The sequence below is a fragment of the Manacus vitellinus genome, unplaced genomic scaffold (genome assembly GCF_001715985.3).
Source record: "Manacus vitellinus isolate BGI_N305 unplaced genomic scaffold, ASM171598v3 scaffold_9_pilon, whole genome shotgun sequence".
NCBI lineage: Eukaryota > Metazoa > Chordata > Aves > Passeriformes > Pipridae > Manacus > Manacus vitellinus.
In genome coordinates this window covers 7,735,992-7,808,080 of record NW_021940917.1, presented here as the reverse complement: position 1 = coordinate 7,808,080, position 72,089 = coordinate 7,735,992, and the positions used below count along the sequence as shown (strand labels likewise).

Sequence of the window (72,089 nt, the reverse complement as noted above, 5' to 3'; positions counted from 1 at the left end):
GTGCTAGTGCTATCAGGTTATGTGTGTGTCAGACACAGTCATTTCCCTTTCCAAAAGAAAGAAATACAATGTACAGGCACCAAATAAATTACTGTTTAACAGCTGTTTGCCATGCTGCATGCACAGTCTCTTACAGTGATAGACACTAGACAGTTTCCAATGGGTTAACCCATAGTGACAAATAGAAGAACTGCCTTGTTTGTATCATTAAGTAAGGATGATTCTGTATCATAGGGTTTGACAGGACAAAAGTTCACCTGTTATTTATTCCACTATAATTTGTAATGTTGACAGTAAGTTCAGATGTGGCAACAGAAGTTAAGGTTTTATTTTTCTCCTCTTAGAATGAGTCTGAAATATCTCCAGAGTGAAGAGAGATCTTGATTTCTGGTAAAATATTCAGCATCCATTCTGTTTTAGTATCAGATCAGCTCACAAAGGAACACTGCACTTTGATTTAGCAAAACGAATGCTGGTGGATGGCCAGAATTTGAATTTTATGAAATATCATTAGTTATCCTCAGAAGTGCTGTCTCTGTGCTATTCTGAGTGCTGAATATTCAGATGAATTAGGAGGAGATCTCAATTTGCTAAAAGACTATGCAGCTGGAGAGTGACTTGCTCATCATTGCCAAAAGACAGAGCAGAGCACAGTCCTTTATATAATAACATGAGATTTTAATGAGATCCAGAGCTTGGTGATAAAGTTTTCTAAAATGGATGCTATCAGCTTCACTTGTGGCAACAGAGCAACTGATGGCAACTTCCAGCTATTCTGTAGTCTGTCTTTAGTCCATCGTCATTAGACATATGGACCCTAAGCATTTTGATTGGAAGCAGTGATGTGCATACAACTGACTCACAGTGGATTGTGTATGTTAGGTTTGCATTATGGTTTCTCTCTGTGGCATCCACTCAGGCTTTGACCTTGCTCAGGAGACAGACAATCAGAATTTTCTAGCACTTTCTGTGCACTAGCCCTGAATAAATGGAAAATTACGATAGCTGGGGAGATGAGTCAGCCAGTCTTCATGACTCCCAAGTATTCCTGCAAGAGTAGACCCCAAAGCAGATTGTAACAGGAGAGGCGGATCATCAGACTTTTCCAGAAGTCTGCACATTTGTATCAGTGATATTACAGGACAGGGTTGCAGTGTCTGTAGGGTCAGGAGATGGACAGTCAGTATGGAATATCCAGTACTTGCTACAGTTATTTACAGAGACTGAAAAAAGGCAGTTCCTAAGGTGGATAGTTGAAAGGTTATGGGCAGATGTATCATATTCTGTTTGTCCAGGTTTTTTAGTTTCCAGGGAAATAGCAAGTATAAGTTTGTGCTTAGCACAGTGCTAACACAGGGCTCATGTCAGACCACGACCACCCAAGGAAATGATTGCTTTGCAGTAACAAACCTCTCAGAGCTAAGAAGTAAACTTGCTAACCCCGGAATCACACAAATGTTCAGCCAACTGATAAAAAAGGTCAAGGTCTCAGAGGTCTGAAGTCACGAGCTGGGCTTCTCAGGATCCTGATGTTTCAAATCAAAGTTTATTTTAGTGCTCAAATACTGCCATCCACATTGCTCAGTGGTAGGTCAGTAAGAAACAGCCCTTTGGAATAAGACACCTACCAGCAGGTGGAAAGCCTTTGGTTTACTCACAAGAACCCAGCTATTATCCTGCCAAACCCCTGTACATTTCTGGCCCTGCCAATTAGCAGTTAAATGTCAATAAGCATGTTATTCAGAATTGGTTAGTGCTTTATTAATGCAGAAGGTAATAGCAGTCCTGACAAAGTTAAACACACATTCGAGAATTTTAGGCTGTTCTTTTAAAGAAGTAACCATTAGCATAACAATAAAATGCAGCGGTTCTCCACACATTAATGAAGCCCCCTCAAAGCTCTGCAGGCTCCCAGCTGACCTTGTAGGATAGTATTGTCTGGGCAGCCACTGCAGTGGCCTGCTGGCAGCAGAGTGGCACATATATACAATTAATAACCAGCAAAGGTCCACAGCCTTTTCAATAAACACTACTGTGCCTGCTTTGACTCAATAGTGCTCTGAAGAAATGATTACTGAAGTATTATAAAATGCTGTTCTATGTGCAGCCTACCTACCACCAGTGGCACAGAAAAAAGGGGAGACATCAGGAAGATTATGTGGGAGAAACTGCAAAGAGAGAATGAGAATATCTTATTATTCTGAATTTCTGAGCAACGCTGTGAAGAGTTAAGACACCAGCTTTTCCTACACTTCTGGGAACCACAGGTTGTCATCACCCATATGCCTCTGGAAAGCTGATTGTCTCTACAAACATCACACACTTTAATGCTTAGTGTATAATTCCGATGTTCTGACCATTTGACTGCCCAGTGCCTGCAGCTTTCATAGTGCTTCCTCAGTTGCCAATGTGACAGCAAGACAGTCAGGACTCTTTGTTCTCCCTGCATGACCTCCCTTAAGACTGTAGACTTCTTTCACGGAGCAGGTATCTAATTCTTTCCTTTGTTCTTTTTTTATTATTATTTTTCTACAGAGGAAAAGTCAGCATTTGAAAGACTTCATTAATAACTCATTAACCAGCAAAATTAGTTTCTCAGTTTTCAAGACAGCTGACCCTCTCTGGTGGCAATAGCTGAAGTAGCTGTCCCTCTGGCACTACCATTTTCTCCCCCTCCTGCCCCCAGAGGTATGAGGGAGTGCTGCCCCACCATGACCCTGCCCCTGAGTTTCTCCTGTGCTGACAACTTTCCCCTGCCCATCCCCATACAACCACACCAGTACAGTTGGTGAGCCAGAATCACAACCCCATTAAAGACCTTCCCAACGTGGTGCAACCCTTCCCTTGGCCCTGCTGGTCCCCTTTTCCCTCTGCCCACGTGGGAAGGCCAGGTCCAGGTACGCCCCACTCGGCTCAGCTGGCTGAGACACCCCAGATGGCTTTCTTGGCACACAAAGGAAGATCTCCATCTGGTTTTTATACCTCCTCTTGGTTTAAAAAAAATATAGCTCAGATACACTGATACATGAATTCACTTACATGGCCTCACTACCAAGAAGGTAATTTATGAACACTTTGATTTTGTTAGCTGAAAGCTAATGGCATTGTTCGCTTATCTTTCCATCCAAATTCAGTCTTCCAGGGAATCCTAAATGAGTGTGCCAAGCTGCTAAGGTTTTGGCTTTTCTCCAGAGGAAGTAAACCTCTCCTGGCTGCCGTGTCGGCACCAAAGGGTGCACAAAGTGGAGGCATGGCTCCAGAGCCAGGCACAGGAAAGCCCCCTGCTCCCCAGGTCTCTCAGGGAGACATCTCAGAAAAGGCAGTGTCTCTCTTAATAATCATTTTTGCTCAGGGACATCCCAGTGAAAGTGCAATGCAGTAACAAAACATATTGCTACTGCAGTTTTTAAAGGTTCACATGTTCACTAGCAAGGCAAACAAAGAAAGTATTTGCAAAAATTATCAACATGTTATCCCTGGCATTTCTATCAACTAAGGCAACTCTCAGACGTAGTGTGACAAAGCTGCTGGAATATCAGTACAAATCAATGGTTTCATTTTTAAGCCTATTACTTTGGGGAGATCAGCCTGGACATAATCAAGTGAACCATATCCCTCCCCAGTAAGCCCACCACTGCACATCCTTGCCAGCCAGGAAAGATGCTCACCACAGGTCACTCTGCCAGGGGCCCCTCTGTGCCAGGGCTACACTGCTGGAATCTGCAGTTCACCAACATGAACCCTGCTCTGAGCTACTCAGCACCGGAAGAGCTTGGCCATAGCAATCACATTGCTCTGCACAAGGGGTCATGCCATCCCATCTCTCAAGCCAGCAGTTCTACAGTCTTTACTTTTTTTTCTCAGAGGCTATGTGATAGAAAGAACCTCCGTGAGATTACACAACTAGCTGGTGAGAGTTGGAGAAATAAATTAGTTTTTTGCAATTGACAGCTGTGCTGCTTCCTGGTCTTTTTGGTGCTCTCCAGCTTTCTCTCAAATTTCACTAAGTCTCCCTGCAGTGGACCTGCAGGTTTACAACTACAGGAAAGGGCAAGCAAGAGCAAGCCAGAGATAAGCGCAAGGCAAAACAGAGGGGTGCCCTTAGCATGTCTGCTGCCCACTTTCATAACTGTGTTAGCAGAGCAGTGCAAAACATACAAAGGCCTCAAGTTCTTCTGACCTGCAGAGTAGCTGTGGCAGTCCTGGGGGTAGGACAGGGAAAGGCAACAACAGTTCAGCTGATAGTACAGCAGTGGAACAGCATAGCACAAGTCTGCATTTACAGCAAACGTAGGCATCTGCAGGCATTTCCTCATCACTTGCAAATACCCCATGACTCTTAGATCTCAAAGCATGAACATGTTGTGTGAATGACAGTCCCATCTTCTTGTAAAGGATGAAGAAAAGCAATCCCACCTACTGGAAAATCGAAACCAGCTTTAGCTAAATACAAGTATTTTACTAGTGATTCAAGTTATTCTTCTACTCATAAACTCTTCATATATAATTTTTATAATGAACCGAGATTAATATTTTACACTTTATTTTGCAAGACAAATTAAGCCCATTTTAATAATTGATACATACTGGGCATTCTTAACACCATCATGAAAATGTAAGCACGTTCCAGCGTATGTCTGCTGTTAATACAATTCATGCATACACCCTACTACAATAGTATCTATGGTTTATTAATATAGTAAATAAATAAGCCCATACGGACCCGGCTGGCTGGTTGAGGGTTCAGCAACCAAATCCCTTTATTCAAATGAGACAACATCTTTTATATGCACCTCAAAACAACACATGACCCCCTTGACCAACCACCAGGGGTATCTCACTGCCCCTGTGTATTGGAGTACCATTTGGGACTACATTTCCCAGGATGTCTCTCTGGCATCCTTCCTAAAACTCAACTCCTACAAGTATCTTCCTAGAGTCACAGTTTCTTTTATTCCTCTGTAGCCGTTGGGACAAGACTGAGGTGATCAATGAGCCAAGTAAATGTGTTCTGTTACAAATGCCATTAACAGCGAGAGCATCATTTTCCAAAAGTTTTTTGGTTTTGGGGTTTGTTTGTTTGTTTATTTGTTTTTGTTTTTGTTTTTGTTTTTTTTTGTCTAGCACAATGGTATTACAGCTAAAATATTATGTCATATATAGCATATGTATACATCACCATACTTTCTGTCTGTCTGTAATATATATACAGTATATATTCTTGTATTATATATGCAGTACTTTTTGTATGCTAACTAGTTTTCAAGCTACTTGTATGATAAGAAATGTACCATAGTAACATACATCACCCTGTTTGTAATTTCAAAGCTAAAGGCCATGCCTCTGTCTCACTCTGCTCTGTGGTGACTCAGGTCCAATTAGCTTCCTAGGAGATTCTCAGCCAAATGCAGAATGCTTCAAAAACAACCTAGGTACCAACTCTAATTAATTTCAATACAGATTTAAAAGTTATTCCTTTCCAGGTGTAAATCTATCATCATAGCGAGGTTCCATTAAAAACTTTGTCTTTGCCACTTCATAAACAATATAAATAAAACTTGACTGAATCTCACAGGCTATAAAGAATTTTTCAGGTCAATGTTGTGCCTTAAGAAATTTAGCAGCTTTTCTACAGATGGTTATAAATATGTATAGAGATGGTTTGCTACATATGAGAGCTTAATAATTTAAAAAAGAATAGCAACTCATCTCTGAAACTTTCATCTGTAAAAAATATGTTACTTGGTGCTTGCATGTATGCCTGTATTTATATTTGCTGTGTGATGAGAAAAAGATTAGGTCTTCTTTTTTGGTTTATAATTTCCTTTGACTTTACTATACACTGCTTAATATTCAAGGAATTCTTCAATTATATATACTACATGTTGTATTGCTGTTCTGGTATATGATATATCTGCAACTCCGCTAACACTAGGAATTGAACTGGCAACCTTTATCATTCAAGCAGTCCCTTCATACGTCTCTACAGACGGAACTGAGGAAACAAGCTTGCCAATTGATAGACTCATATTTGAGATACATCATACACGTTGTGCAACAAATTAGGCAAGTGGAATTTTAGGGAATCCAAACTAGTAAGAGCATGTGTTATTCACTTTCATATTGGTTCATTCATTGCCATGCAACCAACAATACCAATGAGGACTGATGGGAGGCAATCCACTGCATCCTATACAGTTGAGCCTCCGGTTCCTTTGAACTGTCAAAAAGTCTTCCAAATGGTCCTCAAAATAATCCTTTGGCAGTGTGGTATGTCTTGAGGAGCAGCCAGAAGATGGTGAAATTCTTCCACAAATACTCAATGCTTCCTTGTCAATAAATCTAACGGAATTGGGAAACAGTAATATGTCTACAAAGAGTGAGTGCTGTTTTCCAGAAAGAATTGCTCCCAAACCACAGGAGGCAGGAGCTCAGAGGTATTGGCAAAGGTGACAAGCTCTTCATTAGCATGGTCTAATAAGGATGCAACACATTGTGGCAGGTAGTTATGCAACTAAATATTTAAGATGAGTGTGCCCAGCTACTAACTTGAAAATCATGTTTTTGTAGTGAGACAAGGAACTAATGGGGACTTTGGACTATCGCTGTTAACAAAGTGTCCCTGGCAGCAGAAATATAATGAAGGACAAGTAAACCTCAGGGAGGAGGGGAAATATCCTCTTTTGCTCCAAAATAATAAAAACTGAAAATGGGGACAAAAAAGAGAAAAAATTAAAATACGTGCAAAACCCACTGCACTGAAGAGCTAAATATATCATAAAGCTTGTTGGTGGGTTAAAGGAATTTTCTGTTTATGTGGTGCTGTTGGCAGTATCTGACTGCAGGTAGCAAAATGAAACTCTTTGTCCTTGAGGAAATGGGTTACTGCTGTTATCCTTGCACCCTCTTCCAGGGCTTTTTTTTTTTTTATCTTTATGCATCAACTGATGAATGTAGCAGTCATCTTGCAGCTGAATGTAGCCTTGCTGGCCAGAATAAACCCATTTTCATAATCACTGTCCAACTCGGAAGGTAAAGAGAGTTTCCACTGCAGAATGACTGCTACTAGACCTCTGGTTTCAACTTTATGGCTAATGGAAGTTTCACTAAAAAGCTCTAAGAAAAAAACCTTGATTTTATATTTCATGTGCTTACATTTCCAGAAATTCAGTATTCCCAAGCCTGATTTTGACCTAAAGGGAAGCAGGTCACCTAATCAGCAGCATAACTTTGTAAAACTTTCTCTAAGGTTTTTTTTACAAATTGCCTATAACTTAATCCCAGTATTTCAGTTTAAATAGGGGTGATCACCATTTGTTTAACAAGAGCCACTGAACACATTCTGAAGTTCACCACCTCTGGTGGTTTTACAAATGCTCTGTGGTTTTGTTTTGTTAGGCAAGAAGGGTAAATGCTAAAAATACCTTTTCTTTGGCTTATCTCTTCAAGGGATCAGAGTCGTGGAGACAATTCTCCTGGATAGGAGCTTGAATAAATAAATGGACTCAAGTTCCCTCTAGTGTTTCTCTATCTAAAGCTAAGAGAGGCTGAAGAAAATATAATCCTTTAATATTACAATATAGAATAAAAAAATTAAGAAAATATTCCTCAGAAAATATTTAATAACTTGCAGCTGTTAAAACGTGAAAGAGCACTGAGATATTCTGAAAATATTTTCAGGACCCAGGCTTCCATGCAAGCACTATTTCATTTCACCGTGCAAAAAATATGCTAAAATACTTCTAGTCTTTGTTGATCACCTGCCCTGCATTGTACTGTTTCAGCACTGCTACATTCATATCTAAGTTACAGCATAAATCAAGAAAGCATCAGCAGAAAAGAAGAACAGTTACAAAAATAAGTGCTCATAAACCAGTACAAAATGTGATATTTTTTGCTTTCGTCCATTTCCTGAAGTGGCAATAAAGCAAGATTTTCTGCCAAAAAAACTTTCAAGTAGCAATATTTAGCACTGAACTGGCATCCTTTTTGTCAGATAAGTGGGATTACTCATGTTAAGAATGGATAGGACCTGTATATCAAGACTGACAGGTCAGGCCCTGAAATGCTTCTGTAGTTGGCTATGTTTTCACAGTAGGATATTGCAGCATGTTATATGCAAATTTTAATGTTCATATACTGCTTTAGGATCCCTTGTTTGGGACAAACAATGTAAATGATACTAACAAATTTATTGTTTATTTATGAGGGAGGAAAATACTTAAAATACAAATTTGCTTTGGAAAGATTAATCACAGTTTGAATGTACGAGTTTGCTAAGTAAACTCAAACTTTCTTGTGTCTTCAACTGGGGATATTGCTGACACATTCATCTTGTTGGGAAGATAAAAATCAAAAGCTGTGTACAAAGCCCAAGAAGTAAATTCAGATAACTGCAACAGGAATGAGCATCTGCCGCCTGTTCTGGGCTGGCGGATACATCAGGAAGTACTCATGCCTGGCTTGTCCAGCTCACTGCACAGTGTTTCTTACTTTCAATTGCTCCTGCTTTGCTCTGTCCCCACATTTTTGACAGGCAGCTCCCTGCAGATCTCTATTTTAATATTTAACAGCTGAATTGGAGCAGTTGTTTGGGGAAAGAAGTGGCGGTTTTAGTATCTGGGAAATTTTTGCCTGGAGACAAATGAGACTTTCTCATTGGAGTGGTTGGCTTATAATTGCAGAGATTTAAATGTTTCTTTTTAGGTTGCAGTTGTGGTCTATTGAGATAGATGTAGCACTTGACATCTTTTACTGCAATTGTTTCAGATCTCTGGAGGGTCAGGGAGATTGCTTTCAACTCATGTTTTTTCTTTGGATTTTTAGTTTCTTCACAGCTATAGAGGCTCACTCTTTGAAATGAAAGATAAGGTTCTTTTCCAAGAGATCTATTTGATGACCATCAAATTATAAGTTAAATAGGACTCTAACCGTAAATATGAATCTTATCTACCTATAGCAGGCAATGGAATGAGGTGTGCTAGTTTTGGATCTGTCAAAATTCAGAGCTTGATATGTGTGCAGAGCTGGGTTGTCTGTGGAGCACTGCTGTCTTATTTCCCACAGCTCTTCTATTGTTTATCACATGTAGAGGTGTTTCAGGCACTGCGGTAGACTCCTGCTTACCTGAGCTGCTCCACACAGACACCCTGATGCAGAAGCTATTTGGCCTCTCCTGAAGTGGAGCAATTTGTTCGGGTGTCATATCTCCCAAAGAACTCTGAGCTGTGCAGCAACCTGAGTGATTCCCAAAACTCGCAGTCTCATCCCATCCCTTCACTCCCTCCCTCTTTCCCTCTGCTCTGATGGGACGTTTTTTGAAAGCTCAGATTTTCACAGCCTGTTATTTTCCTCCTTCCTCCTCTAGGACCATTTTTATAAGCCAAGTTCTGGCAAAACAATACATGTTTCACAATGACCAGGTGGAAATTCAGGAATCCTGAAGCAGGGTTCATTGGTTATTGTCTCACTGATTCCACCCCACAATCTGTGAAAACTGATTTAGTCTTTGATGACAGAAATCTCTTTCTAAAATATAGAGTCTGACTTAACAGATGCAACTATTTGGATTTATTAATATTCTTAACTACAGCTTTGACTAAGAGCACTGAATGACTGCCCCAGCTATTCTAGTATTATTCTATTATTTTTCAGTTATTGCTGTGTTATAGCCTTTTATATTTGGATACCTTCTCTATTTTATTTGTTAAATATTTTCTTCATTTGTTTCAGCTGCTCATAAATTGCGCCTACAATCGAGATAAAAAGCTATATGAAACTCCAGAAAGGATGAAAGAGTAATTCCCATCAGATAGCTGACTGGAATGACCTAGTAACCTGCTTTCTTCACTCAAAATTAGAATTAGGATGTTATTTCTCTTTTCTTGCCATTCCCCTCACCAAAGACTCAATCCAAAGACTTCTGAGTTCAGCAGAGCTCTTCTCAGTAGCTTTTTTTTTTTGTCTGAGCTGTCCATTGGGAACCTGACTGAGACACAGATGTAGATCACTGAATACTGCAAGTTCTTTTAACAGCTTTGGAGAAATAAAACATGCTTCTGAACCAACTGGCCAAAAGACCAGAACTGCAAAAAACAGGCGCATGTATTTGCAAGGGAGAAGAGCACAGAAGTCAAGCACAATCACTCTTTCAGGTGCAAAGTGATAAATCTCTGCTATCTCTAGTGTCCTCTCAGTAAACACAACCACTGAATTAAATAAGTAGATATTATAACTATTCACAAAAAATACTCAAATACAAAATACGGTTTCAGTTAAAAAATTATCATAATGAAATCAGGTGCTCTCCTGAGTACAATGAATGCAGACAATAATAAAGACAAAGTTGAGAATGGCTGCCTTTCCCCCACTCTGGCTGTGCTGGGGTACTAGGGACGTGTGGCTAGCAGAGTGAACTTGTGTAGGAGGGAGGAAGGGTTCATGGTGTCACTTGGCAAACAGAGGTATTGGGGAGCCCCTAGGAATGCCATGTCCTTACTGGTGGTACTGGGAAGAAGGGTGTTGTGAAGGGTAGAGAGCCTGGCAGGGCAGAGGGTCCCAGTTGTGCCACACTCAGGCTGCTGGTGCTGGGGGGCAACTGACCAGTGGCCCTTTGTGCTGCAGGGCTGCTTTCCCAAGCACAGCCTGTTTCTTGCAGGCTGATCCCAAGCAAAGGCCTGTGATGGCCCCATTTGGCAACAGAGGAAGACATTGACGCTCACCAGGTGAGTTTTGGAAGGAAAGGCAACGCTGGGCCCAGGCCGAGCTGTGCTCACTTGTCTCCTCAGTGTCATGCAGGTGCGGCACCTGGAGAGAAGACATCACCTGGACGAGCAAGAACACCCGCTGGGCAGCAGTAAATGGACATGGTCCTGCAGGGACAGAGAGCCTCTGCTGCTGCCCATAGCTTGGAAAAGGGCAGGGCAAGGTCTGGGACAGGCTGTCCTGCTGACACACCAGCTCTCAGGAGCCTCTTGGATGGATCCACATTTGCAGTTGCCGGCTCTTTGCCTGTCCTGCTGCATCGCTCAGTATGGCATGGAAAGCAGGGCAGAGCAGGCTGTGGGAGAGCATCGTACTGAGGAAAGTAATAATATGTGTGAGGATCTTAAAAATATATAATTCGGTCTTCTTTATTACCAAATTTTATGACAGTGTAATTATGCAGAATTTTCTACATCTGAATGTTTTTTTCTTAAAAGACATCAATACACATCTTGCATATCTACTCCATACAGGTAAGAAATTCAGACTATAATTTATTAAACAAATTTGATTATCTGGTTTTTGTTGCTGCAGTATAAGATGATGGGAGGTAAAAATAAGAAAGGATTTAGAGATTCTGAACTGAGCAGAGAGGTGTAATAGGTTATGGGGTTTTTTCACAGAATATTTTGCTATGGATGCAATATCAGCCAAAATCTTACAGGCCATTTTATTTTTATTCAGGTAAGTTTTCAAGCACATTTGTAGTCAACAAAACTTTTAAGGATGTGCTTAATTCTCATTGCCTTAAAAGCTGTAGTCAGTCTTTATTTCAGCTCAATATCACTATAAGAATCTCACTGGAATGCATTACTTTTCATGCCCTAGATAGACATTGCAAGATGAACTTCTGAAAGGATTATCCTTTGAACTGGTTGAACTTTGTGTATGTTTGTACTCCTCTGTCTGTGTCAAATCTAGCCTTGCAGATCTGACAGAACAGCTGACTGTCTTCATGTATCTTTGTTCTTTCCATACTAAAGCATCAGGTATAGTCAAAGTAGTGATTTAAAAAAGGTCTTGGAGGTTTAGGGCATAAGAAAGGGTCCATTATTTGTTTCCCTTTAGTAATGTTTGGATTTTAACATTAAATTACAGGGGCAGTATGACAGATGAATTTTGTCAGCTATTAGTTTACTGAAGTTAGAGGAAAGTCAAGGATTCTGTTTTTTCCCCAGAGATGACATGTTAGCTTTAATAAAAATTTGATACTCAATATAGACACCTGACATAAGTGAATTTGAAGTGCTTGCCTTGAAATGGCATGAATTGGCATTCTCATAAGGAAAAATTAAACTAGTGTTAATGACTGTAGCCGCAGATAAGCTGATGGTGCTAAATAAAACCTTAGCAGCTGAGTATAGTGTGTATCTTAGTATGACCTCAGGCATTTCAGTCAAGTATCAGACCTGAGAAGATGAGTTCTGTAACTAATGGTAGGTGCTTCCTGTTGTAGGTTTGATTGGTTCATGAGTGTATTGACACCAAAAATAGCAGAAACTGTAAAAGGCCACAAAACAAATTCTGCCAGAAATCCAAAAATTGTGGCCAATCTACACATATCCTGGAGAAAGATATCAGCCAACTGGCCTAAGCCTCATCAAATACTGACCATTTATTTATCTTAGCCCTTGATAGGACTGTTGAAGGCTTCTGTTTTCTCATTTTGACTTTTATGCTTTCTCATTATGATATTCCTGAATAGATTATAAGAATACAAAGAGTTAGATACAATAGCCCAAATAAGCACTTTTCTAACATGAAAGTAATCTATAGAGTAAGCTGTTAAATCTCCCTTGATAGGGCCATTGTTCAGACTCCAAAACATTCTTATGCTTCTTTCCTAACCTCACACATTTTCACCATCCATTTCAATGTGAGAGTACCTAAATTCAGTGTAACCCAAGTCACCAGAACAACCTAAATGAGTAACTGCATCTATACAGATGACAAAAGAATATGGCAATTCCATGAATAATAGTTGTTAAGGAAAAAAAATACACGTCTATGCTACAGACATGGTGGGATTTGCTGCACTCCAAAGGGCCACTCAGCTAGCTGGGCTCCTCAGAGAAGGTATCTGTGGCTTACAGGCAAGGCTGCTGAGGGTCAGGCAGCTGCAAATTAATACTACCACACTACAGACAATACCTGCAATCTCCACAAAACCCTAAAGCAAACAATGGGCACTGCAATACAGCAGAGTGGCATATATCCAAAAAAGTGAAGCCCAAGAAAGCCACTGTACTTTTAATCAACCTAACCTGGGCTCTCAAGCAATTTAATTAAGTACATATGACAAGGCCGATTTTATTTTAAGCCTTATTGACTGTCATTAATTCTGCTTCAATCTTTCAACCATTCCATCTTTTGGCCGCAAGTCAATGCAAGATTGACCTAAAATTACTCAGGTCATTTCACTTAACTTTCTAAAAATATTGTCATGACTTTCATTCTGTCCCTAGATTCTTGGAACATATGCAGTTATAACTACAAGAAATTGTAGGTATGGCCCAGATACATCTACTACAAATACAGGCATTTTTCTGTCATTTGGTACCCTAGTTGGAGTCAAAAGGATGGAAGAGGCTGGAGGAACTTGGATCTCCAACCTGTGCATTTCTGTACCTAGGGGTGTTTTTCTGCTCTAGCTGGAGGTGGTATTTCATTAATCCCTACTACTCCCATACATCCCTCCTGGCTATGCTCTCCTCAAAATCTTAATGCATATTAGGGTGCAGTTTCCTTATACTAAGGAATTTGCAATGGGCACTTCTACAGAATTCCTCAGGCTTGTCACTTGTCACATTAGCAGAAAAGTAAGCCTTTTGAGTAGCCAAGAGACAGAGTAAAAAGAAAGGGATAAGAGCAGTGGGGCCCCATGTTCCTTGGCAGAATTTACAGATCACCCAAAGAACAAATAGGGAATAAACCACACTCCCATACTCGATTGTCGTGTATTACATCGTGACCCTCATCCACTCACTTGCTGTGTTATCAGGTGATCAAGTGCCAATAAACAAGGGGTCTGTACACTGGTAGACATGGGGGTGGAGGTCACAATAATACATTGCAATCCTGACAAAATGCAGAGTCAGAGCACCCCCGTGTGGGCTTAGGTAATCAATCCATAGTGGGGAAGCTTAATAAATTGAGAATGCAAATTGGTGATTGGAACCCTCATAACTATTCTGTTATGGTTATCTCGATTAGTGAATACATCCTAGGTATGGATGTGTTGTAGAGCTCTACATTAGAAATCAACAGTACCTGTTGGGCTTTCAGTACCATGCCATGGCTACATACCAGAGCTATCACTGTGGGACTGATACAGCAGGAAGCAGATACTCCCATAGCTACAGAAACTGTAAACATAAAACATCATAATATTCTGAGAGGAAATGCAGAAATCCATACGACTATTAAAGATTTTCTACAAACAGGAGTTTTCTCTTATGCACATTCCCCTTTCAATAGCCCCGTCTGTCCTGTGAAAAAAAAGCAGATGGCAGCTGGAGAATGACTGTTGATTTTAGGGCAGTAAACAAGAAAACACCCCCCCATAACTGCTCCTGTTTCTGAGATTGCTACATGAGTACACCAAATTCAGGTACATCCAGGGACATAGTATGCTGTGATTGATGTGGCTAATGCATTTTTTACATTTCCTATTCCTTGTATCACTCAAGATCAGTTTGCATTTACCTGGGGGGGAAACCAGTACACTTTTAGACATCTTCCCCAAGGCTGTAAGCACAGTCCTGCTTTTTGTCACTACACAATACATCACACTTCAGTGCAACATACCTGGTTGTACCTGGAGGTACAAATTTTACAATATGTAGATGATATTTTGATTCAAGGATTTTGTTTGGAACAGGTACAACCAGAAGTAGATGCTATTCTTTCATTATTAGAGCACTGTGGGTGGGCAGTCAACTCCCAAAAAATGGGGTCCAGCTCAGAAAATTAAATACCTGGGCATTACGTGGACTCAGGGAGTTCAATAAATCCCAGAGGAAGCACTAGCTAGTGTCCAAACCTGGCTCACCCCACGGGATAAGAAGGGGGTACAGCGCTTTTTAGGGGCTGTTGGGTATTGACAATCATATGTGCCTGGTCTAGCAGTGTTACTTAAGCCTCTGCACAGAGTAACTCAAAGAAGGCTCAGTTTGAATGGGGACCAGAACAGCCTACCCATTAGATTCCCAGTCACATCAATAATGTATACTAATGGTGAGGTACATCAGGGCCAAGCAGAAAACGGATATCTATCTGTGGTGCAGGAACCTGCACTGACATTTCATCCAGGAGAAGTACAGTGGTTAAAAACAGACCTGGTGATAAAAACTCCAGAGGACCAATATGTGTTTTTGTATTTTCTACTTACCCCTGCTTTAGTAGCAAGTGGGTTCGTAGTGTTAAATCCTGTACAACCACATCCTAAGGGACCACTCTCTTTAAGTGTTCAAAACACTGTGTCATCTACTCATATACTTTCCAGTGGAAAACTTGGACCAATTTTTTTAGGGGTTATGCCCCATATCACTATTCAAGGTCCTTCGCAATTTCACTTTTCAGGTGCAAAATATAGTATCAACCTCCTACAGAACCCGGCCCCATTGCTGTCGAAGTTATAGCAGCAGAAACGAATCAGGCAGTTCCTATCACAGTTCCAGAGGAGCGGCATTGGTGCCGAGTACCCACTCAACACCTATGCTGGTGAGAGTAAAGGAAGGGAGCAGAAGGTGGGGGAGGGGAATAACAACTCTTCTGTTTATATCTTAACAGATTATTCCAAACTCATACTCCTTCGGATCGAAATGTCTGGGTTACTCTGGCTAATGCGACCAGACAAGACACCTTGTGCCTCAGTACCGCCATGGCCCAGAACCTGTTCATGTGTCTGATCAGCGTCCCACTCACTGCCCTTGAGCTGCAGCAATTGTGCAGCAGCACTGCTGCATCTTTGGCTTGTCCAGACACCGGACTGTGGCCACAGCTTTCGCAACTTGGGAAATTCCCAGCCTTACCACCACAGGAGTTGCACCTGTAGTGTACCTTGAATGCAGATGACTGCACCACCTTTATCTTTACCAGCACAAAGAATAACACTCTGTCTTGGTGGGTCAATGCCACAATACCATGGTATAAAAACACTTCACACTGTGTAATTCAGCCACAGAAAGTCCCAACATGAGTTTTAACACACATATGCAACTCCCGCCTCTGGATCCCTTTCCCCATCCACGGCATGGGGCGGCCCAGTTCTAGTTCCATTTCCATCTGAGGAACCATTCCGACGTCTTGAAGGATAGGGAAAGGGAACTCCAGCATCAGGGGTTTCTTCAGACCCTGAGCCTGGAGGGGAAAGGTGCCCTCCCCTCCTCTCCCCACCCACGTGGCTCCATGGCCGGCACAGAGACAGCACACCGGTGCGGAGAGGAGGCAAGAGAGAGTTTATTGTTGAGGATATTACATTTATAGGGTTTAGGAGGATTCACAGAGTAACCAATTAGAAGTCTCAAGGGGCTTACAGGCACACCCAGTCACAGGAAGGAGTTAACAAGGTCCAATGAGAACACCTTAGGACATCTTCCCAGGACATTCCTGCATGGGAGATAACAGTTGCTGTGGGGGGTGTTGGGAAGAAGAAGCACGTGTTTGCAGAGAGACCACCAAAAGCCATTTTGAAACATGTTTAAACAACAGTTTTCTCATATAATGCAGGTTTAATGCTACACCCGCCAGGTATCTTTTTAATCTGTGGGGACCAAGCCTGAGTCAGAGTACCAGAAGCAATCAAAGGTGGCCCGTGTACTTTGGTAAAACTAACCTGCTTATCTCCAAACACAGTTGTTGTAATATGGCTTCAACAAAACTGAATTCACCATTGTAACACACAAAACATACATGCTTTTACTCCTGATTGCAAAGATACAGTCGAGTTTTGGGATGCTGCCAAAGCAATCACTGCCTCTTGGCTGGCTCCTGGGGTAGCAAGTGCGCAGGCCCTCACTAGCTTAAATACACTTGGTTGTTGGTTAGCAAAGTTTAACAATGCCACTAGCACAGTTATATCAGATTTATTAATCAATGTAGACAGCATTAGACATGTTGCTTTACAAAATTGAGCAGCAATTGATTTTTTGCTTTTAGTGCATGGACATGGGTGACAATTTTGACGGATTATGTTGTATGAACTTAAGTGACTATTCCAGCTCCTTCCGTGCACAACTACAACAAATGTGGACACTCACTCCACACCTCATCAAGAATAACGGCTGGAATCCATTTGCTGGTTGGACATGAGGCTGGGATTGGCTAAAGAAAGGATTGGTATTGCTTTTTACCTTAAGTGTTGGGGTTTTATGTATTATGTGTTATATTCCCTGTTTAGTGTCATTAATATGATCTTTAATAGTTAGTATGTTGCATTATACTGCTGTTCATACAGCAGAATATCGAGGTGTTCCAACCACGGACCACATGGTGGCATGTGTCAGGGACCTGAGTCATGTCTGAGGCCCTACCACAGTTGGTCTGTGGTTGTGCTCATCAATGTGGCATGGGAAAATATAGTATAGTTTCACTGTTGGGAACTAAACCTTGGAAGGAACAACAGGAGATTAGGACAGGAACTGAACCTTGGAAAGAGAAACAATAGGTTGGGTCTACTGGTGGCAACTTGACTTTTGGAAGAGAAACAACAGAGCTGTTGTTGGCACTGAGTTGGTATCACAAGCCATTGTGGTCTTGGTTCGCACGCTGGCCACACATAAGCCAATGTCACAATTGGAAAATGCCACTCCTGTGAGGGGGATATAAGAGGTGGTTCTGGGTTGGACGGGTGAAGAGGACGAGATGCACACTGCTTTGATCCAGGGGACGCCCTGGAAGGTGCACTGCCTGCCTGCCCCTCCTGCCGAGTGCCATGCTCTGTGTCCTTCTCTGTTCAGCAGCTTTTCAGAAATCCAGGGGTCGGTATGTACTAATTGCTATGGTGAGTAATAGAATAAAGTTGCTTTGCTTCATGTCTCGGTGTCTGTGATTTTGGGAATCCTCAAGAACCTAGAACAATGACTAACAGGGAAGCTTACATATTCATTGGCCGAACTGAAAGTATAGCATGATATTTTCAGGAATATATACTTTCAGGAAGCACTTCAGAGCAGTTTTTTTACAAGAATGAAAAATCATCCGAGGACACTAAATACTTAAAAGGCATCTCAGCAAAGCAAGTGTCTCTATCCCATGAATCTTGCTCTATCCATAAAATATTCACCTTGCGAAAAAGGCCCCAAAGATACAATGCGAAGTACATCAGCAAAGCACTAAGTGGCTGAGATGAAGTGCTGAAAAGCACTGCAGCAACCCATTTCTGAGCATGATTAGGCAGGTGCTTGGTACACACAGGCATTTGATTATGGTACTACAGTCTAGTGTTTGTCTAATCTGAAATACAGTCTCTTGTATTTGAGATGTGAATATACTCATTAAGAAACTGATAGGAATCAGTTGTGCATTTGTCATTCAAAAAAACCAGCATCTTTGTGAAGTCTTTCTTTATTGAAGCAGTACAACACTGAGTGGTGTTGGGACACAATTGTTATTCAAACAATGAACAAAGGTTTATGATGCAAGATTTATTTTTTTTTAAAATATCCATTTTTATTCCACTTACCAGCTACTTTCACAGACTAGTAACATGATAATATCAAGTCCTGAAACCGAGAAGTAACATAATGTTTATAAAGTCTCCTTTGCCTATGGGTCTGGAATTAGAATTTTCCGATGTTAACTGAATGGTAGCAAATAGCCCGAATTGCTAATGGAAGCAATTTATAAACTAAGGATCATTATGAAGGCATCTTTATAAACAACCAAGAAGAAATACATCTCAGAGAATGCTTTTCTTAAGTGACACGCACTTATCCTCACACAAACGTGCATATTAAACGTCTGCATTTATGTACAATATCTGCAACTGTGTAAGAAAATTTGGAACTTGGCAAGTATTTTTTTGTTTCCTGCTGTTTTCTGGCTGTAAGGTCCCATTCGTGATGTGTGCATGTGAAAGCATGTGGATCTCAGAACTGTCCTGAAAAAGAAACCCCACACTTCTATGCAAAGTCCCACACTGAGATGTTACAGGTCAAGCTTACTGAATTTTTCTGTTGTTTTACCTCTCTATCACACATACATACTCTGAATGAGCCTTGCCCTCTTACGGAGAGTGAAAAATCTCTGCAGTATGACATTAACTGTTGCTGCCAGATTTCCCAGAGCCCTGTACCATAACTGCCACTCTCTGGTGCTAAGGCAGTGCTCCCAGACAGGGTGGCTTCCTGCAGCCAACCTTGTCCAGCCAGCACTGACACAGCCACTCTGCTACCGTTGCACCCAGGAGTCGGCTGACTCAGTTTACTCTGACTTGAATGGGTAGGCAGGATTCCCTGGGAAGGCACCTGTAGAGGATTGTGAGCTCTTCTGCCACTCTGTCAGGACTATTTTAGTTATACTTCTGAGGTACAATAACTACTCTGCTGTCTGTGGAGGATATCCTCTGCTGCACCCTGGTTCTGAAGCAGACACAAAACTGTAACAAAGCTTTCCACTACTTGTTGAGTTGGCATCAGCAGAAGAGTTAGCAACACAGTGCTAAATATCACTGCCAGAATAGACTTTCAAAGCACCTATAGAATCAGTTAGGCGAGTAAAATCATTCCCATTCTATTGAGTAATGTATAAATACCTATTTTTAATAAGATACTGGACTTTCAGGCTGCTAGAGGGGACTCTGGTCTGAAGGTCAGCGTTGATCTCTAGATGCTAAGGCTCCCAGTAGGCTGACTAGTGTGGCTATCAGAAAATTGCTTCTTTAGTTAAATTACAGCATAATAATGAAGAGAATTCCGCAAACCTGACAGCAATGCTTATAGGCAAAGACAACTAGAAGAGATCAGAATATAAATAAATCATAAAAAAAAATGAGAAAGAAGAAATCACTGTATGCCTGTACTGGTACTTGATTACAGAGTAATTTGCTCATAATTGCATGTGACATTTTCATAATATGGTTTCATGTTCAAAAAGGTTTACCCTTTCCCATAACACATTGCTCATTCTCATCCATTCAGTATCAGTCACCATCCCTTAAAAACAGTTGGCTGAGGGTGTGAAAAAAACAGTCAGGCAGCTGGTGGCAGTGTGGCCAGAAGGATCTTAGATCAGCTTTGCTGCTTAAAACTGTAATACGGGATTACATCATTGCTCTTTGCACAAAATGTCACTTAGCAGCCTTGACCTGAAACAGATCCCTTCTTCACTTAATCATGACACAGCACTGGTGGCATAGTCCTTAAATAAGACACAGATGCTTCAGGGAAACCGGTGTGCATGCGTCAGAGAGGAAAAGATTACTACAGTTTCTGGGCTGATTGTAGGGTAAACTCAGGATGCTACTAAGTGCAGCTAATGTAATAATCCACAAATAAAAGCACAAAGACAGGAAAAGCAGGTAAAACACCTAGGGAAATAGAGAGTCAGCATGCTGGGTCCCATGGAAATGGGATAAAATAGCCAGGGACATTCCAATAGCTGAACTTATTGAAACAGTCCATTCTTCTGCCAGGACCCTCGTCAAGCACACAATTTACAAAACTAGAGGGTATAAAGTCCTAAAAGGTGTGAGACTGGCTAAGTAATGCCAGGTGAAATAACAGTCTTGTGATCAACACCTTCAAAAATGATAGTTTTATAACTTCGATGTCTCTAACTAGTTAGAAGGTTTCTGCACTGCCTCCAGAGAAGCAGTTTCCTTCTTACATTAATTTTGTTTCCTTTTTAAGAAAAATAATATATATATATATCTGCTGAAACTTACAGGCAAGAAGTCAATAAGTCTGGGAGAATAGGGACATATGTAATTCAAACTTTACCCTACACACTTGCATATATGAGACGTGAAACAGTTGTCTGCTGTAGATTAACTTCTGAGGCTGTCTTTCCTTAAAAATAGGAGCTGCTTGAGAGGGTCTTGGTGAGGGTTGGGGAAACAATCAACAAACTAGAAAGCAAGACTTTTAAAGACTGAAGACTGATAAAGAAGTTGGCGCAGAAGGTCATACTTAAAAAAGAAATTACAAAGGAGGAAGGGATGTGATAAAGATCTTTAAAAACTCAGCACACTCCTGAATAGAAAAGAGGGTGATTTGTTGAAGTCCATCATACATAAAATTTCATCAGGCAAGCCATACTGCTTGCAGGAGAGGGTGACTCTACCAATACTGTCTAGGGAGTCTGTGGAAACTCCCATGTGAGGGCAGGTTCAGGGCACGTTAGGTAACCCTGTGTCAGGGCATAGTCATTAATGATCACCTCACAGCATGGCACGGACCCTTCTGCATCAATTATTCTGGTATTATGAAGGAATCATTTACTGTGCTGATCAGGGAAAAAAAATTATTTCCTATGTGTTGTATAAAAGAAAGTAAAAAATTCAAAAATACTCTTGCTGTTATACTTGGCAGTAGACAGTACCGTGACAGTGTCCTTTCCAAACTTGAATAGTTGTATTGCTTAGGAGGAGATTCGGAGATTCAGATATACAAGGAAGTGCTTTAGGTGCCTACAGCCCCATCTAGACAACAGATTTAGAAAATGTTCTCTTGACTGAGCAGCCTGCAGTGTAAATGGGTTCTGTGTCATCTTTTCTCCTACATTTTCACTACCAGTTTAAGAAATGGTAGTGTGGTGTTCTCCAAGCTCTTTGGTTTTACGATTATTTATAGTCTTGGACACACAGTGACTGCAAATTGAGTGTTCAGTATTAGAACAAGCTGCATGTCCTTCTGGGAACACAGTGAACATATGCCAAGAACAGCCTCCAGCTGAGACAACCAGAACTCAGCCAGAGGAAGGTTCCACTTCGTCTCACCTGGGGCAGCTTGCTGCCCACAGACCATATTGTCCCCTCTGCACAGGCCTGGGGGAACAAGGCAGTGTGTAGGCATTGTAGGAACAGCTGGCACCAAGAACAGGACATGATCTCTTTACTACAAATGTGGGAGGGATGCAGAAGAGAAGGTAGTTGGTATCTGTTCAACTTTACTCCTAAGTGGGAAAAAAAATGAGTTTTTTCAAAAGCTTACTCAGAACTCAGCACTTGCAGGAAGAGAAAGAACTCAACACTCTTTTGGGAAAAGATGTGCATGCTTGTGTACTCACACAAGCAACCCTGATCACCCACTGATCCAGCAGCTGAGAAAGCAGATCTGGTGCCCACTGAAACACTCCATTTTAGTTGCTCCTGCATATGGTGGCAAAAATCTGAGTTATTTAGGCTTTTCTAAAGAGAGCACAACTGTAAGTCTGAAGCATGTTTTCTAGATGCCTTAACCAAATGCAGGTAGGAATCTCTTTTTCTCTCCATAGGCCTGATCCTCAGCTCTGCCAGGTGATCAAATTTCCTTTATTATATTTCACTGCATCTGTCTTATATGTTTGCCTGCTGGGTAACCTTTAAAATCTCACTTTATGAACTAGTAGGGCACAGGATACTTTTAGCCCTGTAAAAATATGTGCCTAATGTGTACAACCTGCCTAGTACCTAATGTATACCTGGTGTATACATCCCAAAATTTGTTCTTGCACTTTGCAACAGCTGTCTTAGTACCAGTGCAACAAAAGCAGACGGAGTGGAGGACTGGTAATCCTGCATCTCCTATCGCACCTAGATGGCCCACCGGTGTCCACACCAGGGCAGTGACCAATTTTGGCCAGCACTGCAGAACACAGATTCACTGTGGCCCTTCTGCACGGGGGACCTGGGTTAGCCAAGATTGGGCTGCACTTTGGCAATCCAGCGGTGACTTGACTTTGCTCTCTTCTGCTCTACTCGGGAACCTGCTGGCAAAGCAATGTCTCTTCTGCTTCTCAGCTCTTGGAGGGGTTGAAGGACTCCCAGGGACTGCCCATCAGGGTCGAGATCTCTCCAGGCATCCGCCAAAAGCAGCAGTGTCCGCCCCTGTGAGGCTTTGCGAACCGCTGCCCCCGCTGCCGCCTGCCAGCTGCGGGTTGGTGCGGGCGCTGCTCTGCGGGCACAGCCCCTGGGGTGCCCCGGCTGTATTCCTGGGAGGTGGAGGCGCCTCTTTCACTCCTGGCAAAGCTGCCCGTGAGAGCTCCCGCATCCCCGCGGGCTCCGCGCTGGCCCCGCCGCCGCAGCCGAAGGAGCGCGGCAGAGCCGCTCCCTGCGCAGCACCGCGGCACAGCGGCAGCCAGCCGGAAGGGGCGGATGGTCTAGGCGTGGGTTCCCCGTGGGTTTTTTTTTTTTCATGGGTGGGGTGTGCTTGTGTTTGTAGTCTTGTTTTTTATTTAATTTCTGTTCGTTAATTGTTATTTCTGGATTTTTTTTATTTGTTCGTTCGTCTTGTAGGTTTGGTTGTTGGGTTTGGTTTTGGGCAGTGAGGGTTGGGTCAATAGGGGCTGCTGTACCTTGCTGCTGGACAGGAATTCCCACTATGCTTACAACCCTGCCGCTAGCTCTGATTATGGCAGGATTTCATTTTGGGTGCTACTCAGCAAGATTCATTTTGAGTCACACCTATACATGCACTGTTCACATGACTCCTTCCAAGGTCACTGGGAGGGTCACATTCCTAAAAAATCCCATGTATCTCAGATGGATGGCCAGATACACTGGAATTGAACCAAATATCTTATGCTTTAAAGCAACAGAGTTTTAAACTGATTGGTACTGTGAGTGCTTGAGACCAGACATCCCTTGGCATGGAGTATTCACAGATATTGTTAGTCTTTGACCTTCTTTTTTTTTCCTCACTGATATTTAGAAATGCTTTGCCTTTATAGCAGCTAATTTATATTTGCTTGCATTGAAATACACCTTAACAGAGTGTATCCATACATCACAAATTAATACATCTATATCTCTACGACCTGCAGCAATCCCATAACTGACTTTGAGCAGCACAGTGTATTGACTGCAGCTGCAGGTTTTCAATTTACTTCCAACTTTCCCCTTTCTTAACCCGGTCCTGTTGCCTGTCATGGCACCCCAAGTAGAAATGCATGTTCCTTGGCCTTTTACATGATCTAATCCGACTTTTCTTTGTGGCCTTTTGGTCCGTCATCAGGTCAGAAAAAAAAAGGAGACAGATCTGAACCTCTGTTGCTTATCTGCTCAAATCCACATCCTTCCTTTGGATCTCCAGGTGGCCCCTGTGGGGGGGTCGCTGGCCCTGGCCCAGTAGTGCCCCTCAGCTGGCCATGCAGGAAGGGCCCCACTAGTATTGTTGCAGAAGGGTTCCCTGAGTAATCTCATCTAATCTGTTGCTAACAATTCATCCCAGGCATCTGCCTCACAGACAGTCTGGGAGGGCATCCAGTATAATCCCTCTTGCCCAGCGTGTCTGGACAGCTCTTCCCCCTGTTGACCTTTAGATTTGGTAGTAAAATGGTAGAAAAAAACAAACCAGTCAAAGGGCTGCAACTTTTGTGTGCAAGATGCAATGGACAAGAACCCTGCCAATGTCCCAGAAAACAGTCTCTGTTGCTATAGTTTCATGCATTCAGTGGATCTCCTGCAACTGACTTCGCTGCTCGCTTCCCTCAAAAACAGAAGGCACTATCTTACAAAATAGGGGAAGGCACTAACGTAGACCTTCTACTTATTGCTTTCCAGTGTTTAGTGAAAATATAAGACCTCTGAAGAACAAAGAACTGAATGCTTTATGTCATTAGAAATTCTGTTTAAAAAGGGTTCTGGCTGCACTGTACCCACAGCAGTTCACAAGAAGTGCTGTGACCATCAGCTGCATGGTTTAATGGCAACATCGTAAAGGAGCTAAGTTCATGACTTGATGATATTAATTTTCATATCTGGAAGACTGCAGACTGCACAGTGCTTCTTCAGCCGAAGAAATCCTATTTCAAACTGAATCTGAGCTTTTAAGTAGAAGCAGAGTGATCATGCTAACCACCATGATCTCAGAGGTTAAAAGTCCAACCACGTGATATCACTGAAAAGTAAAGCATGCAGGTGAGTAAGAAGAGAAACACAAGAGATTTCTTTGCAACAAAAAGAAGCCTAAGACTATTTCTTTGCAGGAATCTAGGTTTTCTTCATAATACGCTATATATGTGCTTTCACATCTATTGTTATGATCTTCATCTTTCTGTGGGCATACACTTGCATCTCTCCAGCACAAAGCTAATTTGCAGTTGAACAAAATGTGTTGTTCTTGGCTTCTTTTGGGGTCTGTTCTGGAATTTATGAAGCTACAGAAGTACAGTCATGGGGTCTTGAAACTAATACAAGAAAGATGGGTTGAAATTACGTTCTCAAAGCTGGCTTTGTTCTGTTTGCTTGGCTTTATCTTTGACAGCCTTTTTGTGGGGAAGATATTCTGCAAAAGGAAATGATCAGTCAATGTTTTGTCAGTAGAATACACTTTCTTAAACACAGGAGAGCTGAGCTGTCCTGGAGGGGATTAGCTGTTTCAAAATGAGAAAAATTATTTGGTATTTTCCAACTGAGGCTCAACATATGCTTTTCTTCTTTCTTCTACTGAATCCAGTAATAGATTTTAATAATTAAATGTGCAAAATTTAGCATAAAACTTAAATAATCTCAAGCTTGTTAGTGTTAACTGTGTCAAATGACAGCTACCCAAGGATCAAATCAGGGCTTGTTAAAGAAGGTGTAGAGCCGGGCTTTCCTTCCACTTCAACAAATAGTTTGGTACTTTCAATATTGTAGTCTTAGCACTTTGCTAAAACAGAAAGCCCTAGCTGTTAAACGAAGCAAACTAATATTAACTACCTGTTAAATATTTCTGCCACTATCTACATCAGCATATAAATTATTTTGCAAGCATTTAGACTAAACTTATTATATGAAGTGGAGGGACAGAGAGATAAAAATGTTCCAGTAACTCAGTTACAGAAAAAAGAATTAAAAATTGTCAGGCTCTTGTATGATGAGGTTACAACACTAACTAATTTTTCTGAAAATTTTATAATCATAGCCTTTTTTCCTTTTCCAATATCTTGACTTAACGCTGTTTCGCTCTGATTTTTTATTTGCTTCAGCAAACCTTGGAACAAAGTCCATTTCATAGCTTCAACCAATTTGGGGTTGAATATGTTTTGGCTTAGTCACACATGAAGTAAACACATGTGAATGAATCCTAAACTTGCTTTGGACACTGGATAAATTCAGGCCACAAAAACAGATATGCCGGGTTAAAGAACATGGTTAAAATCCTGTCTGCACTAAAAAGAAGAAATAATTACATCTGCATCAGACATCTACTTTGTTAGTTCAGGAACACAGAACCCATAGGTCACTTAGAGTTTTGTCTTTTTTAAAATAAAACTTAATATTGTTTTAGAATTAGAAAAAGTTGTAGATTTGTTTTTTGGGCATTTTTTTTTTCTCAGTACCACTTGCTTTCCCTTTTGGTGTCATTAACAAATGAGGGAAGCACAGGGAGAAAAAAAGGTTTGTATCATTTTAAAAGGAAATAACCAAGTGTAAGAAGTTCAGATTTTGCTAAATCCACAAAGCAAGCACAAATGTCAAGTGATTAAAAAAATCTTTTTTGTATTGATAAAGAACATTCTTCTTAAATCAGAGTTCACCCTAAAGACAACTTAAGAACTTCCAGCAGATTTCTCAATGTTGAAGCTGGCAAAGCCAAACCTAAATTTGTTATAGCAAACACATTGCAAATGTGAACCATATTGATGTCAACTTTGAAACACAGTATGATCATTCACTGAGTCATACTGGGGAGGTGCAAGCTTTTAACTTAATTTCCAACAAGTTGTTCTCTGCAGACCTACTTGTTGAACTCTGTTTCAACAGGCTGTGCATTGCTTAGCATAACAGCTGTGAAAAATACAAATATGTTCTCTCTCCTTCTTTGCTTTTCAAAGCCTTTTGATTGTTGCTCTCCAGCATACATTTGCATTGTATGTGTCATATCAAAGGGACCAGAATGGCAGCCACTGAAGCAGTGGCTTTATCTTTGGGTTTGCATTTCAAAGCGGAAGAACCATTTCCCATATTTACTTCAAAGCAGCCACCCCTTGTGCCTTAACACTTCTTGTATGTTCTGTTGAGGACAGCCCGATGCTACCAGCAGCATTGGAAAATACATTAAAGCTTAGGTTGGTCCCATGTCAAAGAGCTCTTTGTGCAAACTTAAATCTTTCACTTCTCCCTTGAGAAGTAAATGGGTGTTTGTGAGACTGCAGGCTGTACAAAGCAAAGCACACACTCACTATACATGAAGCAGAACAAAGCAGGCTCAGCCTGTCTCCCAGGAAATACTTCCAACAGCTATGTGAAACCACACAGACCATCTCTCCCAACTATTTTAGTTTCTACTTATCCATCAGTATGTCTTGAGTATGCATTCTTATTAATACTTCAGCATTTCTTCCTTGTTGCCCTACTGCATGTTCCAGGCTCACCAATACATGCAACTGACTTTATTAGGATGAACCTGGAGCTAGCTCTGGCAGGAGTGTCTTGGAACAGAGGATCACACTGAGCACCAGGGGGGTTTTCCTAAACCAGCAAAACCTCAAAGTTAGCACTGACAGAGGGACTCTAGACCCTGGGCAGGGAGAGCTGAAGCTCTGAGGGATGGCAGCTATCCCCCTCATGGACAACAGCCCCCAGTGGAGCATGAATGAGCAGGATGGGTAGACAGAGCATCTGCTCACTCTGCCTGAAAAAGCAGCTTCTGAGACCCAACAAAAAATGGTGGCAGGGCCCCGAAGAAAAGCCCACCAAAACAATGTGTGCTGTTGTACTGACTGGTCTCACTGAAAGCTAGAAAAAGTGTGCTGGAAGATAAACTCGTGTTCAGTTACTCTTGAATGCATTTACACTACAAATCTGAATACTGTATGTTACTGCCCTTCGATTACAGCAGTAATGCACCAATATGGGTGCTGAGACTGCTGGGTGCTGCTGCATGGGGAACTGGATGGGGCTCAGAGATGGCCAGCCTGCTTCTGTGGACAAAACACAAACTGGATAAAGTAAAAAAAAAAAAAAAAATCTATAAATGAGCAATAGTATTAAAGTATTTGGAGAACAAATAGGATTTGCAGGGAGAAATCTTACTGGTACATCCTTTTCTCTCTAGTGTCTTGAAAATAGATTTTCCATCCTTTTTTATGACGTGACCATAACAAAGTGCTCTGAAAGAAAATTAAAATAATACAAACCTGGTACTATACATGATTTTTCTCTCATAACAACTCCTAGTCTTATCCTTCTTCATCCTCATTTTTCTGTCTCAATAGCTTTCTAAAATGGACTCTATTATCATTTTAAAAAAAGATAAACAAACAGTTTGAGTTACATTAACTTTGTGTAAGAATTTGCCTGTTCCCCTGTGAGGCAGGAAAAAGTTTTAATAAAACCAGCATGAATGAATTCACACCTGCATAAACACCCTGAAGTATCAGAGGGTGCCTCATATATAGCACCTTCTAAATAAGGGAAGAAGTGACAAATTCAACTCAGGCCTGGCATGTCTGTGCAAAACCTGCTTCCTTTGTTAGTTATCTCCTGGGTAGTCTGTGAAGAAGGGTTCTTCCCCTTCTTCCCCACAACAGATGCTGTGGGGGTCCACACCCTGAGTGGGTATCCTGTAGACATGGCCACGGAGTGTTCCTGCCAGGGCAGAGATACAGGAACTGGGCTTGAAAGGTGCCCCCTAACTTCATTCCCAACTCTAGATCCTTATAGTAAGTCCCAAGAAACAGTAGGGAGGAAGGTGACAAGTGTCTGTGTTGTCTACAGATTTGGTGAGGAAAAAAATGAGGAAAAGTAATCCTGTCAGTTCCACTGGAGTATGTCACATCATCACATCTTCTGACTTAGCGTTTGCACATACAGGAGATGTATCAGCACTAGCACAGGACCTTCTGTCCTACAGTAAACAAGCCCTTCAGCCTGTACACTTTTGGGTGCACAGGAAATGACCATCCCCTGTTACCTCAATAATCTAAATACCTGGATGCAATGAGCACACTTAATCCAGCACTATGCAAAATCCTGAATAAATTGGTCCTAAGAACCATTCCCAGTATTATTTGAATGAGTCTCGGTGTCTTCTGACCTTCCTAAAAATTTCATGAGCAGTCAAGGAACTTTCTGGAATAAAGATACATGCACTAAAGCACAAACATAAATGCATATATCCAGATGTCTATAATATAGGTAGATTCAGTGAGGAATTAAATGAATTGTTTTCCCCAGCCAAGTAGTTAGTTCAAATTCCTGCAATTCCCTTCTGAAATGACTTCTCAAATGAATTCTCAGTTTATAATCATCATTCATTGCTTACCTCAGTTTTGAAGGAGTATTTATGAGACTTTTTCTTAAAGGAAATTTTTTCCTTCCACCAGTTCAGTCATGGTGGTTTTGTGGTATACTGTATAGCAAAGTAGGATGAGTCACTTAAATTGCTTTACTAAAATTTCTACCCTTAGAAGCTATGCCACAGTTCTCTTTTTAAGAAAGGATAGATAGATATGAAGACAAGAGTTTTTTTGAGATGGACATCTTTTAAATCAACACAGAGTCTAAATATAATCTTTTTTTTTTTTTTTCTAAGCTCAGGCAGAAATGAAGTCATTTGCACATCGTGCCAGTTAGGAAGAAACTGGGAGAAACACACTGAACGTTCCCCTGTTTTAGCCCACCAGGTAGCCATGGTGGGCTGCACCACCCCCACCAATCCGAGCAACGGCCACTTCTGGACCACATGCCAAGTGGTTCTGCAGGGTGTCCATATTTAGCAGCACCGGTGGGAATTTCCTCTGCCTGCCTGGCTCCCTTCCCTGCTCAACCATCCCGTGAGAGCCACCAGATAGTCTGAGAAAGAAAATAGTTCTTTTTCATTTTCTCTGATTTTTTAATTTTTTTTTATCCCAGTGTGAGTTTTCTGTCTACCCAGGGCACTTTCTCTCCACCTTCATCTGATAGGTTGTATCTCTACAAGTATAAAAGTGTAGCTCTGTATTTTTTTTAATTCCTTCCCATATCATTACAGTGAACAGAGGAGGAGAGGATACCGTTGCTGTAGTTGTTTTCAGGTCTGAGAAAAGAGCAGCAGGAAATCCAACAACTGCACCAAAGCTGAGTTGATATGGGCATGATAGAGGGAAAGAGAGGTAGAATTTAAAACACTGACAGCAGAAAATTAATTTTGAGAAAAGTATTTTTTTTTAGACTGCTTGAGCCCCCCACTTTTCCATTGCAAATGTCTTATGGGAGACAGCAGGCAGAAGGAATAAAAGGGTTAAGAACAAGGAGTAAGCCTGTCAAACCAGGCAGGCTAGCTAGAACAAATGGATCCTTTCAGCCTAAGTTGAATTTGCTCAGTGCAATGTTTATAGTTAGGCAATAAATAAACAAAAAGCCTTACAATTTTGCCAAGGAACTAGAAATATCCTTCAGGCCAAGTCAAAGCTCTTCTTTCTAATTTGAGACTCCAGTGCAAACTGAAATTCCCTCTCACACAGATGCACCGTTTGTTTTTCTGAATCTCAAAATAAGCTTTCAGGAACTTGGTACTGAATAGGAGCTGAGCCAAAGACCATCTCAGCCTTCCCCTGATGGCAAGCACCCCAGAAAGCAGGAGACAGCTCTGCATTCATGTGCTGATGGGGCACTCGGAATGTTCTTCAGCACAAGCCTTTTTCGAGAACTTCCTCAGCCACCCTTCTGTCTCTATAGTGGCAGTTTTACTATGCCTCAAGCAATAAACAAACCTGTCATTTATACCTTCGAATTACACACTTGAGGATGGCAGTCAAATCAAAAAGTTGCTCGTGACTCTCTGTTAAGGAGCACTGAGGCACTCATCTGCCAGCCTGATAGAGAAGTACAAGAAGTATGCTGCCTACCAGGGCCTAAGATCTGTGATGCTGCCAAGGGGGTACCCCCAACCTGTCAAGACCATGGGCTACTACCCACTACTACTGTTTCATGTGGGTACAAATGGTGTTGCAGGCCAAGAAATGGCTAGGATCACGGAATATTACAAAGCCCCAGTGAGGCAGGTGAAAAATATCAGTGCCCTAGTCATCTTCTCATCTATACTACATCTATATACATCTATACTAGAGAAATGGCGACAGCCAGAAGTAGACACAGTGCATTGACTGCTTTATCTGCACTAGCACAGCTCACAGGACATGCCTGTGAATACAGCCTCCACTGCAGCTCACACAGCTGGCCTGGAGGCAGCAACCACCAGAGGCTGGAACTTTAAAACATCCTGCAAACAGCAGCATTGACAAATGCAAACACTGAATTTTTCAAAGGTATGCCGATTTAAGCACTGGTACTAATTTTCAGAACTGCAGAGTAAGGCAGGTCCATCCAACCCGACGTTTCTCGGCAGAGCTGCTCAGGTTGGAGAGCCAAGTACCATCTGCTTCCTCTATCAGGGAATGTGTAGGTCCCCTTGAAAATGCCCAAGAGCCAAGTTCCTTCTGGATGCACATTTTCTTTCCCCGACTGGGGAGGGAGGCTCAGGCAGCCAAGTTCCTAACATCAGCATCTTAAGTAGAAGCCTCATACTTAGTCCAAACTAGACTCCTTAGTCCTCCTAAAATCAGAAGTACTGGTGTATGGGCAAACACAAGAAACAAAAGCAGTGCTTTCTCCCCTCAAGTAAGCTATTGTCATGTATTGCAGAAAACATTATTTCAACAAGGGTATTTCAGATGTAATAATGTGAATTACTAAGATACTGTATTTTCAGCTTTTATTAAAAAAAAAACAAGACATCACTTTTACATTTCAGAATATGTTTTAAACAAGGCCTTTCTGTTAAAGCTTTAGATTATCTAAAAAGTGTTTACACAATTCACACCTGCATGAAGCTTTGCAAGTCACACCATAGTCACCAAACAGCTATATTGCACAAAGATCCACACATTATCACACTATTTTTAGCTTAGTCTACATTGTAAAGTGCTGTTTCATAGGGATAAACTTGAAAAAATAATTATCTGAATAGGCAAGTACTGCTGAACTGCATTTTTGAAAGTTGACGCTTCCATGGTAGTGGAAAAAATATCACAACATGTTGTCAGTGCCTCTTGACAGTGTGGTTTTTTATTTAATAAGCTGAAGTAAGCACCAAAGAGTACTGTCTGGAATGCATACTAAGTATTCAAGTAACACCAAAAGCCAAACCAATTTTTAAACTCAGAATGAGATAAATTCAGATATATCAAAAGGTAGATAAAGGTTTAAAGTAGCATCAGTTTCTGTCCCGTAGAGTAAGTAATTGCATAGCAGAACACAGCCTAAATGAATTTAAAACTATAGTAGGAAAATAAAAACCTTAAATTTTTAATTTCTTACTTCTGTATTCTCAACCAGTAATCCCCTTTTTTAAATCAATGAGTCTGAGACACTGTCTTCATATCTAAGATAAGAGTGTTCCATTTATGAATATTTCCATAAAGTAGCAAAAGGCCTGGTGATATCGATCCAGATGCTTATAAAGAATCTAAATATGGAACTGCAGAGTGCTAACCACGACATAAACCCTCAAATTTAGACCAATTTCTGAAACAGAGGATCAAAAGTGAAACATTTCTCTAAGGAAGGAGATTTGGTCTGGAAACAAGAAATCAGAAAGTTCAACCCTATGAAATAGCTTTAAGCCAATGTTCAATTTGGTAGATGAACCAACAAATGCCAATTATACAATAGGAGAAGTCACAGCTACTGAAGTGAGAATCCCTTCTCCGGGGTCTACTTGACTGCTGCACTCAAGTGTCACCTACTCAACAGAGTGTATCAATATGTAAGAGTTTTCAGTGTTTGACTCATGTTTAATAAATATTGAAGGGTAAAAAAAGTGGGAGGAAGGAAAAGTTTTAAAAGTAGATAGACTTGCTGTGTCTCATTACAACTTTAATTTACTCCAAGACCTGGAAACAAACAAACAAACAAATGGTCATGTTTGTGTTACCTATGAAGCTACTCAGGAACATCCAGATCTAGAAGCGATTGACAAGCTGCAGACGGCCCTCAGAACTTTGGGACTAGGTAAACAAGCATTATCAACATTAACAAATGCAAAACAACACACCGGGTGGGGAAATCCCTATGTGCAAAGCTTGTTTACAACTAACCATCAGGACTGCATGGAAAACAAGGGAGAAGAAGCTTCATCAACATCAGCTTAGTATCAACGAAAAAAGGCAAATACAATTTTAGGGCTATGGAAAGAAGGAAAACTCAAAATGTTTTCATCCCTCACAGCAACAGTATCTTATGGAGGCCTTCTTCAGTCAGCCTCAGAAGACGAGAAGAGGGCAATGGCTTCAATCCAGCAAGAGGAAAGATGAAGGAGAAGGAATGACAGAAATGAAAGGCTATGATGATAATCACCTATCACAAAAGAAATTACCCAAAGGATAACTAGTGGGGGACAACTTGCCTTTTCTCCTGCAGGAGAAAATTCCAGAAGATATCCCCTGCTTCACATCTGCTGCCTGGGACAGGAAAGTGTTTCTCACACAAGTCCACACTGAAGCTGGGGAGTGCACTTCCACACAGCCTTACCAAGATAGAAATACTTGCAGGTGAGACCCAGAGAAGAAGTTGCCCTTGATGGGCCTTTCTAGCCCCAAGTGGGCTGTCATGCTCACCTTGGAGCAGATAACATTTCTGCCAAGTTTTTCTGACAGTGGCCACCAGTCAGAGGCTTAGGAGAGAGAACACTGGGAGGGGTGGATCTGTACAGATCAGATTAGTACAACAGTTCAGACAGTAAAGCCTACAAAAGTTTTGCATTATGGCCTACATTCATTTAACTGTATTGTGATTTTCAGGTCTCATTTCACAGCTCTACAGCTGTATACATGTACTTAGTAAGCATACTTCACACACATTCATCAAGACGAAACACTATCCCCAAATTACAAAGCATATCCCCAAATTAGAAAGCATATCCCCAAATTAGAAAGCACCAAGTATTTATCAGAAACATCCTTCACTTTAGATCCTTACTTTTCCACAAGTTGACAGTGCAAGCAACCTATTCTTTTATATATACGTTTCTATAAATAGAGGCAGTCCACCTCCATGTCCCGTAAGATCATGTAACAGATTCACCTGGAAGATAAGTCAAAACTTATGGAAGACAAGAAAGTAATCAGGGACAGCCAACATGAGTTCACATGCCTGATTCACCTGGTGGTCTTCTGTGACCATGTGACTGCATCAGTGGATAAGGGAAGAGTGACAGAAATCATATACCTGGACTTCTCTAAGGTTTTGACAGGATCCCCCATAACATTCTTACCTCTAAACTTGAAAGATATGGGTTTGATTGGATGGACTGTTCAGTGGATAAGTAATTGGTTGGATAGCCACATCCAAAGAGTCACAGTCAATAGCTCGATGCCCAAGTGGAAACCAGTAATGAGTAGTGTCCCTCAAGGGTCTGCACTGGCACCAGTGTTCATGTGGATCTCATGAGGTTCCCCAAGACCAAGCACAAGGTCCTGCACCCGGATCCAGGTAATCCCCAGTATCAACACAGACTAGGGGATGGAGAGCAGCCCTACAGAAAGGTCTTGAGCATCCTAGTGGATGAAAATTTGGCCATGAACCAGCAATGTGTGCTTGCTGCACATAAAGTATCCTGGGCTACTGGGTGGCCATCAGGGTGATTCTCCCACTCTGTTCTACCAAGACCTCACTTGGAGCATTCAGCTCTAGGGCTCCCAGTACAGAGGAGAGACACAAAAATTGTCAGAGGGCTGGAACACCTCTCCTGTGAAGACAGGTTGAGAGAGCTGGAGTTGTTCAGCTGGGAGAAGAGAAGGCTCTGGAGAGACTTTATTACAGCCTTTCAATGTACAAAAAGGGCTTAAAAGAAAGATGGAGGAAAGGGGAGAGAGAGAGAGACTTTTTACCAAGGTCTGTAGAGACAGGACGAAGGGCAATGCTTTTAAACTAAAAGAGCTTAGATTTAGATTGGCTATAAGGAAGAAATTTTTAACAATAAGGGTGCTAAGACACTGGAGAAGGTTTCCCAGAGAAGCTGTGTTTTCCCATCTGTCATAGTTTGAAATTGGCCCCCCCTGAGAGTTCGGGGGGGGGCTCAGAGGTGATTGGGTGCCAGGGCAGTGTTCCCTGGAGAGTAAATCACCATTCATCTTGTTTGCTTCTGCTGAAAAATCATATATCACAGCACCGGAAGCTGCTGGCAGTGTTTCTGTTGGTGTCTGCTGCGTGTGGGTGGAGAAGGCCAGGGGGTGGCTGGGCTCCTTCTTTCCCCCTCCGGGGGGGAAGGGGAGCCCTGCGGCCCCCAACTCTGCCTAGGCCAGAGTTAGAGGCAGCATTGGAGTGAGTGTTTGCGAGGGACGCGACTCACAGCACCTGAAGTAAGAGGAGAGAGGCAGGCTTTGCAGCCAAGCCCTCTCCCCTCTCCTTTCTGCAGTTAAACTGTGGAGGGGGGCTTTTTTTTTCTTTCCTTTTGCTGTAAAGTGGAGGAGAGGCTCAGCATTTAAGCTGAGCCAAGAGATGGGCCGGAGAAGGAGGCTCGGCGCTCGGGAGAAGAATCCCAGGTGAAATTGGAGACAGGCCAAGAGCTCGGGAGTTGCCTGCTGAAGCTGACTGGGGGCAGCCGAGAACTGACTCGGAGGACGCTTGATAAGCTGAACTACACTGCAGCAGCCTACGGACCGAGGTATGAGACTGAGAAAGAGAGATCACGCAGCAGACCAAGGAGAATAGACTCAAAGCTATCTTCTTGGACTTTGTGAGGAGGAAAAACTTCCACAAACAGCTAGAGCTTGATGAGGGGGGAGTGTTTGGGTTCCCTGAACACTCCCACAAGGGAGAGACTGGTTACTTAGCAGCCTGAAAAGGCTTCTCCTGGACTAAAGTTAAAGAGAGGGGCTTAAAAGGACTGATAGAAATGTAATATATATATATAGTTGGTATTAGTTTGTATAGTATTTATTTGTGTAAAATAAATGTATATACTTCCCCCTTCCCCTATAGAAGCCTCTGGCCTGAAAGTTTCTCTCTGGTGTTGGGATAAATTATGGGAAGGGGTGGGGGGAAGCCTGGAAATTGGATTTTGGATTTCTAATGTGGCTCAAATTGTCATCCCTGGAAGTGTTCAAGGTCAGGTTGGACATAGCTTTGAGCAACCTGGTCGAGTGGAAGGTGTCCCTGCTATGACATGAGCATTGGAACTAGACAGTCTTTAAAGGTCCCTTCCAAACCAAGCTATTCTGTGTTTCTATGATTCTAGGAAAAACTACTGTGTGATACAGTTTTTAACATTACAGGAACAGAAAGTTGAAGGGAGACATCCTTTAAGGCAGAAATTAGGTCTCAAAACTTAATCAGTGCACTTTTAACATTCTTACTAAGAAAAACCCAAGCTGCTACTAGACAAAAAAAATTAACCTATAAGAGTGAGTATTAAAAGGAAAACCTGATTTTTTTTTTCAAGTTCACATATGATTACTCAAGTCAATAACCCCCTTGGTTTTGCTTAAATACCAGGTACTATTATTCACAAATGCAAATACTTCTGATTTTTTACTCCAAATTCTGACTTTTAAGGTTAAATTGCACTTTATTTTAAATAGCTTATAGTAAAAGCATGGAAGAGTAAAGAAACTTACCATTATGCCACCAACTATATGACACCATGTGTCAGAACTTGAGTTTTAGCTTACAATCACATTAAAGGTATACAACATGCAATCATATTCAAGTTTACCCTCCTCTTTCCAAGTATAACTTAAATGTTCAACAGCATTTCTGATTTCTTCCTGTTTTATATTGCATTTTTTAGAATGCTATTTTGTGCTGAAAGGCCCAACTGGTGCTCAGGGGTTAACAGGAAAACATTTGACCCCTCAGAGGCATTCAGGTAGATTTCTTAAAAGAAGAATAGCAATCACTCACTGTCAGCTTTGACTTCATTAAATACAAAACTGACTATGTAAGGATGTAAGTTAAATAAAAGGCAGATTTCTACCCCTGAAGAGTAAGTTTTGGTTGCTAGTCCTGAAGAGTAAATTTTGGTTGCTAGTCAAACTTCTTCCCTGCTTCCCCCAGGAAAAAAATCTGTGGAGGACAGCATTGCACAGATCACAAGAAAGGCAGGAGAATTCCTTTAGTGCAGAAAGTGCCTGGACCGTTTATCTCAAAAAAACATGGGCCAGAGGCTTGTGAGCAACACGTAGGTAGAATATAATTAATCAGGACTGAAAACTAAGGTAGAATTCTTCTGCTTTCATTTTCCACCTCAGAACAGCAATGGGAAGAGATCACTGCACTAGATGTCGTCATTGTACTCCCTGTACTTTGCTGTGGCAGCTTCCTCAAGATGAACTGCAGCACCACCCATTAAAGCAAAGGCTGGGTACATTATGCCAGAGCAATCCACCTCGCACTCATAAAGGCATTTCATACGGCCTGCATCATAAAACCCTACCCTGCCTCTGTCACAGTCAAGGCAAATGCCCAAGCATGACGGCAGGGGAAGGATTCTGCTTGCTGGATCCTTGAGAGCAGCAGGTGTAGTGGGGATAAAGAACTTCTTCATGCCTAAAGTGACCAGTGTGCAAGGCTGTGATGAGTCAAAGAAGGCATCTTCACTCCCACTGTCATGACCACTGTCTTGCTCGTATCTGGAACAGAAAAACAATCATGTGCATTTGTCAAATTCTGAAGCGATGTGAACTGGAGAAAACATGTTTATAAGAAAGGAAACACCACACGATCACCCACAAAAACCTCAAAGAATATCAGAGAATCATAGAATACCCTGAGTTTGAAGGGACCCACAAGGATCATCAAAGTCTGACTCCTGGCCCTGCCCAGGACAACCCCAATAATCAAATCACGTGCCTGAGAGCATTGTCCAAACACTTCTTGAACTCTGTCAGGCTTGGTGCTGTGACCACTTCCCTGGGGAGCCTGTTCCAGTTCCTGACCACCCTCTGGGTAAAAAACCTTATCCTAATATCCAGCCTAAACCTCCCAACACAGCATTATGCCGTTCCCTTGGGTGCTGTCGCTGGTCACCAGGAAGAAAAGATTTGTACCTGTCCCTCCGCTTCCCCTCAGTTTCCTGTTCCCCAGGCTGAACAAGCCAAATGACCTCAGACGCTCCTCATACAGCTCCACTTCCAGACTCTTCAACATCATCATAGCCCTCCTTTGGATGCTAACAGCTTAATGTCTTTTTTGTATTATGGTGCCCAAAACTGCACACAGGACTCAAGGTGACACCACACCAGTGCAGAGCAGAGAGGGACAATCCTGTCCCTTAACCAGCTGGTGATGCTTTGCCTGATGCCCCCCACGACACGGATGGCCCTCCTGGTTGCCAGGGCACTGCTGACTCATATTCAACTTGCTGTTGATCAGGACCCCCTGGTCCCTTTCCATGGCACTGCTTTCCATCCCCAGCATCTCATTCCCCAGTCTGTCCGTGTATCCAGGCTTCCCCCATCCCAGGTTTAGAATTCAGCACGTCTTTCTTAACCTTCATAGGGTTGGTGATTGTCCACTCCTCTAATTCATCGAGATCTCTCTGCAGGGCCTTTAAGGAGTAAACATCTTCTCCCAATTTAGTATCAGCAGCAAATTTACTTAATGTACCTTTGAGACCTGCATCCATTTGAGAAGATATTGAAGAGAACTGGGCCGAGGAGAGAGCCCTGTGGAACCTCACTGGTAACCAGTCACCAGCCTGATGCTACCCCATTCACTAAAACTCTTTGTGCCCAATGCATGAGCCAGTTGCTCACCCAACACACAATTTATTTATGCAGCAGTGCACTGGGTGTTTCATCCAGAAGGATCCTGGGAGAAGCATTATCAACAGCTTTACTGAAATACAAAGAGATTACAAGTGGCTTCCCTTGGTCAGCTAGGTGGGTTACCTTTGTCATGAAAGGAAAGTAAGTTTTTCAAGAAGGACTTCTCCCTGGTGAACCTGTGCTGGCAGTGACTGATGACTGCACTGTCCTTCAGGTTTGGTTCAATAATTCCCAGAATAATCCTCTCTGTAATTTTACCAGTCACTGAAGCGAGACTGACAGGCCTGTAGCTACCAGATTCATCCTTCCTGCCCTTCTCAAAAACCAGAACATTTAACAGCTTCCAGTTGACTGAGACCTCTAAAGACCACTGAAATACTAGCGAGATCTCACAATGACACCAACCAACTCAGTACCCTAAAGGTGAATCCCCTCAAGCCTCACAGACTTATAGAGATTCAGGTGGAACAGAAAATCCTGCACAAGTTTGGGGTTGGCTGGGAGTTGATCATTCTCACAGTCACAGTCCTCAAGCTCTGGGACCCCTAGAGCCCATCACCCTGGTGCTGAAAACTGAGGTGAATAAAGCACTAAACACCTCTGTCTTATCTATGCTCCTGTTAGTGAGGTGACCATCCCCATCTTGTAATGGGCCAATGTTATTTCTGACTGCCTTTGGCTATTAAATTTTTTAAAAAAACCCCTCATTTTATTGTCCCCCACAATATTGGCCAGCTTCAATTCCAATTGGACTTTGGCCATGTGAATTTTCTCCCTACAGTAGCGAGTGGCAACTCTGTATTTCTCCCATGATGCCCAACCTTGCTTTCATTGGTCTTACTTTCTTTTTTTGCCTTAAGTCTAGAAGATCCCTGCTCAGCCAAGTCAGCCTTCTGCCTTGCCTGCTCGACTTCTGAAATTTTGGAATTGCCTGGTCCTGTGCCCTTAGCAGGTGGTGCTTAAAAAATGATCAGCATCTTCAATAGCATTTTCCCAGGGGACCTTACTCACTAGTTCCCTGAGCAGCCTGAAGTCTGTTCTCTTCCTGTCCAGAGTTGAAGCTTTGCTGGCACTTTTCCTCCTGACAACAGATATTTTAAGTTCAATTACTTTGTGGTTGCTGTGGCCAAGACAGCCACCAATCACCAATTCATTCATGAGACTCTCACTGCTAAAAAAGAACAAATCAAGGAGGGCACCTTTCTTAGTCAGCTCCCTTAGTACCTGTACCGTAAGGTTATCATCCATGTGTTTTAGGAGTCTTCTGGACCTGTCTGTGCCAGCTGTGTGATGCTCCCTATTAACATCTGGCAAGGTGAAGTCCCCCATAAGGACAAGCACAGTTGATGGAGAGATGTCCCCTGGTTCCTTAAAGAATAATTCATCAGTGTCATCATCTTTGCTGGGTGGCCTGTAGTAGACCCCCAGGATGACATCTACTTTGTCCCTTAATCCTTACCTAGAGGTTCTCAACTGTGCCATCACCAACTGCAAGCTCCATACATTCCAGCCCCTCCATTACACACAACACCACCCCACTGCCTCGCCTGCCCTGCCTGTCCCTCCTGAAGAGCCTGCAACCATCCACAGTGGCACACCAGTCACAGGACTCCTCTCACCAGGCATTGCTTACACCAGTGATACACACCTAAGCCAGGAAGGAAGACACATTTAGTAGGTGGAGAACACTCACTTGGGCCACTTCAAATAATAAACTCTAATAAGGACAAGACCACAAAAGGCTTTACTAAGGAGCGGATGTGTCTAAACGTAGTTTTGCTGGGCAATCATTAATGAACCTACAGGTATAGTAAATTAGCTAACTTGAGAAGTAATTTAGCAGAAATTACTAATTCTTACAGATAAGATGATGTCCAGTGAGTTTTCCATACTGCTGCTATATTACAGTATCTTTAAAATTCACAACAAAAGATAGTGGCTTAGTGGTTTAATTTTTGGGGCTTCTTTTTAAGTGCTCTGTCTGAAGGCTTTTCTGGACCACTTCCCATATGGTTACTGGATAAGGTCCTAGCCATATTTGCTCAGTCTACATGTTTTTCCCCCGACCTCTGTCCAATAAAGACATACCAGAAAAGCACACATTTTTCAGTGCAGGCAATCCCTACCTAGGGATTCCAGGGGTTTCAGTTTCGGGGGCTTTGAGCAGCAGTTGGATATGCGTTGGCTAAAGTTTTGCAGATACATGTGTTGATAAGGAAAAAGAAATCAAGAAATTTGGATCTAATTTTTCACTTTGCAAAAATGCTCCAACTTTAATCAGCTCAAGATCGAGTTGACACACTTCCAGTGTGCTACACAGGTGGAAGCCAATATATTTGTTAAATTTCTGAAAAAGAGTCCCCAGGAGATAGCCTCCCAGCCTGCAGTTCCTACACATATCCAGGCTTGCTACAACTGTAATTAAGAGATGGATATCTTTTTATTAGTTTGCCCACTGAACTTTGGCTTGTGCTTAGTACTGTAGCACTCCAGTACTGTATGTAAGCATACAGCCTGGGATAAGCCAGTGACTTGGAATCCACTGTGAAGGAAGCTACTGCAAAAATATGCAAATATGCACAGTGAACATTGTACCTCTGAATGGCTGCCAAATCCAGTAAAGGGGATTCCCTAAGGGAATTAAGGCAGAGTCTTACCACTGATAATTAAGCATTGCTTCGAACTTACAACTTTTGCTTTTTTTTTTTAACCTTCTTGCTTTAACTGACATACCTTTACATCTACAGGAATCTGACTTCTTTCCTAAAAAGAAACAAAATAGGACTCTGGATATCAGAACATCTTCCTGTTAACAGGAGGGATGAACAGGACAACCTGCTTATACCATGTTCTTCAAACCACTTTTCACTGGTTAGGCTCACCTTGCACACTGAGACCAGACTTGCCCTTAATTTACTTTTTAAACAGCCATCTCCTTATACAGAGTATACATTAAGCAGAGTCTGCAATTTACCTTGGACTGGTCACATCATGGGTACTGTGGAACAATTTCTGTATCTTGTTGCTAGGAACAACTCCCACTTTTACCAGGTATGAATAGGCTTCCACACGAAAGGCCCAGAAGTGCTTCCCTTTGGCAATCCCAGTGTCACCAATGATGTAATCCAGGGTTGTGTAACATCCAACCTGCAGGCGCTCAGATCCCAGCAGTAAAGGAAATCCAGCCCTACTTTCCACAGAGGTTCTTCTTGGGTTCAGCTGGAGATGTTCATTGTTGTACCCACATTTGTCATCAAAAAGAAAACTGAAAACTGAAAAACAGTATCCCAAAAAAATTCTGCTTAGTTAACTATTTGGCCTTCTGTGCTTATAAACTACATTATAAGTCACACTGGCATTAGAATTTCTCACTTTTAAACGCTACCAGGAATGTCATGCAAGCAACCAGTCTCTGTATGTTACCTACTTAACTTTTAATAGAGCTTCTAAACATTTATGCAACTGGTAACCATGTAGTGGACATCTGGGAGCTACTGGAAAGTACTTACAGCTCTTAACACTGACAGACACAGAATCACCACATAAGAAAACCCAATACCTGGAGCTGGAGGTGTACGCAAAATAACTTCTCGGCTCCAAGGGCTACAGATGGACCCTTTATATCCTCGAACTCTAAAGGCATAGCTGCTGTCATCATCTAGATCAGACACTACTTTGCTCTTGCCACAAACTTCAGTCTTCTGCCATGTCACATTCTCCTCTTCTCTATTAAGCTTATGATACTCAAGAACATAGATGTCAGCTGAGTCTGTCTTCCCAGGGCATTCCCAACTGATCAGAGCTTGGTTGTACATTCTGCTCTGCTCTTCATTGATTTCTGGTATTTCTAGACCTGAAATAAATGAGAAAAAAACCACTCAAATTTAGATATACTTTGTTTTAGAATTAACCATCCAACCCATTTGTTGAGTGGCTATAGCCCTGTGTAAGGAGTGAATCTGACTCACTCAGTTAAAGAGAGCAGATGAGGGTGGTTTTCTGTTCGTGCACTTAAGTAAATCTCTTAATTTTTGTTTCTACTTTGAAAAGCTCAAGCCTTTATTTCTGGCAGCCAAAAAATAAATGTATTAAAACCTATTATTTTCTGCCATGCAATAAGAAGTTTCTAGGAAGACTGAGTATGATGTAACTACAATATTTTGGAAGCAAGTGTAAACTGGTACTGAATTCAACGGCATCTTAGCTTCCTTATGAAAGCTGAAGATAAAACTGCTGCCAGGTAATGTTTTCAGGATTACAGACACAGAAGGGACAATGCAAGTCACATCACAAGACTGAGCTCTGCAACTGCTGCCCTGGGTAAGTTTTGCCTTTCCCCAGAGAAGCCCTTAAAGCCATAACTTGAGAAAGACTTGATGCCCTCAGAATTTACCATTGGAATGGAAGGACAAGTCACCAAGGATGTCTTCTTGCTTAGCAATGTCCACCACAAAGTCTTCAAAAGTAGTTTCAGCTGCTGGCCTAAAGGTCTTCAGAGATTCAGTAGCTTTTTGGATTCTGAAAACAGAAGCAGCAGAATAGCAGAAGAGAGAAAAGGGAATTCAAGTAGGCATTCCTTAAAGTAAAAATGCTAGTTTGTGCTTAAAAAAAGTTCCACTTTCATGTACTTACTGATGTCTCCCAGAAATTTTTGTCTCTCTAGACAGAATTCAAATGCAAAATTTAAAGGCCTTTTGTACATCAGTGTAAACATGATACACAGGTAATTGTTCAGGTGGGAAAGTATTTAAACAATTTGGAGCATTATGTTCAAAGAACAACATAGATGTGAAGGGCTAGTAGAGAACATAAATATCAAAGAGCTTAAAGCCAGAAGAAACCTGCTAGATTAACTTGCAAGTACCTGATACAATCTCTGAGCAAAGGAATTTGTCAGGGAGCCGAACAGACTACCCTTCCACTGCAATCCCACTGAACAGGGCTAGGCACTGTTGCAGGACAGAGTTCTTACTCTCCTGTGTGTTGTTTCCTAATGCACACTCTACTGTAGCAATTTCGACTGGACAGTACCAGGACCATTTCCTGAGCCTCTGAAGTGTAAGGCACTGTGTTCAGTACTTTGCTAGCAGGTGCCAAAAGAACACAAGTCCTGGAAGTCCTGGAACAGTACCTGTATCTCAAACACAATATATTTTAAGATACCTGACATGAAGTTGTTTTGCTGTTTGAACAAAACAAGAGGGATCAGTTTCTTTAAGCACTTCTTGAGCATATCCTACAAGGCCATTATTTTCCAGGAGCCCTTGATATTCTTCCACCTGCGTTTGCAATTTTTCCAGCCTTATATTCTTAGAAGTTTCAATTGCCCTAAGAGCTGCAGATTTCTTCTCTTCCAGAACATGATATAATTTCTCAAAGCTCTGAGATGCTTCTTGTTTAGCTCTTTCACTGTTGCACTAGGAGCAAACAAAAGACATTTTAGACAGATTCCACAGCACTGTGGCTCTGTACAGAAACATACTTAAGTTTGTTCAAGATATCATAGTGATCTAATCATCCATTTCACAGACAACACTAATGAGCTTTGTTACGCTCTTTAGCACTGAAAATGAGATCAGCACTGCACCCAAGCTAGTCAGCATTTACTATCTTAACACAGAGAATGAAGAGCAGGAAGGTATTCCTCTGATTATATCTTGAGTTCTACCTTACATTTGTCAAAACAGCTCATGAAAAAGCACTTAAAAACAGGTCAGTCTCTGGAATCCTCATGCACAAGAGCTATGTGCTCTTCCACCTTCCCTAATAACTCTGAACCGAGGATCCAGCCGAGTTTCTCATGTATACCCTCTGAACTATAATGTCCTTTCTGACTACTGCCCTCAATAAAAGGAACTGCAAAGCACAGAGGCAATCTGTAATCAAGATACACAGAAGCTCCTCCAACTTCTCTTTTGTGTTTTTCAGCTTGTGTGTGAGGTTCCAGCTGTGACTCTTCTGCAGGGAGATTTTGCCCTTAATTCTGACCTCCTCAAGGCAAACAGGCAGTCTAAATGGTGCAGCACTGTTAATACACAAATGCCATAAGTCCAACGCATCTGCCTTTGGTTAAGGTATCAATTAAGCTTTGTTTTATTTAAATTTACAGAGGTACACAAAAATTGCCTTTCCTCTGTATGCTTCCCTATTTCCCACATTGACATGGTTAGGTCTTACCTCACTGTTAACACAATTTGTTCAGAAACTGCTTTACTACTTAACTGAAAAAAAACAAAGTTTGCAACACTTCACTGAAAACAGTTTTGAGTCCTTGCTGTGTCTCTAAGGGGCATCTCCAGACAACCTGCAAGCCACTCTTACCTCTGTTTCTTTCAGCAGCAGATCCAGCTGTGTGATGTGAGCTTTCACCTGGCTTTCCTTACTGATGAGGTACTCGATATCTTTTGAAAGCTTCTCCTGTTGAAATAAAACAGTAAGATGGCAGAATAAGGGTATCCACCACAAAGTGACAACCAGCACAGGCAGGTCATCAAGCTAGTACTCAGTTTACATAGCCACAAGGACAACAGCCTACAACCAGTTATGAGCAGCAACCCTGTGGAGAATTGCTTGGTGACCTGAGGTGACTGCACAGGGACAGCAGGACTGGGGACACAGCCTTGAAGGACAAGAGGTAACAGTGTCAGCAGGCTCATTCCTCTCCAGCCACCCAGGAGTCACACTCTCTTAGGTTAGGAACACGAGGCTTCAGGACATTAATAAAACTTACAGAAAAGAGTTGTTAGTTATTAAAATCATTTGTAGTAAAATATGCTAGAAAAATGAGTGGATCAAATGACAGTATTATGAGGGTGTCTGTACTTCCTTAGCTGCAAGAGTTAGCAGTTGTACAGGAAAAGCCTTGCAAAGTGCTGAGGAGGCCAAAGAGCACAACGCAGGCTAGTCTGTTTTGGTTTTTTTTTCTCTCCTGTGAGCAAGGGAGGAAGAAAAGGAAAAGGAGGAAATAGGAGCAATCATCATTTATTAACAAAGCAATGTTTGCAAGTTTTCCCTGTTGTGCTTTGTTTAGGAAATTAACAGCTACGCAACTTCAGAAACATTCAAGGTCCCAACAGATACTTCTGATGCAAACTCTTCAGAAGTGCTTCTGAAATATCGGCCACCCCAAGCTACCAGAATATTTATATTAAAAAAAATTGACTGCAAAGTGTTAACTGCTTAAACTTTTTGCATTGTATGTACTGCTGTACAGTTGGCTAAGATTAGGTGAAAGCACTTGTAAGGGTTTATGTTTCAAGCCTCACAGAAAACACAGTGTAGTTTCTAAGACATGAACTACGTTACACTAATATGTACATTAACCAATGTTGCACAAGAGCATGCCTCAAGAGTAGTTCAGGGTCTCCTAAACACATGTCCTGGCTTCCAGCCAGAGGGAGTTTGCCCTTACACCAGAAGCTCAATACTCTTCCTCGTCTTAAAGCCAGGTCCAATGATATTTACTTTTACCTTAAGGGTTTTGTAGGCAGTGCTCATGGTTGTTACTCTATGGTTTGCATGACATCCACCCAGTTTACAGAGATGACAAACAGGCCTTCTGCAGATTTCACAGTACATGTTTACTCTCTCCATTTCATGTTCTGGACACATCAAAATCTGTGGGGGGAGAGAAAAAGCAGAAAGAATACAGATTTACTTTATAAAACCGAGGTGCTCAACAAACCATCAAAGCAATTAACCCAAAGCAGCCTGAGATTTCATCAGTGGATTTTCTTTATAGTCAGTTTATCTTCCACATATTACATTTGTCAATGTCACATAGTTTCACAAGGTTTACGTCTAACAATGCCTGTGTACCCAGCATGCCATGTAGCCTCCATATACCGCAACCAACCCTTTTGCTAATCCCTGCCCAAGTTGTTTGCATGCCTCCAGCTCCCTACACTCCTGATCAGAGATGTAAATGCAATGTATAACATACCCAGCCTGTCAAACAAATAAACAAACAAAAAACCCAAACAAAACAAAACAAAACAAACAAAACAAACCAAACCAAAAACAAAAACAAAACCAAACAAAAACCACAAAAACAAAAACAAAAACAAAAACAAACAAACAAAAAAAAAAAACAAAGACAAAAAACCCCAAACAAATGGAAAAAGTTCATGCCAGCCTCTCTTGAAACAGCCATGAACTGTTTCTTAAAGCAAGAGCTGACATAAGACTGCAACAATTTATATGATAAACCACATAGTCACTGGTCTTGGAGCAACAAAGTAAACCATCACCACCAGCCACAATTATTTTAAAGACAAAAGCTCCAGTGTTTTAATCTTTCTGTCTGACTCCAACTACAAATTGTTCACACTGATGCTAATTCCAGGATCAGCTTAAACAGAATTGCAAAAAAACTGGTGTTCGCTAAAAATCATCTTTCAAAAACTGAACACATTGAAATAATTGCTCAAAGAGAAAAAAATGTGCCACTCAACTCCAAGTTCAAGTAACAGATAAAACCATATAAAAGGGGTGTGTATGTGTATTGGTTTAAAAAAAGAAACAATGTTTTGCCTCATTCCAGAGCACTACAAGGCAACACTTGGACCACCTATTCTGTAGAAGTTACCAAAGAATAGCTTTTGAGAAGTTTTTCAGTTTCAAGATGCCCATACACAGAAAGGACAGGAAAGGGTACAAAAACAGAAAACTGTGAGTAGCACAAATATAGACAAAACAAGCTAAACTGCAGACCGTCTCTGAAACCAACTTTCAAACCTCAAATGTTATCTTAGGGTATGGTGAAAAGCCCAAAGACACCAGTCTCACTAGTGCCTTGGTACACTGAGACTATCATTAAGCCAAATACGCAATAAGCAATCCCGTTTCATTGACTACTGGATTTGGAAGGAAAAAGAAAAAAGGGAAAAAAAAAGAAAACTGCCAGGAAAATCAATTGTGCAGGCAGACATCTCCAAAAACTACAGTCATTCAGTCAGTCTGTGGAAGTTATTTTTCCACAGCAGCGTACAACCACACCTAACAGAAAACATGTATTTTTATTCATCTCCTCAAATGATGAATTACAAATCTCAAAGCAAGAATTAGAGCCTGAGAGCTAGAGACAGCACAGGTCAGCAGACTACCTTATCTAGTTCTCTCAAAACTCAAGAACAATCAGCCCAGTATGTTCTTCTTCCATCCACACCACACACACTACAAAGTGTTCTCCAGTCTGCTGGTAAATTAAAGTGACAACTGTCAACATTGTTTAGGAAACCAACAACTATGCTTTCAGCTCAGGTCTTCAGAATGCAGGGTAATGAAAAATGCACTTTTCTTTCTTTACATAAAACTCAAACATTCCTCAAAGAAGTCTCTATAGGAGCAAAGTAAAGATCAGTTTACTGATGTTGGGAAGCTTTTCCACAAAGTAGACCTATCTATATTGATTTACCTATACTATGTTTTTCTTCTTTCTTTCCCCCTGTTCTTCACATATACTTAAAAGGGCTAAACCTCACATGCTCAGACACAGTCAATACGTCCATGTCAGAACAATCTAAACCACTTCTTCCCCCTTACTCTGCTTTAACAAAATTCAACTACTGATTTTCAATCCCACATTCAGTCTGCATGTAGTATAAGATCATCTGGTACCTTTAAGAATTCCTAAGGATCACAAGATGCCTCTGGCATTTTCAAGTAGCAGTGCTGCAGCTGTGAAGGTTTAGATACCGTAGAAGCAAAGATTTTAAGGAGCTGTACAGCATTTTAAAGCAAGAGCTAGAAGACAGCATGGAAACTTTCACCTTTCTCATTTATCCCATAAAGGGACATTTCATACAATGTATGTGTTAGCACATTTGAAAGCATATGAAGGTCCAGTCTCAGAAGGAAGGTACACTACTAAGTCAAGACCTTATTACACACTGCACATTAATCAAATTTACTTAATTTAATCAAAATTAATCAGGACTCCTTGACCATCAGCATTTCTGTTATCTGTGGGACCTCCAGCAAGGTCACCAGCCAGAGGCACAAAGCATGTGCTGGGACATTAAGACCTATTGTGGTCCTTTGTTAGAGAGATGGCATCTGTGACAGTTTCTCCTGTTGTGCAACTTGAATTCAATAAGGCACTGCCATGTACTGCACTACACTTAGAAGGAGAAGCAAATGTAACAGCACTTTGCAATCACTCTGCTTTGAATGCAGCAACAGCAGCAGCAGTGTGTAAACTAGAAAATTTGCCATTACATTTTTCTCTTCTAGATGCTAGAAAGGAGAGAAAGAAGATACTTCAAGATGGATCAGGTACAAAGCATCTAAGGGGAATGTGCCTTAAGGGGGCATGGAGGAAGCCAGGTGTTTTGGTTTTTTAAGTTTACCACACATCCTCCCTATGGCAGTGCCATTTCAGATGCTCTTCTACAAACCAAATTCTGTAAGATATGGTATACTTACCTTGGGCCTGAAGTTGGTGGTTGGTCCTACATATTCATGCTGGGCTTTCAGAGTTCCCCAAGGATGGTGTATTTTGAAACATTCATTGCAATAGCTTGCACTGCAGTCCATGCAGCTCTTTGTAGACTCCTGAGGTGGAGGTTTGCAGAAATCACACATAATAGCAATGGCTGCCCTGGCTGCCTGTCTGTATCTTTCCACAATGGTTTCCAAAGTAAAGTTGCGAAATAAGCCATTGATGCCACGTTCTCCGAGGTCAATATCCCGCTGGCAACCCGGACAAGGAAATAGAGTTGATCTAGGAGTCAGTGAATTGCGTTTTCTGCCTGTGTAGACACCAAATTCCAATTTAAAAGCAGCATAAACAGAACAGGTTTAGATTTTAGAAGACATACGGGTATGAACCAAACTACTGTAACACATTGTCCAAACTAGTACAACATCAATTCATATGCAGTCTGCCAAGCCAAAGAGAATACAATTACCATGACAAGGTAGTTTAATGTCTGACTCCAAGGGACATTACTCCTCGAAAATGTAATACTATGTTAAAATAAATTTAGCTGTTCCAATCCTATCTTCTTCATCTAGTTTTGGATGCACTTAAGTTGTAGTGTTTTGAAACTCTAAACACAAAACATTGTGGAAGCCAGCTGGTTTTTAGGCTGACTGCCCATATAGAGAGCAACAGCTTTGTAGCATATTGAAGTGAAAGACACTTATTCCCAGAGCAAAACTACTTATTCCCAGAAAAAATATAGCCAATTTTGAGCTCCCTGAAGTTTGCTTTGGCTTAGTTAAATTTATCTTGCTCATCCCAAGAGACATCATAAAAAAAGGGGAACAAGAGAACAGTATGACACCAGCCAAATCATTTTGTCAAAAAATACAGAGGCTGACTTGATGCTTGTTAAAAGGCCTTGATAAAGGATGGCTGCTAAATAAGCCCAGCACACCACAGAGGATCCTCAGGTATTTATGTCTGAGAGATTCCTCTACCCTGAACTGAGAAACCACAGATCTCCACTGTTACACAGGGTACATCCATCTTTATTCATTTCAAAAGGAAAAGATGCCGAGTAGATGCACTCCTACCAAACAGCTACATCCAAATTTCTTCTCTCTCCAAAATAAAATCACAGGTTCAAGAAAAGCCACAGACCTAAGGAGCCTTTGGAGTCTGTCAGGGGGATGGCTCACACAGACTCAAAGGCTATTTACAAGGTAATGTTGTTGAGTTTATCAGACAGGGAGTGCATCCCATGTCTCACTCATGAATGCCCAGGACGCAACTATCAGAAAGAATCCTTTATGTAATTTAGGAGCAGGCTAAGCCAGTCTTTAGGCTTAACTTGTATTCTTCCAGCTTCTCCATACAAAGAAACAAAAAAACTCCATCTTCTGTAGCTGGTACATTCTTTTAAGACCCCTTTGAGAGCACTGCATATTGGTATAACTAACTGTTCTGGTTTCAGCTGGGTTAGAAAACTTTCTTCTTAGTAGATGGTACAGTGCTGTGTTTTGGATTCAGTATGACAATAATGTTGCGAACACACTGATATTTCAGCTGTTGCTAAGTAGAGTTTGCCCCAAATCAAGGAATTTTCATTTTATCATGCTCTACCAGTGAGCAGGTGCACAAGAAGCCATGAGGGAAAACAGCCAGGACAGCTGACTGGCCAAAAGGATATTCCATACCATAGAACGTCGTGTTCAGTATATAAACTAGGGGGATTCAGCCAGGAGTGGTGGATTGCTGCTCTGAAACACACTGGGCACCTGTCAGTGGATGAACAATTGCATTGTGCATCACTTGCTTCTCTTGGGTTTTATTGCTCTCCCTCATAACTAATTTTTTTTATTATTGCTGTACTCCAGTTATAATTAACTCTATTCCAGCCGAAACCAGGACGATAACAAATTCGTAAACGGAGGTATGACTTTAAGGTGAATTCTTAGTGTTGAAACTGGTTCTTCTTCTGAAAGAGAAATTTGTTCTCCACTGTATTTAGTCAGTATTTTCTCATTAGAAATGCTGATGCTTTATTTCTTTCTGAAGTGTCCTTTGATGTTACCCAAGACACTTGCCTTGTGCTGTTCTCCTGCTGGTGTTTCACCTAGCAATTCAAAACCTCCATTCCTATCATGTCCTTTCCAGTCTCTTCAAGAAAACACCAAACCAACACTCCCATAAGGAATTAGTTCCTTTAATTATCTTTGAAATTTGCCCCATGGTAGTTATACATGATTGTCAGCTAAGAAGCCACAACCAGAGCATAAGTAAGTGTGTACTAACTGACAGTCTCAAACTCAGCTGGTCTCGTGCCTTTCTGCAGGTTCTGAGCAGAACAACTAGACTGCATTACGTAACAAGGATGGGTAACACGAGGCACAGGTGTATAACTGTCTTGCTAAGGGAAGCTGAGATTTTTTTCCTAATTTTATTTTTCTTCAGTACTTACTTGAAGTGAATTAATTACCCAAACTGCACATCCTTCAGTACCTGTAACTTGGCATACACAGCAACACAGGCATGCAAGGCACAGTAACAGCAGTGAAACACAGACTGTATTTCCAGTGTATGCTCCAAGCTAGCAGTGCACACAGGAACACAGAGAGAGATCTTCTACACAGACTTCTACAATGGTATAAACGAAAAGATGACTTTGCATGCAGTGTCATGCAGAGAACAGCTACAAAAAAGGATCTGAAACTTTTGCTGAAACTAAGAAAATCATACATTGTGGTGGTACATAAGCCATAGCAGAGAGCAAACAATGACTAAGCAAGACAACAAGAAAAAAAAACAAACATGGTGCAGTGGTCAAGTTTAAAAATACAATCTGAAATTCATATTCAGCCCTATGGAGACCTTTTATTCTGCCCATGGTGGACCAAAATGAGACTGTCATCATGAGCCATGCTCTGCAAAGACTGGTGACACTGCTTATGGAAAGCAATCCAGTATCAGGGAAGTCCCATGCACATGTAGATGTCTCATCCCTTTTCACTGATAGCACTCTCAGGGTCTAATTTGAGGGGTTTTTTTTCTGTTTTAAATCACCAAAGTTTACTTGTTAAGCTCCTTGGAGTGCTCTGGCACTTTAATACTCAAAAGAAAGGAAACATTCTCTTTCTGCCTAGCAAGTCTTAAAATATTATTATGCTGTAAGAATTAGTCTGCTTTCTGTTTAAAGGGTTTCTACACTCGTATTTTAAAAAAAAAAAAGCACTGATTAAGTAATAAATTACTTTGAGCACTATCCTTCCTATCTGTCTTGTGTCCAATTTGCTAAAACGAAATTCTACTTATACACAAAAAAAAAAAAACAAAACAAATAAACAAAAAACCACATGGAACAGAGCAGCACAACCCCTGGATCTTGTAGACATGTCAGATATGATCTCAGTGAAACTTAGGTCCTCCCCATATTCTCTTTTACACTTTGCCAATTCAGGTTGCAACAAAAAATATGTATTTTGTGACATATTTTTGTAAAATATTAGGAATCATCACAAGAAATTTTCCACCGTGGTCTGTAAACAGATTGCTCCACTTGCAGTAAATTGCTCAATCTGTAACAAAAAAATTATCACAACATATGTTCATGCTTAGATTGCAAACTCACAAATATTATCATATAGATTGCAAAGACCAAAGACTCAAGTCAAAGAGCAATCTTAAGTATGTCTTTTAAAGGCAATGTTCAAATGTCCTCTTCCCAAGGAATTGAAAAGTCCAAGCTGCAGTGAATGGTTAGCAAAGGGATAAGACATCTTAAAGATAAAATTGTGTTTTCCAAGTAAACAGTATTACCAGAATTCTATGGTTGTGGAAGACATGGACATTAAATGTGTGAGAGTTTAAAAAAAAATAAGATTTTAAAAGTCAACTGGATTCTCTTAAAAGGTTGGGGGTTTTATAATATAACTGTATATTGCCCCCCCCCCCCCAGTCAGTTAATGCTTTTGGATGAACTTTGAGAAACAAAAAAAAAAACAACAAACCATGAGAGAAGTCAGTAGCTCTAAACTGTTACTTTCAGATACCTTAATTTTTCACAAAACAAGGGTGCTTTCTGCAGAAAGAGCAGATAAGGATAGCTTTCCAAGAGCTCTGATGGCATCATATGGTATCTTTGTTTTATGACACTTTCAGCCTTCAATTGAGGCACTTTAAACTTCCTCTTGTGATTAGCTGCTTTGTCCTCCACTGAGAGTGAAGTTCAGATTTGTCATTAGCTCACATCTTTCTTGTAGGATAACATATTCCTATGGATTGCTCATGTGCCTGTGAATACTGTCGCAATATGGAGTTGAGGGATTTTTTTCCTGTTTTTGACAGAGCATAACACTAAAAAAAAACCCCAGTATTAATGTTAACAAGTCCACACAGTGGCTGAGTTGCGCAGACGAGTTGACTTTTGGAAGTGAGACGTACTCAAAACACTGGCTATCCTTCAACCTAACTGTTTCATTCATTAAGCACACCAAACATTACAAGTCTGAAAGTTTAAAATGTTTAGCTTCCCTTGTATATTCATGTGCTTTGCAAAATTTTCAGATCCAGAACTAGCTACTCATATTAACATGGTGTAAATTTCAGTCTGCTTCTTTACCAAATTGAGCAGGCTCAAATACAATGAAGAAACAGTAACACCTTCCATTTAAAAGTGATGGCCAAACATGACCTTTAAAGGTTGGGAAGATCAGTCTAATAATTACACTTCACTACCAGTAAGACAGCAGTTTCACTAAAACTTTAGGATGTAAATTCATGAAAATTAAAAAGTAGGGGGGTGAGGGAGGTGGTGTGGTGACTACTGGGGTTTTGTGTGCATTTTTGCACCCATCAATGTATATTCAGTCACATACACCCACAAGGAAAAAATATAATGCAACTCTTAACTGAATTCCAGTCCAGTTGACCTTTAAATCAATGTTACACAGAATGAAAAGCTGTCCTTATAGAACTTCTTTGCTGTACCTTTGCTCACTGAAAAAGCTTTTTTGTGGACTTGACCACTGACAAAAAGCTATATGCTAACCAACAATATTTAACTCGAAATCTAAATGCTAGACTATCTGTAGCCAACACAAGAAGTGAAGCAATTCTACCTCTCCACCCAAAAGACCTCCTCTGTGAGGCTGCAAACAATGAACAGAGAGCTGTTTAGACACCAAAAAACAGGATATACCATTGGTTTACAATGGTTCAAACGAAAAGCATCAACTGTTTTCTCTCCTGTGGCTGTTAAACTTCTGCAGGGCTGAAAGGCAAGAATGTTTAGTTTCCTAGCACATGAAACAACTCTAGTATTTAAGCAGAACAGAAAAAGGGAGAAAGAAGAGATTGGGGGGGAGGGGCACAGGGAGAGATATTTCAAACATTCAGTTTCTGCATTACCCATCCGTGCTGCACAAGCATCAACATAAATACATTACATGCTTTAATTACATTAACATTGTAATTACAGTAACATTACAGAAAATAAATTAGCAATAAGAAATATCCTTCATTTTACATGCAACTTGATTTTTTAAATTAAAAATTATTTTAAATATAATATAAACAGGAGTGTTTTTAAACCAACACACTGGATTTTAAGCAGCACACATACTCCATGTGAAAAATACAGTTCTACCAGTTCCATCCTTTTTACATTAAGATAAACTGTATTTGTAAATGCAAGCTGTGTGTGCACAACAAATACAGAACATGAACCATTCCTCCTAGAATTTCAAGAATTTAAATGCCAAATCCATTTAAAAAATAGAGTATATTCCTTACGGAGACAACAGGGACTCCCTAAGTGGAAAAAAAAAAACAAAAAAGAAAAAACACACAGCGGGTAGAAAATGTCATATCCATTTTCAAATGTGACACTGATGTCTTGACAGTGATATGCTCTGCAAAAGCCTACCAGAAGTTATACATGTGAGACCATACTTTGGATGTTTTCTAGAACATTTTCTCTACTATGCAGGTATTCTATTACAAATTCCCCTATGGATCACAAAACAAATTAAGCAAGGCAATGCACATTATGAGTACCTCAGGTGCAAGATGACAAACGTGCAGATGTAAATTGCAAGCTAGTTCACCATTACTGGTACCAAACTGGTCTGAGAGCAAATCCCACACCCCATACAGCAATGAAGCTATAATGCCTGTAACATTAGAAGTGAAGATACTATAACCTGAATTTACAAATGTATTCTTTAAAGCTCCCATTTCCATATGCTTTTCATTTTGCAAATTTGAACTGTTTGAGATGATAATTTTCCTGTGATGTGCATCTGCCCAACGCTCTTTGGGGGCAAGCCCATTATGTCCAAGTCTCAACTCCCTCTTGCTACTCATCCAACAACTCTTCTGGAAAGCAATCACCCCTCTAGTAGCAGGTCAGATGAGGAGATATCTTCCCATCAGATTGCTGGGACGGTGGCAGACTACTGCAGATTTAAAAATTACAACTCCTGCAACAACTTGTGTGCATGTATCTCAGGGCAGTCTGAAAGTGGTAGGGGGGAATACCAAGAACTGGCTTTTTGCTTATCAAACTGATTTGAAGGAGTACCGGTGCTAACAACTCATTAATTGTTTAAAAGAAGCAGGTGAAATTGCACATTTGAACTGTGAATACTGGGGAGGATGAACTTTAGTGTGGCCGGAGCAGAGAGATTTCTATGAACAATTTTTCCTGCATTTTGTAGGCCTTGCTTGACATGACTTTAGAAGGTGCAAGAGGTGTAATGTTTATACTTATAAGCTGTGTGAAAATATGCAATGTTTATACTTGTTAGTTGTGTGTTTATAATTATAAGGTATGTGAAAATAGTATGTTTATAGTAAGAAAGCCTTGAGAAACTGGAGATAATGAGACACCTGCAGATCTCAGGAAAACCCCCAAAGGCAGATCAATAGAAGGGACTTTGCATGCCAAGTATGATTTCAGACCGTGTGGACAGAGCAACAGGTCCAATAAACTGAAAGCATGAGACACGTGCAAAGACTGAACTATCCAATCACCTTGTTGTAAGCATGTACCCAGAACAAACTAAACTGTATAAAAGTTAACTCATTTAAATAATAAATTAGACATTTTGCTGATCAAATTGGTCTCTGAGTAATCTGTCTGTGCCGCTCCGCCAATACTTTACTAGCAGGAAATGCAAGACAGAGCTTTAGAGTTTGCCTTGTTGGTGACTCTTCCAAAGCACCAGAGAGTGTGGTTTTAAATGGATAATTATGTCGGAAGAAAGCCTAAAAGCCAAGATGAGGTTTCTTTCAAGTACAGCATGCACAAAGCACTTTCAATGTGTCTCTGTAAAAAAAGATCAACTCATCTGTGAATTACATGGACAGCTGTAAGAATCTTTCTAATATGATACCATGAAGAGCATGAAGAGTCCTATAGCTAAGTGCTCTTTAAAGCTTTGAGCAGATCGCACTGAAAGAGATCTGTCCTCCAAATCTGCAACTGTGCAGTAATCATAATCAATGGGAATTTATTTACTGTAAGCATAATGAAGTGGGCAGGTGTGGTAGTTTGGACTAGGCCTTCCTTGGTGACCAGTTTGTAACCAAGGAAGGGTCCAGATTTACCCAGTATTCCCTACGATTTTTACGTAAGCCAGGCTATAAGAAGAAAGGAGGAGAGGCCTTCGCTCTCTTTCCTTCTGGTGGCTTGGAGGTGCAGGTTCCCTGCTGTTGAGTCTGCTGTGTCGGGGAGCGAGGCCTGGTAAGGCCTTGTCGACCTTGGGAGACGGAGGTTGCCAGCGATCGTTCCAGAGTGACTCTCCGTTGTCCCAAGGAGAGTAGTAAGATAGTTTTTTAGCCAATTCTTTTAGTTGCTAGATATTGGGCTACTAATCGGGATATATATATATTTTATTTTGGTTTTGTTCCTTTTCCCTTACCCCTTCCCTTTCCCTTGTGAAATTATATATATATATATTTCAATTGTATATAACTGTAACGTAAGTGTAAATATATTTATATATATTGCTTTAGCTGTCTCTCTCTCGTTTTGGTTTTCTTGATTGTTATTTCCCTCTTCTCCCTGAGGTTTGGGGGGGAAGGGGGACTTCTTGCGGTAAGGTTTGGAGACTTGGCAGGGAGCCAGCTTCAAACCATATCAGCAGGACAAAACTATAACTTGAAAAGTCTCTCTACAAGCTCAGAAAGAAGTCAGAACTACTGCACTGAGGCTGGCTGATACACAAGAGAACCACCTCAACCGTGCTACTGACAGGCAATAAAATCGCTGAAATCTACATCTCTACGCTACTGAACATGATGCTGTTGCATTTCGGTGTAACTGAATTACAGAAAAAAACAAACACAATGGTTATAAAGATTTACAGGATGTCACAAAGACAAATCTATATGAAACAGAGCGCATTGTCCTTAAAAATATTCCCATTGTTATTGACACAAAATGAACAAGACTTGCACTATCCCTAAGTCATCTCTCTAACCGCAGCAGGAGTAATGGGAAGCCATTTTACCAATGCAGATACCAGTCATCTTAAGCCAGTATACTAATAAAATTAGGAAAACATGCACAAATTCTTACATACCTGATCTACTAATCCTGTCAATTCTGTCCATGCTAGAAGCAGAGATTCTGATTCGAGGGCTACTCTGATTAGAGGATTCAGAGCCTCCATCAGCAAAAGAGTCTTCAAATGCAAAAAGTATTTCTTTCACACATTTGTGACAGACATTGTGCTGGCATGGAAGGATCAGTGGATGGGTAAACAACTCCTTGCATGCTGGGCAGATAAGCTCTCTTTCGATACCCTTAATGGCAACCTTCATGATAGAAAGAGGGAGAAACAAGTGTAAGCGCAGGGAAACACGAGCCATTAAGATTTATGGCACTTCTCTGTCACCAAAATTCCATCTCTGTAGAATAAATCCACACAGTTTTATTTGGTTTGAGCCACTTCTCTGGCTAAAACTGCAAACAAATCTCAATTAACATTTATGAAAGCACTGACAGTGTTCATTTCAACTGAAGTGAGCACTGCCACTAGGCAAACTCAGTTCATCTTTAGGTCATGTCTGCATTGCAGGGGAGGAAAGGAGGGAGTAGTCTTAATTCCACTCAAGGACCTAGTGCAATGAGTGCAACCATACTTCTTAACAATAGGAGTCCATATGTTTAGCTTGCTTGCTCACTTTTCAGGAAGGGAGAAAAAAAAAAATGATACTAAGTGTCAGATACTCAGTACTGGTTAAACAACAGGCTTTCCTCACGCGTAATTCACATTTAAGGGCAGAAACTATTAGGACTATAGTTCTGAGTGCGGAACATCGTTTATTTATTTGTTTATGCGTTTTTTTACGTCCTTATCTGCCGCACAAAGATCCGCCCGTGGATCGGTGCAGCTCTTCAGTGATTCCGTGGCCCCCACGGTTCCCCTTGGCCCCGCGCCCCGCTAAGCATCAGGTGTCGGCGGGCGCAGGCACGGCCAGCCCAGCCCAGCGCCGCTCCCCGCGCCAGGGGGCCGCCGCTCCGCCCGGGCTCCCTGCCGGACCGGTTCCCCCAGGACCGCTTCCCCCCGGGACCGCTTCCCCCCGCGCCCCGTCGGAAGGGTTCGAGCCGAGCCCTGGCGCGCCGTCCGCTCCGCGGGGCTGCCGCCGGCGCCGCTCCCAGCTGGCGGGCCACGAAGCGTCGCGCACACCCATGAAGGACGGACAGACGGAAGAGACAGAACAGACACACAACCGCCAGCCCCCCGCACCTCGAAGCCTCGGAGGGGACGACCCCCCGCCCCGGCCGGGCCGCGCTCCGCGGTTCCCCCCGAGCTCTCCGCGCTTCGTCCGGCCGATCGCCCTTCATTCCGGGTTTTGCCTCCTCCGCCGGCCTCCGCGGGAATCGTCAGCCGGGCGGGCGGCCGGGACGCGGACGGGGAGCGCCCACGGCGGCGCCGGCGCAAAATGGGCGAGGAGGAAGCGGGCGCTGGCTCGGGCCGCGGGGCAGCGCGGGGCGGGGCGGGGCGGGGTGGCCGCTGCCCGCGGCAGCCGCCCGCAGAGCGGAGCTTTCCAGCCGCTCCCGTCGCTCCGCGTCCCGCGGGAGCGCCGATTTCGTGGCTATTGTTTTGGTTCTCGTCTTTCGCCGAGCGGCACCGGAAATGCCGCCCGTCCCGGCGGCCAGGAGTATCGAGTGCTCTCCCGCTCAGCCCCTGCCATTGATAGCCTCCCTTGGTGCCCGTGTCAGGGAATCAATGAATGGTAGAACGCTTTCGGTTGCAAGGGACCTTAAAGAGCACAGAATCAATTAGTTTGCAAAAGACCTCTGAGGTCGTCGACTCCAACCTGTGAGTGAACACTATGTCAGCCAGAACATGGGGCAAAGTGACATATCTAGTCTTTTATTAAACATCTCCAGGGACGGTGACTCTGCCATCTCCCTGGGCAGCCCATTCCAATGTCTAATCACCCCTTCTGTGAAGAAATTCTTCCTAATGTCCAACCTAATCCTTCCTTGGTACAGCTTAAGACCGTGTCCTCTCGTCCTGATCATCTCACTCCAACCCTCCGCTATGGGCAGGGACAACTTCCACTAGACCAGATTGCTCAGCCCCCCACTCAACCTGGCCTTGAACACTTCCAGGGAGGGGGCATCTACAGCTTCTCTGCACAACCTATGCCAGTGCCTCACAACCCTCATACTGAAGAATTTCTTCCTAGTATCAAATCTAAACCTGTTATCTTTAAGTTTGAAGTCATTCCCCTTTTTACACTCTCTGCCCACTTAAAAACTCACTCTCCCTCTTTTTCATAAGCTGCCTAAGTACTGAAAGGCCACAGTGAGGTTACCACTGAGCCTTCTCTTTTCTGTCCTTTGCAATCCCAGCTCTCTCAGCCTGTCTTCACAGAAGAGGTGCTCCAGCCCCCTCATCATTTTTGTGACCTTCCTTTGGACTTCTTCCAAAAGGTCTGTGCCTTCTTGTGCTGAGGACCCCAGAGCTGGACACAGTACTCCATATGGGGTCTCATTAAAGCAGAGCAGAGGGGAATAATCAGCTCCCTCACCCTGCTGTTTTGATGCAGCCCAGGATAATTGGCTTTCTGGGCTGTCAGCAAACACAATGTTGGCTCATGTCCAACTTTTCATTCACAAGAATTTTTCCACAGGGCTGCTCTCAGGGACTTCTTTTCCCTGTTTGCACTTGGACTTGTTGAACTTCATGAGATTCTCCTGGGCCCATTTATCCAGTTTGTCCAGGTCCCCATGGATGGCATCTCTTCCTTCTTTTGTGTCAACTGCGTGACTCAGTTTCATGTCATCTGCAAACTTGCTGAGACTGTGCTCAGTCTCGCTGTCTGTGTCACTGATAAAGATATTGAAGAGCACTGACCCCAAGACAGAGCCCTGAGGGACACCACTTGTCACTGGCCCCCACCTGGACATAGAGCCATTGACCACAACCCTCTGGCTGCATCCATCCAGCCAATTCCTTATCCACCAAATAGTCTGCTGCCCAGGCTGCCTCATATCTTAACCTTTTTAATGAGCCGGCTGCACTGGTGAGCACCAGGTTCAGTAACCCTTCTCCTCCTCTGGCTGCTTTTTCTAGTATTTGCACCAGGAACTTGTCCTCAATGCACTCCAGGAATCTCCTGGACTGCTTACAGCCAGCTGTATTGCTTTCCCAGCAGATATCTAGGTGGTTGAAACCCCCCAGCAGGACGAGAGCCCGTGAGCACAACGTAACTAAACCGAAGCAAAAAGTCCTCACCAACAGGCTCCCCCTGATCATGCAGTCTGCAGTAGACCCCAACCACAGCATGCCCTTTGCTGCCCTGGTCATTGATTTTTAGCCATAAACTTGTTCATGGCAGTTTCTCAAAGGCAGCTCTTCACAGTCTATCCGTGTTAGAAAGGTGTGTGGCTTTCTTTGGGAAGAACACCACCATCTTACATGCGGTGTGGGAAAGGCAGCTGGACCGTATACTTTAAGGGTGCAGGAGGCACACACCAGGCAGCTTTTGTGGCAGCCAGGATGAAAAAGAGGTGGGGAAGAGGTTATGACTGTCAGTATCCCCTACTCTCCACTTACAGTGTATTTCCATTGGAAAAGGGATAGTAAATACCCTTTTCACCATCTGCCAGAACAAACGAAAATACTTTTAAATCTCCAACATCTCTGGGTTTTGGGAAGGGTGTGGACACCACCATTGCAGATGCAATAGTTAATATAGCATTAAACTAAGGGATTAAAAAAAAAAGGAAACTTGGAATGAAAGCATACACTGTATGTACATTACACAACGGAAGGAGGTTTAGTTAATTAAAACAGATGAAGCCTGAGCTGTGTGAATGATGAAATGCTGTCAATTTGACAAACCCTAAACTTGACCTACTTGCCTATTTAAAAAACAAACATCAGGATAATAAGTTCATTTTCCCTCAAAATTACCCTTCCTATGAGTCAATAAAACAAACATACTTGAAATGTCTTACTTCGGTATTATTTATACCTGTTTTTTGGTGGTCTGGACATGAAATTCAAAGGGAAAATTCCACTCAGAAATCATGAAGGCAGGTGATTTTTTGCATGTCCAGTACTACAAAGAAGAACTTTCTACAGAAGACTTACAATGTTTCACATTTACTTTAGAAACCACCCTCATAAAAATAGAGAGTACTGTGCTTGAAATTGTTCTGATAATACCAGTAAATGGACAGTATGCATATTCAAATTGAAACATGTCACTTAACTGAGAAGGGGGGAGAACGTGTTGGTAAGGCCATGGGTTGTCAGCCTTCCAACTACATTTTGACTAATGATTTACAAGCCTCTGAATCATTATCTTTATACTATTTACTATTCTTTAACCACCTCTACTATCCCCAAATGATGCTACAGGCAGGCTTTAAGGTTGCAGCTCTTTATAAGCCCTTGTCTACAATAGCACACTACCCATTGCTGACACTGGATGTCGTTTATTTAGGGCCAGATAAACGATCAGCTGCAGATTAGAACAAAGACCCCTTGGCTGCCTTTGAAACAGAAGGAAGAAATTTTGTCTTTGGTGGCAGAGCAAGGCAAATCATTTTGCATTCATTTCAGAGGTGGAAGTGCCAGCACAGGTGGGTGCTACTGGTGTGGCCAAACCTGGAGCACACATTTTCCTCCTGTTCTCCCACAGCCTTCACGTGGGCTACAGTGCCAACTACTGTTAATGCCAGGACTTGTGAGTGATTCTTTTTTCAATCTCTTAATAGATCATTAAGGTATTATCTTGTTTGTGTGCCTGTTTGCTCTGGCTTCAGGGTACTTTACAGCAGGACTGTAATTACCACCTCCATCACGTTAAGATGTTACATGGGTGAAAATGTCCTTGAAGGCCTCCAAAGGTCAAAACTTCCCCTTCTGCACTCACACCTTTTTAGTAGCCTCCGCCAGCCTAGGTCTACTAAATTTGCAGTGCCAAAATTTGCATTAGCTTTATGGTACTGAGAAGAAAGCACAGCAGTTAGGAATCACTGGTACATTAAAAAGGTAAGAGCAGGAACCAGTGTCAGAAAAGGCTCCTGTCCTTAGCTTCTGCAGAAGGGGTTAGTAAGACCAACATTGCCACAGAGCTTGGACCTACTCTTCTGCTTTGCTTCCAGCTAAAAACATATTTCAGTTAGACATCTGTTCTGCTCTCAAGGGACTCCCTTTGCATGGAGTAATGTCTGGGAAGTGTCAAAATAGTTCTAACACATCCTTCAGGAGGCAGGGTCTGACCAGGCATTATGGCGTGCCTTGCGTTCACAAGACAGCAGAAGATAGAAACTGGAATGGGTAGGGATTACCATCTTATTTTCCCTCCTCCCTCAGATTAAAAGTGGTTGTTAATTTAATAATTGTTACGCAACAATCTCCCAAGTGCTCATTCCCATTAACTATCAGTATAATTTCAAGGAGGACGCAGCACTGGTTTTCAACTAACTGTAAAAATCCCATACTTGTTAAGCAGTGCAGTTGCAATCCTACTGCGTGAAGCAACACAAGCCTGTCCCAAGGCACCAGGGAGGTTCTGCCAACACCTCCCCTGCCTTCAGTAGTCAGGTCCTCAGACCAAAGCTTTTCAAGATATTTATTTTCACGCTGCTTTTGCAACCATGGCTCAAGACTCAGTCGGTTTCCTGATGGTCTGCACTCCTCTGACTGAAGAATAGAGTCAATGCATCACAGCAGAGATACGCAGGATGAAGATGGGGTTTTTTTTCCTGAGCTAACACGACTGACTTGGGGATCAATCACAGACACTTTTCTCTCTGTGCAATGTATTTACTTCCAGGATGGATGCAGAGGGGTTTTAGCCTGCATCCCACTCTCTGTAAATTGTCAGTGATACACTTTGCTTCTCTACTTAGTCCTGAAGATGACTCCTATCCAGAGGATTTTCCCAATCATCCCAAGATCTATTTTTAGCTCAGCAATAAGGCAGGAATTTATGTTGTCTGAGAGAAACGTGCCTGTTTTGGCTCGGAAATACAGGCTTAACTTTGTCTTTGCAATGGTTATCCTTCAACCGTGTGACCCTGAACAGCCAGCAAGTATCTATAGACCTTGGGTGTTTTAAAGTTATTATGACTTGAGAATTTCTTGTTGTAAAACAAAAGTATCAGTCCCTACTCCTTTGATTCAGGATTGTTTATCTTCTCTGCAAAGATGTCCTACAGGCCCATAACCCTCAAGTTTGGATGGGATTCCTAACAGATCCCATAACCTGATCTGAACTGAACAAGTTCTGAAGGTCCCACATGACACTGCTATGCACAGAGCACTGAGTCAGTAAAGGCTATGCTCATCAAACTGTCAGAATATTGGGGCTGCAATCAGCTTTAGGTAGGATTTGTAACAAGGACATCTCAAAGTATGTTAAATTGGCTCAGAAGATCTTTACTTTTTCACTTACTGCCATATGTACAGTACTCTACTTCATGTCCAGGACACCTGGAAAGCAGTACTTGCAGGAGAACCAAGGAACAACTACAGGCAGCAGTCCACACAGAGGACTCTGCTCTTTCCCTTCATGCATTGTAATCACTTGCCAAGCAAATGAAAAAATTATAATGAAAAAGCTTTACAAAAATACATGATATTCAGATCAAAAACTTCCAGCTCTGAATTAGGAGAGAGTCATACATGTGAAGAAATGACTACTGTTAAGTAGAAAGGAAGTGTAAAGGTTACTCTCAAAAGGATTTCGAATATAAAACATTTACATTTTTAAAAAAATAATAAAATCAAATTTACAGGAAGACCAGTCACAGACTACATTTCTGACACCATAAAGGTATTACATGAAAAATAAGGACAGTACACATGGAGCACATGGGGAACCTTCTCTCCTTCACTTCAGATTGTAGATACCCCTGTCACAGAGGACAGGGTTGTCAGCTCTCCCTTGCCATGTCATATCCCGTGCATTTGAACATGCTTCAGGGAACCAGCTACTGGAAAGATGAGGACATGTCTAAGATGTGGAAACACACCTTTGTCACACAGGCTGACTAACTCAGCTAAGTAACTGTGATTAAAAGCTGTGAAGACAGGCAAATTGGATTCCAATTGCTCTTGACTGCTGGGTTTCAAACTCAGATCCCTCTGCAGTATCTAACTTAATATTGTTACTTAAAATTGAACTCCAAGTTATCTTTACGTGCTCTTTCACCAAAGTTGTCTTTTTGTGCAAATACCTTTCACAATATATACACAGTCTGGCACGCTGTAAATCAATACTCTGTAAATTGAATAATTCACTCTTAAAGGTGAGGTCCTCCTCATAGGCACCCAAACCCCAAAGAAGTGCTTTTCTACACATAAGCAAGAAATACGTAAAGCCTTATCTTCTTCAACACGAGGAATAGATCTCCAGTTCCACTGAGTCAGGCAGCCCAGAGCAACCTGCCAGCCCCCACTACTAAATTATGCTGTATTTCCCTTCTCCAGCTTCTCACGTGGTTTGGATTTGGACCCCTATATGGCTCTATCCCTTAATTTCACCCCGATAAAAGCTGAAATGCTACCACAAGAGAATTTTCCATCAGTCTTTATATGAACCAGGCTGAAGAAAGGAACAGAAATCAGTGTCACCTGCTGGTTCCAGGTGGAGATCATGCAGAATTTCAAATGTTCTTAAAATTATCTTTATATATTTCTCATGTTCACATCATGTGGGGTTTAGGGCTTGTTTCTAGTAGTGTCTATCTCTCTACATGCTTTTTCTGGAGAATTGTTTTAAAGCTGTTCCTCCTGAACAACAAATTGTCAGTTTCTGCAAACAATGTGAGGGAAAAAAAATTTAAAAATAGGGCAAGAAATCAACAGCTAGTGCACAAGGATAGTGTCAGTGTCATTACTCTATCTTTGAAACAAACATATCAGCTTATTGATTTTATTAAGTTACAGAAAAATGCCTGAAAATGGTTTTACAAAACAGATAGCAAGCATTGGTGTCATTTACCCCATCAGACATCAATATTTCTTTACAGCACCTAAAACTTATTTGAAGTTAATATTACGAGAGAATCAGATTCATTAAAAAAACCCACACCCATTCATCTGTGCAAGTAAAACAGTTTGAAATGGAGCTTGGGTGAATAACTGGGGGGGGCGGTATGTGTGAGTTTTGACTACTGCAAAAGTCAACTTACAGGGAGGAAGTTGGGGGTGGGACAGGGAAGATGGGGGTGTTGGAAGAAGCCTAAGACTGTGTCTGGAATAATACATCATTTTGAGATGGTTGGGTGTTTGTCCTTGCTGTTGTTTGAGCTGATACTTCAGAGTCCTGAAAAAAGGTCATATAATCTCCTTCTGCCCCAGTGCATCCGATACAAAATGCAGTTAGTTGTTAATCTATCACAGGGGTATTTTGGAGTTCTCAGATGCTTCTGTGACATTCGTGACAGGTGCCTTGGAGGCCCAGAATAACTCAGACTTTGTGGATATATAACAGATGTTGTGGATATATGGATTACACAAGGACTGTTTTATTGGGACTAAAAGTGCTACATGAACCTTTCTGTTCTAGGTACAATATGCAAGTTGTGTATGTGAAAGAGACTCACAGAGGAATAATTAGTATAGATCATTAATAGAGACAGTAGGTTTTTGAAGTGACATTCCCTGGGGAAAAGTGACATATAATGATTTGCCCTGTTTGAGAGGTCTGACAGAGGCTGCAAGCTAAGTGGAAAAACAGCATGCTTGCCAAAAGATGTCACATGCCCAGCATCTAAGAGCTGATGCATCGTACCTGTTGGGACCCATCGGGACCCTACATATGGAGAGCTGAGTGTGTAAGTGTAAAGTATTCTTTATTGATCCTGTTGTTCTAATAGTTCTTTGTTCAGTGAAAGACAAGATGCTTAGCAGTTAACTCAAAGCATGTTAATGCTTCCAGGTTTTATGGTAAAAATTTTATTGATGTAGAGGAATGGGAAAGGGAAAACTGGGGTTCTGGAACCTCTAAGCAACAATATCCTGGCCTCAAGCAAACACAGTTTACCATACAGAAGAGTCCTTTTGCAGACATGATTTATGTCATCTGAGAAAGCAGTTTAATTATCCCAACAGAACACCTCCAAGCTGCTGGTTAACATCAATAAATTACAAAGTGGATGTAATCTAAAACCCTGGTATGAAGGGAAAAAAATACAAAAGGCAAATGTGGAGAGCAAGAGGTCTCAGAGCTTGGCATTGGAGAGGGTCAAGCAGTGACTGCCACTGTGGAAAGTCTGTGAAGGTCACAGAGCTGGTACTGCTCCTCTTTTCTTCGAGTACATCAAGTGTCTGTGATGATGGGACTTGGCAATATTTTTGTTCATGTATAAACAACAGCACTGTTTGTGATTAACTTGCATATTTCACACTACTGTGCTAACTCTGCTGTCTACCAAGCCATATGCTCTTCCAGAGGGTGTCTGATTAAAGTACAAACTGTCTAACTGTGGGAAAAGGGACACACATAGCACGCCATTACAGGCTAAGGTAGTTTCTGGCCTGAACCCCTTTATGATTTTGTTTATTATGTAAAATGAACAGTAACAAGACTTGTTCATCTGAATTTTCCTTTAATGCCACAGGCATGGTTACTCCTGGGCAAGGAGAAGAAAATTATGCAGGAAGTGCTTCATTCACCTGCTCTAAAGGTTCGTCCAAAACTTTCAGAAGAGGGGGGGAGGAGAGGGAGGAGGAGAAAGACGCGCACAAAGAACAGGCTGTAAAGGCAGCCTTTGGAGATATGCTAGAAAGTCACCAGGATGCATTTGAAACAATCTTTCCAATAGCACCATTGTTTGCTACACTTGGTTTTAAGTTTAGAATATTGTGACTGCTTCAGTGTTTTGAAACCCACTGGCGGAGTCTTTGGGGCTCCCGGGTTTTCATATATACCAGCAGTTCACAAGTACAAAAAGTTGGATTCCCTCCTTTTTTCAACAAAAGACACGTGCAAGTCTCCCTCAAAACGCTTGCCAACTCTGAATCAGTTCCTCAGAGAGACACTTCAGCGTTGCTCGCAGCCAGTTGCTCACAGCAGAATCCCGCAGGGACAGGGGTGCACCGGCCGTCGCACCCCACATCCCTGAGCTGGCAGACCGCCGCACACGGAGCAGGGGCAGGGCTGTGAAGGCGCCGGATGCCCGACTGTGCTGTGCTGAGGGACACTTCGCATTGAAATTTAATTTTTTTCTTTTACCTTTTTTACCCCACAGCTTCGGAAGCATGTGGCAAATATAAGTCGAGCCTCCGAAGTACATTAGCTCCAAAGACGAGTCATTCATCCCCTCAACCTCCCTCCAAAAAGCCCCCCCAAAAAAAACATTTCAGGAGGGAACCGGCTCTCCCCTCGGGCTGTGCTCTCCTCCCCGCGCGCTGTCCCGGGGATGCCGAACCACGCTCCGTCCTTACCCTGTCCCGCTTCAGCAGTTCCAAGATGTAGGAGAACCGGCTGCTGTCCGCTGCCACCTCCATGGCCCCGCAGCCGTGCCGCGGGATCACGCCGCCCCTCCGGTCCCCTCGTCCCTGCAGCGCAGCCCTTGCCCCCGCTGCTCTCCGGGGGAGGGCCGTCGTGCTGCGACAGATGCTCCGCCCGCCCACCCGCTCACGGGTCTGAGGATGCCCGTGAAAACCTCTCACCCTGCAGCAGCGCGGGACGACTGTCGGGTACCTGGAGGTGCTCAGGCACACCGCCTCTGCTCAGACGCTGCGACCCTAAAAGCTGCGTTAAGGCTGGAAGGGTTACACCTACTTATGGTCTCACCAGATCTGAGTGGTACTGTATAAATCACTCTCATCTTGCACGGAGCTGATGGTGGTGCATGCCCACAAGGCCAACACCCAAGGTGGGCATGCCTCTTTTCAAAGAATGGCTTGATGTGGGATATATGCTGAGGTACAGCATGATGCATTTGCCTCCGGGCTCCATTTGGTTTTCTTAAATTCCAAGTATTTGTTTAGATGAAAAATTGTGTCTAAATACATCTGCAGAGAAGAGCATCTACTAATATAATGTATGTAGGTGTGTGTATGATCTGCCTCATGTGTTTGCACCTGGCTAGTGGTGTGTTTGTGGGGTAACTCAAACAGGAGGAAAACTTCCTATCACCTCTTTTTCTGCATCCCAGAAAAATTTCTCATCTCCCACTAGAGATGAGGTGGATACAAGATGCCTATATACAACTGTGACAGAAAAACTGGTCCCAGCAACTCAAGTACCTTCTACTCCTTGATTAAGGCAACCCTAAGGTCCCACTGAAATGTTCACACCAGAGGGGAGAACCAGCTACCAAGAGAGGCAGGCACAACCACCCAGACCCAGTGGGCAAAGGGGCCCCAGAGGAAAGCTGGGGAATGGTGACTGAGACATGGCAGACATCACATTCCTGCTCCCTGCCTGTCTCCACTCCATGATGCTGCTATACCTTCCTTCTGGTTGAGGCACTGCAGGTCACTTCAGCCAGCAGCTGGCTCATTTCTTCCTCTTCTAGTCTCAAACCTCCCCAAACCCAAAGGTACAGCTGCATCCAAGACCTGGGGGAGAGGGACAGGTGAATGGCCAGTACACTGCTCTCTCACCAACTCTATTCCAAACTGAGAGGTGGAAGGCAACAAGCCCTTCTTATGCTGTAGCTATCAGGTAGCCCATGGAGCATATCACCCCTTTGTGGTGAAAACATACCAAAGAGTATTTTATAACAGTATAATGTATCCCCTCAGAGGCTGTATTTCCTAAGCATACTGATATAGTAGTAATGTTATCCCAGATTCTTCCTTCAGGTTACTCACTGAAACAGAATATTCTGCCTTTCTCAGGAAACAAGACTCATGAATAGCTCCAGACATTTCTGTTACTAGATACTGTACAATTATATGTATCGAATGACTCATTAATCAAATAGCTTGTTATTATGATATAGACAGGCTTTCAGTGCTCCACTTCTTGCTTTTGTGCAAACACCCTGGGAATAAACAATGGGCAGTGGTGCTGGGGACAGTCAGCTGCCATCACCCACATAGCTGAGAAGTCCTCAATGCATAACTCAGCTCAATGTGAGATATTTTGCTTCTCTGATCTAATTTCAGCTCACCAAATGGCAGTCATGTAGGAAATTTTCAGTACTGTAATTTCTTTGGGTCAGTGTTGGGCTCTGGCAGAGAGCAGGGCTGGCCAAGGCTGGGACAAGGGACTGCTTGAAGGGATGCCTTGTTTCTCCCAAGCTGCTCAAGTCCAGTAGTCATCTGCAGGAAACCATGCTGGTTGTGGCCTCAGCAGCAGTGGCACTCCCGCATCCAGGAAGGTTGTGTCACAGTATCGGTGTGAATCTCCAGATGATAACCAGCACCAAGCAGCAAACATACCTTTGACCCTGCTGCTCCGTAACGACAGGCTTTGTGAAAAGCCAAGGAATTTACAACCCTTTCTGTTCCACAGTGCAAGAACACAATATGTAGCTGTTTACTCTACTGGAATCCTTTCGTCTGGAGGCACACCTGCATTTGAATCTCATTGCAGATTTGTTATGCTCATGTTAAGTGACTCTCAAGAACAGCCTGACAAAACCTGTGAGACAAAGGTCTTCTGTGGTACACAAACCATGGGCCTGCTCCAAATCAGCACTTTTGTCTTGCCTTCTTTGGCCATTAACCACACTGTTTCATTTTGAACTATGTGCTCTGAATTTCTGGCTCCTGTCTCATCTTCTCATTTTTTTATTTTTTTTTTTTTGAGGGGGGGTTTGTTCTGTTTCTGCTAGGTGTTGTAGGTTATGGATAGCCTGGGCTGTAATTCAAGGACTTGGGACAGAAGGGATGATTTCTGATTCCTCTCCCTTCACCTCCTCATGTCCCACTTCCATAAATTCATTAATGTAAATGTAAAGAGATGTAAATGTAGCTCAAGTCATGAACTCAGTCAGGGCAAGAAGGATATAGTAGAAGATGGAAGAAGCTGATGGTTCTTTCATGATCTCCTCTTGGAGTGTTTTTGTTTCAACATTAGTGCTGTTAGGACTCCAAGTTCAGGTGGCTGCCAGTGATATTTAAGCAGGACAATGCCACAAACCACTTTTGCATTAATTTCACAGCTTCAGCAGTGGTATCCTCCTAAGCAGTTCTGGCTGGGATGATCCTGGCCTCTGCATGATAGCACTCTCTTGCCATCAAGCCTTTGACACCGTCTCCCACAGCATACTCCTGAAAAAGCTGGCAGCCCACGGCTTGGACAGGAGCACTCTGTGCTGGGTTAGGAACTGGCTGGAGGGCAGGGCCCTGAGAGTGGTGGTGAATGGTGCTGCATCCAGTTGGCACCAGTCACCGGTGGTGTCCTCCAGGGATCAACACTGGGGCCAATCCTGTTTAATATCTTTATTGATGATCTGGATGAGGGGATTGAGTGTACTGTTAGCAAATTTGCAGATGACACCAAGCTGGGGGAGAGTGCTGATCTACCAGAAGGCAGGAGGGCTCTGCAGACGGACCTGGACAAGCTGGAGAGCTGGGCTGATTCCAACAGTATGAGGTTCAACAAGGCCAAGTGCCAGGTCCTGTGCTTTGGCCATAACAACCCCCTGCAGTGTTACAGGCTGGGCACGGAGTGGCTGGAGAGCAGCCAGACAGAAAGGGACCTGGGAGTTTGGATTGACAGGAAGCTGAACATGAGCCAGCAGTGTGCCCAGGTGGCCAAGAAAGCCAATGGCATCCTGGCCTGGATCAGGAACGGTGTGGCCAGCAGGTCCAAGGAAGTGATTCTGCTCCTGTACTCAGGGCTGGTGAGGCCACACCTGGAGTGCTGTGTCCAGTTCTGGGCCCCTCAGTTCAGGAAGGATATTGAGGTCCTGGAGCAGGTCCAGAGAAGAGCAACAAGGCTGGGGAAGGGACTTGAGCACAAGTCCTATGAGGAGAGGCTGATGGAGCTGAGGTTGTTTAGCCTGGAGGAGAGGAGGCTCAGGGAGACCTCATCACTCTCTACAACTATCAGAAAGGAGGTTGTAGCCAGATGGGGATTGGTCTCTTCTCCCAGGCAACCAGAAGTAGGACAAGAGGGCATGGTCTTAAGCTCTGACAGGGGAGGTTTAGGTTGGATATTAGGAGGAAATTTTTCATGGAGAGAGTAATCAGACATTGGAATGGGCTGCCCAGGGAGGTGGTAGATTCACTGTCCCTGGAGTTTTTTAAGATGAGATTGGATGTGGCACTTAGTGCCATGGTCTAGCAACCATGGCAGTGTTGGATCAAGGGTTGAACTTGATGGTCTAGGAGGTCTTTTCCAACCCAGTTGATTCTAAGAGTCTATGATCAACCCTGCAGAAAAGTGTATGTCTGCAGAGTCGTGCAAGCCTGAGCAGAACCCTTTGGACCATTCAGTATAATTAACACAAGTGGCATCCATAGATCCAGACTAGCTAGGAATTTGGGACTATCCTCTGCAGTAGATATCAATTCCTGTAGCCATTCTACTGGCTCACGTTTACCTTCCCTTGGATGGAAGACACTTGTGCTAGCCT

General features: G+C 42.3%; 1 protein-coding gene across 3 annotated transcripts; it reads right to left on the bottom strand.

The window, feature by feature from the left end:
- Positions 1-36,012: 36,012 nt before the first annotated feature.
- On the bottom strand, positions 36,013-68,102 carry TRIM36 (tripartite motif containing 36). 3 transcript variants are annotated; one of them, XM_008923276.3, is made up of 10 exons: positions 67,996-68,102; positions 57,652-57,886; positions 49,066-49,391; positions 46,111-46,257; positions 44,962-45,057; positions 43,804-44,057; positions 43,034-43,158; positions 42,200-42,493; positions 41,615-41,912; positions 36,013-37,503 (listed from the first exon to the last, which is right to left on the bottom strand). In XM_008923276.3, exons 1-10 carry the CDS (start codon positions 68,056-68,058, stop codon positions 37,149-37,151), a joined length of 2,193 nt encoding a protein of 730 aa, XP_008921524.2. In that variant the 5' UTR covers positions 68,059-68,102; the 3' UTR covers positions 36,013-37,148. The 3 variants fall into 3 exon arrangements, with proteins under 3 accessions (XP_008921524.2, XP_017941693.1, XP_017941691.1); XM_018086202.2 differs by lacking the exon at positions 36,013-37,503 and adding an exon at positions 41,349-41,403; XM_018086204.3 differs by lacking the exon at positions 57,652-57,886 and having other exon boundaries at positions 67,996-68,096.
- Between the last annotated feature and the right edge of the window lie 3,987 nt (positions 68,103-72,089).

Coding starts and splice junctions, on each gene's coding strand:
- TRIM36 (XM_008923276.3), bottom strand. CDS start 68,058: ATGGAGGTGGCAGCGGACAGCAGCCGGTTCTCCTACATCTTGGAACTG. Junction 44,058..44,961: donor TGCTGCTGAAAGAAACAGAG/GTAAGAGTGGCT, acceptor GTTTGCTCCTAG/TGCAACAGTGAAAGAGCTAA. Junction 37,504..41,614: donor CATGATGTGACCAGTCCAAG/GTAAATTGCAGA, acceptor TTTCTGTTCCAG/ATACGAGCAAGACAGTGGTC.